Below are 72,089 nucleotides of genomic sequence, written 5' to 3'. Positions count from 1 at the left end.
GTATATTTGATATATAATGTCATAGTTGGTGAGAATAAATAAATACAATGCATAAAGATAAGTTCATATTGTACACATAATGTGATTAAAAAGGTATTTCCTTGGGTTAATTCATTCAAGTTTATGTCAACTTTATTTTTTTTACAAACCCATGTCAATTGAGTGGGGAATATATGTTTTGTTTCCGGTTTGGTCACGTGGTTGGGGGGACAATTAATTAATTAAGGAAGCAGCATGAGACGACAAGTGTTGATGTGGAAGACGTTAATGGAGTCTCGGATTGAAAATAAACTTTATTCCCTTGGAGTTTATGAGGCCAACGAGGTATGATTACTTCTGATATGTTTGTGAAATCTATGTGTTTTCTTTTTTGGATGTTTGCTTATTTTATTACTTCTGACTGCATTATATTTGGCATTGTTGGTAACGTGAAGAAAACGTGGCTGAAATAAATGTCTGTGAGAAAAATGAACGACTTGAGCCTTGATTAAGACCTCGGAGGGAGTAACACTGATAATGTATGGAAGTAGAATTGTCTCACATCAACTTATATACATCTTATATATATAACTTATATATATATAGCCGAGCGGGGCTAACAACAAAGCTAAAGGCTAATCCTCACAGAACGCCGCTTCCTTCCATCCTGCTGTCAAATGTCCACTCCCTGGAGAACAAACTGGACTACCTGAAGCTGGATTTATATGCAAGACGCGAGATGAGAGATTGCTGCGCCATATTTGTCACAGAAACGTAGCTGAAACCATCCATTACGGAAGAGGCAGTTAGCATCGAGGGGCTAACTATGTTTCGGTCGGACAGGAGCAGAACTCTCACTGGTAAATCCCGAGGCGGCGGTGTTTGTATGTACATCAATAACAACTGGTGCAACAATGGGAAGATAGTCTCATGTAACTGCTCTCCCGATGTAGAAATATTAACTATAAAATGCAGGCCATTTTATTTACCCCGGGAATTCAGTGCTATGATCTTCACAGCAGTGTACATTCCCCCCGGTGCTAACACCAAAGAAGCTTTGAATGCTTTGTAATGAACTGCAATCTACACATCCAGAGGGAGTTGTCATCGTTGCAGGGGACTTTAACCTTGTTAACATGAAAACTGTGTTCCCTCATTTCCATCAATATGTGAATTTTGCAACCAGGGGTGGAAGCACGTTGGACATGGTTCACAGCAATATTAAACACGTGTTTAAAGCTGCACCACGCCCCCACCTCGGCTCCTCAGATCATCTATTTGTGATGCTAATTCCTGCATTCAAGCCCCTGCTGATCAGGAAGCAAGCTACAGTGAAGCAGGTGAGGACCTGGCCAGAGGGAGCAATGTCAGCATTACAAGACTGCTTCGAAACCACAGACTGGGACATGTTCAAAGCAGCCGCCACCGATAATCATAACACGTGTGGAGGAGTATGCAGAGTCTGTGTCCGCATACATTCAGAATTGCATGGAGGATGTTAGTGTGATCAAGAACATCCCCACACGGGCCAACGAGAAACCCTGGATGAACAGTGAGGTACGTGCAATGCTGAAGGCTTGGAACAAGGCTTTCAAGTCTGGCGACATGGTAGCATTAAAAACAGCCAGAGCTAACCTGAACCGTGCCATTAAGGTTGCAAAGCGTGCTCACAGTCAGAAAGTGCAGGACTTCTTCGAGAACCCCACGAACACTAGACGAATGTTGCAGGACATACAGGTCATCACGGACTATAAAGCTGACCCCCGTCCCTGTGACAACAGTATCAGCTTCCTAAATGACCTAAACAACTACTTTGCGAGGTTTGAGGCACTTAACTCCACTCCGGCGAGGAAATCCATCCCTCGCCCTGATGAGCAGCCGCTCAACCTGGACACAGCGGATGTCCGGAAAACCCTGAGGAGAGTCAACCCCCGGAAAGGGGGAGGAGTATATTTATAGCTAGAATTCACTGAAATTAAAGTATTTCTTTATATATATATATATATATATATATATATATATATATATATATATATATATATATATATATATATATATATATATATATATATATATATATATATATATATATGGTAAATGGTAAATGGGTTGTACTTGTATAGCGCTTTTCTACCTTTTTAAGGAACTCAAAGCGCTTTGACACTATTTCCACATTCACCCATTCACACACACACATTCACACACTGATAGCGGGAGCTGCCATGCACGGCGCTAACCAGGCCCATCAGGAGCAAGGGTGAAGTGTCTTGCTCAAAGACACAACGGACGTGACTAGGATGGTAGAAGGTGGAGATTGAACCAGTAACCCTCAAATTGCTGGCACGGCCACTCTCCCAACTTCGCCACGCCGTCCCCGTGTATATATATAGTCCAGTGAACAGTAATGAAAACACAGTTGTTCTACTAACTGTACTGTACTTGCTGCTTACTTTAAAAAAAAAATAACACTTACCTTTCACTATTTGAGTAGCTTTTGTTCTGCCATTTGAGTACTGGCGAGCGATCTCTGAATCCGTGTCAGTGTATTGTAATAATCCCAGGAATGTAGGCTCATACGACTTTTTTGTTTGTCTTGTCTTTATTGCACAAGGTGTAATTCAACCACACAACAGCTCCAATGTGTGTCTATCCCATACTTGCCAACCTTGAGACCTCCGATACCGGGAGGTGTGGGGTTGGGGGGGGGGGGGGGGGGCGTGGTTAAGAGGGGAATATATTTAAGCTACAATTCACCAACTCAAGTATTTCATATATATATATATATATATATATATATACATATATATATATATATATATATATATATATATATATATATATATATATATATATATATATATATATATATATATATATACATATATATATATACATATATATATATATATGTATATATATTCTGTATATATATATACATATATATATATACATATATATATATATATGTATATATATACAGTATATATATATATAGCTAGAATTCACTGAAAGTCAAGTATTTCATACATTCATATATATATATATATATATATATATATATGAATATATTCATATATATATATATATATATATATATGAATGTATGAAATACTTGACTTTCAGTGAATTCTAGCTATATATATATATACAGTGGGGCAAAAAAGTATTTAGTCAGCCACCCATTGATTGTCAATGGGTGGCTGACTAAATACTTTTTTTCAGGAGATCCTGAGGATTGAGGAAACCCCTCATGAAACAGGCCTGTAGAGATGAAATAGTCTTGTGATTTTTTCCCACACATACATATTACGCTCTACCACGGTATCGAGCACTATTTTTTGGATAATCGAATTAAGACATATGTATATATATATATATATATATATATATATATATATATATATATATATATATATATATATATATATATATATATATATATATATATATATTTATTTTATCATACATATAAATAAAAGAAATACTTGAATTTCAGTGTTCTGGAGGCTATCCAGTAGATGGCAGTATTGTCCTGTTTAAGAGTGTCACAACATTGCTGTTTACGGCAGACGAACTCCTTTACGGTAGACTAAACGTGACTGCTGTTGTTGTGTGTTGTTGCCACGCTGGGAGGACGTTAATGAAACTGCCTAACAATAAACCCACATAAGAAACCAAGAACTCGCCCCCGATCATTCTACAGTTATAACGTGATTGGCAGGCACGCTGTTTATATTGTGGGAAAGCGGACGTGAAAACAGACTGTCGCCGCTGTCCCCACTCAGGTCTGCATTGAGCTGGAGGGGGCGTGTTCTCCAGCTCCGGCTGAATTCCGGGAGTTTATCGGGAGAAAATTTCTGCCGGGAGGTTATCGGGAGAGGCGCTGAATACCGGGAGTCTCCCGGTAAAACCGGGAGGGTTGGCGAGTATGGACTCTATCCCTTTTCCTGGCAAAACTCGAACACCCACTTCCTGTTAACAACCTCACTTCCCTATCTCTCCCGGAAGTCCCGCCCCCCAGCCAAAGTCATTGGCTAACACCCCGTAGCCAGCCGCTACAGTACTAACGTGCCGGCTGGAATAAACACACTCTTGAGAAATAGCTCCGTGCCTGTCTACTTTATGGGTTATAGATAAATCTATGGATAACTGAGACATATATAATAGTCTCCTTTTCAGGTGAGAGACGATGCTAAAGGGAGTGCCTTTAAGGCACGCCACCAATATAGTTGTCCGGCTGGAAATCGGAAGATTTTCGGGAGAATGGTTGTCCCGGGAGATTTTCGGGAGAGGCACTAAAATTCGGGAGTCTCCCGGAAAATTCGGGAGGTTTGGCAAGTATGTCTCAAAGACTGTGCTAGCTGCTTATTTTATTGTATCAATGCCATCTCTTATCAGTGCAATGTGTGGCTGTGGCTGCAGTGCCCTCTGCTGGTTGTTCAGGGGAGTGTGTAGGTCACATGTATTTGTGCATCTGGTTTGTGGTAGAAATGTCTCTTTGACACAAAAGCAAAAAAGCGATTCACATATGCAAATTCAATACAAATACAAAATCAAGCATATTTATATTCACATCTCAAAAATATATTTACAAATACATGTGTATTTATAGAAATTCTCGATTTATTTGTATGTCACATTTTTATATTTATACATTTTATTTGTATATATTTTCAAATCTCAAAAATATATTTACAAATAAGTGTTTATTTATACAAATTATCTATTAATATATCACATTTGTATTTGTATATTTATTAATATATGCAATGCATATGTATAAATATCATAGTCAAGTCAAGTCAACTTTATTTATATAGCACGTTTATGACAACTTTTAAATTGAACCAAAGTGCTTTACAGGTTAAAAAAACATAGAGCAAAAAACAAAAACAAAACAAAAAACAACAAACAAAGAACGTAAACAAGGAATGAACTGAACAAGATAGTGCAAAAACAATACGGTAAATATCATATTGATATATAAAAGGTGATGTGAGACAATTCAATTTCCATAATAATGGGCCATACTTTGCAGGTCAATGATTTGCTGAGTTAAGAAAAATAAAGTATGGGTTTCCACTAAGGCTGTCGTGTTAATGCGTGACCATAAATGAATGATGATTAATCACAGTGTTGGTTTTGACCGGCGCAGGAAGGCAGTGCGCATCGCACAGGCAGCGATGACGTCACACACCAGTGTTAGAGGGATGTGCTCTGCGCCCACTTTCGCTTCAAAACAAACCTCGATGGAACTTCAAATAAAACTGAGGTTATTAGTCAGTAATGCAGCGACAAACTTTCTTATCATCGGCACACATCAAGTTTAAAATAGAAACAAAGAATCAGGACGCACTTTGTCATGTATGTTTATTAAGTAAGTGGCCGACAGAGCCCATTATTTTGTTTTCATGTTCCCGGGTGTGTGTAAAAGAAAAAGGTCAATGGTGACATCACACGGCAGTTTTGACACAGCAGTTTGGCTACAGTCGCCAACACGCACCGAGCAGGCATCTTGTCAGTGCAGCAGATAACTAAAGTCAGTGTACAAAAGTGAAAATAGAAGTGTTCTGCTGTCTATGCTTTGTTATGGGTGAGGGCCGACATCCGGGCAACTGAGCTACATACGGGTTCTTCGAGCCATAGCAACCAGACTGGCGTTGAAAACAAACCGTTGCCATTACTCTTTAACCTGTCGACCTACGCTGATTAAACCTGTCATTCTGCCTCCAAAATGCCGAAAAACTGTGTTGTTTTTGGTTGTGCTAACCACAACTGGAAACAGGGAAAACAAAGGTTGTATATTGTTCTGCCAAAGCGTGATAAAAGCCCACAGAGACGAGACAAATGGCTCGCAGCTTTACACCGGGAAAACGAGGACGGTTCTCACTGGAGTCCCCCAAAGTCCCGGGTCGTGTGTTCGGATCACTTCGTTTCTGGTAAATATAAGGAACAAAAATCCACCTTCTTAACCACAACTTGGCTATACCGTCCGCGTGCTAATGTTGTACTTGTTGAATTTGTACCTTATAACGTTCGACAGCTGAAGTTGTTGTTGTACAAAAATAACATGCGGTATATACTATATAGTCTATAACCTGTATAGGCTATTTTCGAAAACCGGTTTTATTTAAATTTGAATCGGCTTTCTATAGATATGAAATAATATACCTGGTGCGCTTGTGAGGTGGACATATAGATTTCCAAATTCCATGTCCGGCCATTGTGTAGGATTATCAGTCCACGCATCTCCTGGAAGGCGGTAAGGGCAGTCGTTTAATCCAACTACAGAACATTTTAACTCGTATCTTAACCTAGCCTCACTGGAAAGACTATTTACATAATCATACGCCATTTAGAACAGTTTAAAATGCTGTGAAACCTCATAAATGCTTTTTCTGTCAATGCTGTGTTCGCTGTGAGCTGGTTTGTTTTCAACGCATTCAATATGGCGACCGGTTGCTAGGGGATTGGTAGGCGGAAGTGACGTAGGTCCGCCCTCGCCCATAAGAGCAATATTTATGTGAGCGTATGTGTTTCCTCACTGAGTGCAGTTGGTCCGAGGTCGAGTACAAGTCATCGTTCAATGAGGATATTACTGATAAAAGTCAAGAGGAAAAAACGTCAAAAGGGTGAAATGCTATAATGTTGAAAATGTATACTGGGATAGTGTGAGTTTCACTGTAACGGCTACTCTTGCGTTCCAAAAAAGTTTGAAAAAATAAAAATAAAGTAATGCAGAGTAGTCTTGAGGAGGAGGTGTTTGACTCACTAAATTCCTTAATAAGCACTTGCGGAGATATTTCTAGATTCCAAATGATCATATTTTATTTTCACAAACAAAAAATATTCTCCGTGGTTGACTTTCAACATAATCAAAATAACTTACTTAGCGTGGCTTCAAAATAACTTGTTTTAGCGTGGCTTCAAAATAACTTGTTTTAGTGTGGCAAACAAACTGTTTCACTCCTCACTCCTTCAACATGATAGACAGACAAAGGGCACCCAGCTGTCCTGTCTTCTTAATTATAGGAGGAGGAAGTGGCTCACCAGTAGGAGCGTGAGCAGCTGAAAACAATCAGTCAATCACAATGAAATCTAAAACATCCAATAATTCATTAACATCATTCTTGACATTATTTGATTTCATTGTCAAACAATTAATAAATAAATAATATAGATAGGCTCCAACTGGCTCCAACATCCCGGCCCCTAATTGTGTGCTTTAGCAAAACAATTACATAAATAATAATATTCACAGGAACCATAATAGAACAATATAATCCAAACAATTATGTTCTTCAAATTCAAAATTAATTAAGTTACTTGAGTTATTAGTCAAGTCTCATCAAAGTCCATAGTCATATCTGAAGCGGTCATCGAGTCTGGAGAACCGAAGCCCCCCTCAGTCCATCAAGCTGCCTCCACCAGCAGGCAGAGTCCATCCACTGGTCGTCGAACCGTGCTGGTCTTGGTTTTAACCAAAACACTTCTCACAAAGCCTTTGGCATCTGGAAATGTCTTTACTTGTTCCATGGTCTTAGGTCCATGGTCTTGTTATGTGTTTCCTTGTTCCATGGTCTTGTTATATATTTCCTTGTTCCATGGTCCATGGTCTTGTTATATGTTTCCTTGTTCCATGGTCCATGGTCTTGTCCTTGGTGGAGTCCGTGATTTTTCTTTATCTTCGTAATGGTATTTTGTGGAAGAACAAGAGGAGGAATGCCGATGTTTTTCTTTCTTTCTGAACTTCTTAAACTGCCTCTGAATCTTCCTGGGACACCACACAAATGTATCCTTTGGTTCAAAGTGAAGGTAGGCGTAGCGCACCAACTCCTGGCGTTGTTGTTTATCCAGAATCGCAAACAGGAAGTAGTCAAGTACGCTGTGTTTAACACTGGTGAGGTTTTTCTTGACCAGAGTCTCCTCGAGGAAGAAGCGAACGAGCGGTGCCTGATAGTGCTCAAATCCTAGCTCGCCCAGACTCTTTAAGATGCGAGTGATGCGCAGGTTGTTGTGCATGTTCTGCTTAAGGTTCCTGAAGCGCTCTTTCCAGTTGTCTGCTCGTGTAACTTCACCCGTCTCTTTGTTAACCAGGCAGACGCCGTAGAAGCCCAACATGAGTTCATAGGACTCCACTAGCCTCTTTTTTGCATCCTCATTACTCTTAAAGGCCTCAATTTCCTTCTTGGTGAGTTCAGAAGCCATGTAGTGTACCCCTGGTTCTCGGAGTGGAAACAGCCACTGAATGTATGAGTGAACTCTCTCCAGCTTTTTGTAGTCATTCTTCGAGGAACGATTCAATGTAGACATTATCAGGTGAAGAGGGGAATTTATTGAGGTAAAACTGCAAATTGTTCATTTTGTCCTCTGAGCACTCTTCATCTGCAAGATTAGGGTATCCTCTTCTGTAGTTCTGCATGTCCTTTGCTGCCCTCATGTTTCTGGGCGTGTGATGCCACGATTCTGAAGTCCAACCAGATTTATTTTTGTCTTGACTGGATCGGCGATGTTGACCATCTCCGGCCTGGTCCTCTCCATCACTCTCTGTGTCCCAGGTCGAGTCGTAAGCACACACACAGTCGTCCTCCATGATTGCCGTCTTAACTCTGACTGGCATGATTGCAGGTGCACAGTCTTTAGTTGCATCACCGGCTGAAACAAGAGCAATGCTTATAGGGGTTTCTTCTGTCTCAGCAGTGGACTTTGCTTGATTTTCCTGCCTTGGGCCTTTTTCACTTGGAATATGAAGTACAGTAGGATGTTTCATTTTGCAAACATGACACATTAATCTTCTTTTACAATTTTTGCTGAGATGACCTTTTAGTAGGCAACCAAAACAATATCTATGCCTTCTTAAAAGTTCAACCTTGTTGTCATGTGACTGTGTTTTGAATTGTGAGCAGTCAATCAGAGCATGTTTGCCATGACAATATCCACATGAAGGGATGATACCACTGGGTGTGGTTTGAGCAGGTTGTTGTGGAACAGATGATTGTTTTACAGTGCATCCTGCTGGCTCTGTATTCACAGCTACTGAAGTAGCAAAGCTGCTGTGTCTTTGGCTGATTGGTTTTAGTTCACTTGTGCTTCTTGGAAGAGGCCTTTTCGTTGTTATTTGGTCCTGAATGTCTCCAAACAACGGATCCAAAAGCATCTTGGCATGCTTTTCCACAAAATCCACAAAGTTGTTAAATCTGATTCTCCTGCCAGTTCTCTGTTGTGTCTCATAAGCTGTGCTTCGCCACCTTTCTCTGAGTTTGTAGGGTAGTTTGGATGTAATTAGCCTTAAGTTCGATGGGATATCAAGTTCCTCCAAATACTGTAAATCTTGCATTACATTACAGCATCCTTTCAAATACATTGCATATGCATGCAGCATTTTCCCATCCTCAGCTTTAATCGCTGTCCAATTCAAGGCTTTTTCCAAATAAGCTCCCGATATTTTTATCTCATTTCCAAAATGTTCTTTTAAGAGGCGCCTTACTTCATTATAGCCCCTGGTGGCTTCCATGTGCAAACAGCTGCGAATCAAGTCTCTTGGCAAACCAGAGGTAAACTGCTCAAGGTAGTAGAGCCGGTCTTGATCATTATCAGTCTTGTCTTCAATCAAGTGTTCAAATGCATGGATAAAAGACTGATATGCCAGTGGGTTACCATCAAACACCGAAATCTCTTTTGCTGGTAGTAAAGACAGTTTTTGCTGTGAGGCAATGAGTTTTGCGATGTCACTTTGTCTTTGAATAACCATATCCAAGTTATCATGAGCAGCATAGATAACCACATTATCTTGTGCAGAGTGATTTATTATTTGAGTTTGATTTACACTCTGGGTCTTGTGTTTTTCAGTTGTGTTTTTGTTTTGAGGTTTATTTAGATCTTCTGATGTGTTGGTGTTCCTTTTAAGTAGAGGTCTGTGGAGACTTAAGATGGTTTGGTGAAGTGGGGTCTTGGGTATTGCACCGAACTCTATAAAGTCCACATTGCTCTCCATAGTTTCTCTTTCATGATGAGAATCATAATATTCAGTCATGCCATCACCCGGAGCTTCCTGAGCCACATCATGGCTTTCATGAATTAAATCACTTTGAAGGATTTGTATTTTAGCAGTTGATGCTGCGAGGTCTGCTTTCAACTCCATTTGCTCCATCTTTGCTTTAAGCTTTGTTTCCTCCAGTTGCAAGGTGTGTTTTTCCTTCAGTGCAGCAGCTCGAGCCATTGTAGCAGCTTGTTCCGCTTAGGCAATTTTTAATTCTGAGGATACTGAGGAACATCTGGAGGCTTTTGATCCAGTGGCAGACTTTGATTTGTGAGATACATTTGATATGCTGTCCAGTGGTCCAACTTTTGATTGTGCAATTTCTCTTTTCCATGTTTCAACATCTTTCATGAAATAATTCAAATGTATTATTCTGGGTTCATACCAGTCATAATAATCATTTTCCTTTTCCTCTTCTGAAAAGAATTCTTGCACAAAGTTGTGAGCATTTTTATATTCATCCACAGCTCCTTTAAATGCTTCAAATGCATCATTGACTTTATCAGCATTTCTAACATCAGTCATCAAAGTCTTTATTTCATTTAGCCTCCTCGTGCACGCGCACAGTCTGCCTCTGCGCGAAGCAATGCGCGTTCTCAGCATGTCTTCGTGCTCAGCTGCCGTCTCAGGTGTGCCAGACATCATTCCAGATAATCACACAGCTCAATTTAATGTCCACTTATTTCATTCTTAAATGTCCTTCCAACATCCTGTTTTATTGCATTTCACATCCACAATCTGTTCGAATGATTCCATACAGCGCAGCGGCGCGTTCATTCGTTCATGACGTCATCAGCTTATTTTACTCACGGCCCGCCGGCTGCTGGCGGAGTTTGTTTACTTGTAACGGCTACTCTTGCGTTCCAAAAAAGTTTGAAAAAATAAAAATAAAGTAATGCAGACTAGTCTTGAGGAGGAGGTGTTTGACTCACTAAATTCCTTAATAAGCACTCGCGGAGATATTTCTAGATTCCAAATGATCATAATTTATTTTCACAAACAAAAAATATTCTCCGTGGTTGACTTTCAACATAATCAAAATAACTTGTTTTAGCGTGGCTTCAAAGTAACTTGTTTTAGCGTGGCAAACAAACTGTTTCACTCCTCACTCCTTCAACATGATAGACAGACAAAGGGCCCCCAGCTGTCCTGTCTTCTTAATTATAGGAGGAGGAAGTGGCTCACCAGTAGGAGCGTGAGCAGCTGAAAACAATCAGTCAATCACAATGAAATCTAAAACATCCAATAATTCATTAACATCATTCTTGACATTATTTGATTTCATTGTCAAACAATTAATAAATAAATAATATAGATAGGCTCCAACTGGCTCCAACATCACACTTTCACAACACTTACTTTGTCAAACAACTTGCCGTTTGCTTGAACCCACTAAAAGACGGAATACAACATTGTCGATTTCTGTTTCACTTCTATCTCCAAAGTATTTTGATATCAAAAATGTTTTCGCGATAAGGAGCACTTCAAATATGAGCCAGAAATGTAAGAAAAGATGAAAAGGGCCGCTAGTTATTTAAAAGGTATTTTATTTTTTAAAGTGCAGTTGTCGATCGGAAGTTGCACACTTCTGGCGCATGCGCAAACACATCGAAAAGCGGAAAGTCCAAGATGGCGGACTAAGCGGCGTGGCTTTCCGGAGAAGTTTCACATTTACGATCTTATAGATTCAAAAATAGCATCAAATACCTCAACTATTCATCTTTTCTTAAGTCCACCAAACGGACTTTGAGTGTGGAGCGATGGATTATCTGAAGTGAAGATTGAAGACGTGATAGAAGATGGACGACTACTGCTATGCTAAGATGGCGACGTCCGCTAAAAGAGAACATGAAAGAGAATCAGCGCCACCAACAGAGAACAATCTGAAAAGCGAAGATGAAGGTGAGTGTGTTGCGTTCCCTCATTTGAAAGCTGTTTGAATTCCAAGCCCTAAAAATAGAAATTAGCCAACTTTGTTGAACAATGTAAACTAAGAACCTGTTAGCATTTTTACCTCAAACCAAAATGGCGGAAATGTCTGTTAGAAGTTACCGCAGTAGTAAACAGTAGGCAAGCAACGATACTTGGTATAATCCTGCGTGAATCCGCCTTTATTGACCGTGATCCTGTGTTTTAATATTTTTCAATCAGACTTTTTGTTTGTGTCTGCAAAGTTTCTCATCCTCTGATACAACATGTACTAAAAAACTCTGCAGACACTTTTTTTTGTAATCATTTTTGAGTTTGTGGATAAAACATTTTGCCCCTGAAATAATTATTAAACTCTTAAAATATTGTTTAGTAAATGTAAACGTTAAATAAAAATCCTACAGTATTCAGTACACCACTGATACTTTGTTTCCTGCAGAATGTTTGTGATGACGAGCAAAAAAAAACCTAAGAACTTTGAGAGGAAAAAGGGTTGTTCTCTTTACCCCCAGAAAATGTACAGAAAAGAAGCAAAACTGTGGTCCTAAAACCAGGTACGGACCGAAGCGTGGGTGACCTGTACCGTTACACCTCTAGTAAACACAATTATAGATATGAACAAAATGACAGTTGTCAGCTGTGAGCATATATTACCTCCATCAAACATGGCGGAAATGTCTGTTACAAGATACTGTGGTAGTAAATAGTAGGGATGCAACTGTACTCACTATTATCCTGCACGGGACAATCTGCCTTTAATTTAAAAAAAAAAAGTGATATTAATCGAGATTGGATGGTATGCCAAAAGAATAACCGCAATCATTTTTTTTTGCCATGTTGCCCAGCCCTATTCCATCAGCATTTCAGTTCAGTTTCAGCATTTGGGCAGTTTCTACAGAAATGAGTTATGTTCATACTTTGTATTTTTTGTTTAGCACTTAGCAATAGTGCTAATTGCTTGATCTGCTTATCACTCAGCTTCTAAAACTTGTAGCTCATCCTCCTTACATATTCAGGCTCAAAAATATAAGGTTCTGGATCATAATTTGTCCCAAAGTCTTCTTTGATGGCACTCATGAAGTCTGCCTTTATTAGTAATAGTTGGTGGTGGTGTTGAAGGAAATAGCGAACGTTGTGATGCGTCTGTGAAAATAATGTGCCGCCGTTTGCTTAAAATGATAGAAAATGATGAAAATATGTAAATATTACATATTATTATGAATGTGCCTGTTATTACAGTACATATATACTTACAGCGTGTATATAAAAAGTTGCTGGAAGCTTTTGGATATTTGTGAGAGTTTTTTATAGGTGAAATAGAGTGCATCCCCATTACCTGCATTGTGAGCTGACTTTTGCTAGCGTTTATTTGCAAGTTAGAATCAGTGATGAGCAGTAGTGCACAACAAGTAGCGACGCTATGTAGCTTAACTACAGTTCCCAGTAGCGTGGCGTTAACTTAGCTATTTTTCCACCCATGTAGTGACGCAGCGTCCATCAAACGCTACAAAGAGAGAAAATAGACTGCTAATCAAGGGCTGGAAAAGAAAATATATGTATTGCTATATCTATTTTATTTGATTGTTAATATGATTGTTAGTTATTTGTTACTAATGCATACCTGGTTGTTCTTTTAGATTATATTTAAAATTGCGTTTTGGTGGTACTGTTTTTACGTTTTCAAATGAATAAATAATTGTTTGATTGATTGAGAAGTTTATTGACATCTTAAAGAATTGAATCCATGTAATGCTTTAAAAAGGCAAATGGATGGCACAAAAAGCCAAAAGGCTTGTTTCCATTGTGGTCCATTAAATATTTATCACATTTGATACATTCAATAATAAAAGTTATATAACCTGTAACATGTATATAAAAAATTATGTTAAATGTTTTTAAATACATTATTACATACACAGAATATATTACATATATAGAGGTGTAACGGTACGTGTATTTGTATTGAACCGTTTCGGTACGGGAGGTTCGGTTCGGAGGTGTACCGAACGAGTTTCCACACGAATATATTAAGTAGCTAAAGTCTTAACAAGCTGCTCCGCTTCGTTCTGCCTTTGTCTCTGTCAGTACTCTACACAGCACCCAGCATTGTCCCACCCACACAACCATCTGATTGGTTACACACAGAGCGGTAACAGCCAATCAGCAGTGCGTATTCAGAGTGGTAACAGCCAATCAGCAGTGTGTTTTCAGAACGCATGTAGTCAGTGCTCCAGCGTCGTGATGAGCAGGTAGGTGTTTAGCAGGTAAGCATCAGGCAGCGGACTCTCCCCAATTGATAATAAACACCTCCCAGTCAACTACTAGTAACATCACTATGAGCCCGTTGACCTTCTAGAAACATAAACGGCAGCTCAGCTCGCTCGCAGTCCTGGCTTGAGGTGAAGGCTAATTAGCTTTTAGCGTAACGTTAGCTAATTTTGCGGTGTGTGTGTGTGTGTGTGTGTGTTACGGACAGCAAAGCCCTGTCTGTCTGTTATTTCACTTTACCTTTTTCTGTGTTGATTGAGCTGTGTTGAAGCAGCAAAAAAGAACATTATGTTAAATGAAGAGTTTCTGTCTCTGACAGTTGATATAATAATGTAACTGCATCATTAAGCCTACATGAACTCCATGGTGTTCAGGGATGAATAGTCTCTTCTATTGGTATTGTACTATTTTTTCAGCTATAGTTACATTAATCATTAGTAATGGAGCAGCATAGTTTTGAATGGCAGGGTCCCTGCTATCACATGTTGATACAAATATAACATTTACATAATGAAAATCAACTACAGGCTTCCCAAATGCTGTAATAAATTAAGCATGATGAGTTGATTTGAAACTGTTTAATGTTGCACTTTTTTTATGTAGAAGAAAAGTTGTGTCATTTTATTTAATCTGAGCAACAACTTGAGGCAGTTTATTGTTGATTAACGTGGGCAGAATTATTATAGTGTTCCCAATGTTAAAAGGATGAAGCCAATGTTTACAAATTTGGTAAATAAATAACCAAAAATTTTTATATTTTGTTGTTTTCTTACTGTACAGAAAATTAACGGAACCGTGACCTCTAAACCGGGGTATTTACCTAACCGAAATTTTTGTCTACCGTTACACCCCTACATATACACAGTATACATATCAGGTGATTTGAAAAACAATATATAAAAAAAATGGGGGGAGGGAAGGGGGGTTTTATACACTATGTACATGACACTATGTACATGACTATGCACATGTTGACTCCAAGAGTGTGCAAAACAGAATGAGAAAATATATATACACTATAACCACATATAAACCTGTTTGATCCATTTTGATTCAGATCAGGTAGAGGTTGAGCTGAGCCATGATTTTATGGCAGTTTTAAAATGTAAAATTGTGTTATTTATCGTGATTCCAAAATCACTCAAAATAATTGATTATTATGTTTTGCCATAATTGTCCAGCCCTAGACGAGGTATTGGAAAGGACTTCATGATAAACTATGTATCACGGTACTTGAGTCACGATACAATAGTCTATTGCAGGGGTCACCAACCTTTTTGAAACCAAGGGCTACTTCTTGGGTACTGATTAATGCGAAGGGCTACCAGTTTGATACACACTTAAATAAATTGCCAGAAATAGCGAATTTGCTCAATTTACCTTTAACTCTATGTTATTATTAATAATTAATGATATTTATCTTTGTGGAAACACTGATCATCTTAATGATTTCTCACAATAAATATATATAGAAACAGATAAATATCAATATGCAACACTTTATTTTCTCTAAGTGCACATTTTTCAAATTGAACATTTTCAAATGATCACTTCTAAGACAGTCTTGTGAAATCACAATATCTCATTTTAACTAGCTAGCCACTAACATTTTTGAACAAATCATGAATTACTTTGCACCATGTTTGTACAAATAATAACTCATGTAAAATACAATAGTCAACTCTCAAATGTTTAAATAAATCATGTCACACTTTGAACTGGACACCAAATCTGTTATCTGTTTCTTTGTCAGTTAGTGAAGACCAAGTCTTTCAAATATTTTCTTGGATTTTCAAATTCTATTTGAGTTTTGTCTCTCTTAGAATTAAAAATGTCGAGCAAAGCGAGACCAGCTTGCTGGTAAATAAATACAATTTAAAAAATGCTGCTATTTGAGCTATTTTTAGAACAGACCAGCGGGCTACTCATTTGGTCCTTACGGGCTACCTGGTGCCCGCGGGCACCATGTTGGTGACCCCTGGTCTATTGTAATATTGTGACATGGAGTTTTACTGCCATTTTTACAAAGTCACTGAAAAATGTAAAAAACTACTTAAAATAAATGTATATAAGTACACGAGATTCCATTAATATTTTATTGGACAAACTTTGTCAAAAACAAAGTATTTCCAATGATCATTGCAATTGTACAGAAAGTGCATCAAATGTATTGCTTTTAATATCTAAAAAGTTATCTACTTCTTAACTACAGACTTCTTTGAGATAGATATTATCTTTTTATAGTCTTGAAATGTATTTCAATATTGACTTTTTCCCCACTGTTAGTTTGTAGTATCCTAATGTCCATCGCAGCAGATGTTTTCTACTTTCTGTGATCCTAGCTGAACTTTTCTGAGTCTATGACAAGTCATGTAAACATTGATCCATCATTCTGGCAAGGCACTAAATGAATGGCCATGAAACACTACACACTAGGGTTGTCCCCATACCAATAATTTAGTACCGGTACTAAATGTATAGATACTTTTCCAAATAAAAGGAACTAGGAACAATGTCAATATTGGCTTTATTTTAACAAAACATCTTACACTACATTAAACACTCACAGTCAAAGAACAATTTTACAATGTTAAAATGTAAATTCAAAGGCAAATGTCTGGTTGTGGCCTGTGGAAATAATAAATTAAGTGAGCAAGTTGTAACTAATCGACGGCCTCGTCCTTCCGACCAAAGAGCGGAGCTTTATGGACCCAGTGTTACCCCCGACAAAACATGGGCCCTGGAGGTAGTCACCGCCGCACAGCGGAATTCAGATGAAAGAACGGCACCGGTACTTTTCAAAGGTGGAATAGTACCGATTTCAATTGATTAGTACCACAATACTTTATTAGTAGCAGTATACTGTACAACCCTACTACACACACATACAGTACATAGAAGAAAGTGTGTTTTTGTTGTTTGTGTCTTGCAGACGTCCAGCAGCTGATCGGTAATCCAGAAGAAGTTTCCCCTCACTTAGGGGGGAGCTCCACTTTGAAGCAGGAGACTCCACAACCACCCTGCATTAAAAAGGAAGAGGAGGAACTCTGCATCACTCAGGAGGGAGAGTGTCTTCTAGGACGAGAGGAAGCTGATTACACCAAGTTTCCACTGAGTATTCTCTCTGTGAAGATTGAAGATGATGAAGAGAAACCACAAGTAGACAACGTCTTAACTCAACTATCAGATAGTGAGGCTGAAGACGAGGTTGAAGTAACTTTGAGTAGCGATACAGACTGTGAAGGTGATATGAGGACTCACACTGACAACAAACACTCTGAATGCTCTTCAAAGAAGAGAGGTGAAACATGTTTGAGCTGCTCAGTTTGTGCGAAAAGTTTTACTAAAAAGAGCAGTTTGACTCTACACATGAGAACACACACAGGTGAAAAACCATTCAGTTGTTCAGTTTGTGGCAAAAGCTTTTCTCGAAATAGCCATTTGACTAAACACATGAGAACACACACAGGTGAAAAACCATTTATTTGTTCAGTTTGTGGCAACAGCTTTTGTCAAAATGGCTCTTTGACTCAACACATGAGAACACACACAGGAGAAAAAACATGTAATTGTTCAGTTTGTGGTAAACGCTTTTCGCGAAATAGCTCTTTGACTGAACACATGAGAACACACACAGGTGAAAAAACATGGAATTGTTCAGTTTGTGGCAAAAGCTTTTCTCGAAATAGCATTTTGACTGTACACATGAGAACACACACAGGAGAAAAAACATGGAATTGTTCAGTTTGTGGCAACAGCTTTTCTCAAAATAGCATTTTGACTAAACACATGAGAACACACACAGGTGAAAAAACATTTTGTTGTTCAGTTTGTGGCAAAAGCTTTTCTGTTAAGAGAATATTGACTCTACACATGAGAACACACTGGACTAAGACCATTTAATTGTTCAGTTTGTGGTAAAAACTTTCACCAAAACAGCTCTTTGTGTCAACACATGAGAACACACACTGGAGAAAAACCATTTACTTGTTCAGTGTGATGTAAATGGTTCCCACATAATGCAGACACAGTAAAACACATAAGAACACACAAGGGAAAATAACCAATTAGCTGTTTAGTTTGTGGTATTTTGCTCATATGTGGTGACATCCACCCTACCCAGGACCTCCTCACTGCTTCTTTCACAAATACCTGAGGTATTCATACAAACTTGGATTAATTTGGAGCATAATCTTATCTACTCATGACCCCATGTCTTCTCTGTATCTGAAACCTTCCTGAACAGTAAGATAGATGATGCTTCAAGTGCTTGGTTACTCCTTCTTCAGTCCAGGGACCTGGGGCCTCATGTGTCAAGTTTGTGCACGCTCAAAAACCTGCACTACACCCTTTTTCACTGCAAAGTTGAGATGTATCAAAACTGACATTGTGATGCTGGGTAACTGTTTGCATAACCAAGTGCCAACTTTTACTCCTCAGACTGATTGATGTGCAAATCAGAGACATATGAACAATTAACCCCCAACACCCACAACCCAACCCCCGCCTCCTTCAACATTCGGGCATAACAGGTTCAATCCGGCCCGCGAGATGAGTTTGCGTAGTGTAAAATACAGCTGCCTTTTTTTAAATGAAATAAAACGCTGTTCTAAATTTGTCCACTGAATGTTGCAATTCTGTTAGGCAAGCAAATAGTTTATACCGGGGCGAGCAAGTATACCAAGCAAGAGGTACACAGTAAAGCGGGGCTGTGACTCCTCCCCCTCCACCCAACGTAAAACAGGAGTAAAATAACCAATCAGTGACCCCACTTAAAATGTATGCCCTTTTTCTGGTTTGAACAACAGCCATGGAAAAAGTCTGTGCACGTGCTTGTACATGTATATTTTTTTTATTTGCAAAGAGTAGTTGTTGATTATTTGATGTTAGATACTTTTGCCGACCATTGTTTTAAAACAAGATTAAAATGCCTTTCTTTTGAAAAACAACTCTTGTGGAATAGGAAACTGAAGTTGCTGACTTCTAGTGCAAGCGCAAAAGTACTTGAAGTGAAGCAAAAAGACGAAGACCGCATGCTATGGTTTTTCGGATAATTTTCGAATTCAAGATCTAAAGGCTGGAAATCGGGAGATTTTCGGGAGAATGGTTGTCCCGGGAGATTTTCGGGAGAGGCACTGAAATTCGGGAGTCACCCGGAAAATTCGGGAGGGTTGGCAAGTATGTTCCTAACACCCTGAAAGTTAATACACAACAGTTGCTGCTGCGCTTCCTTAACAAAAATGTATCTTTGTTAACAAAAGATTAAAAGCACACAAAGACGGAAACAACGGATCAATGTACCCGGACTATGAGACTTAAAAAGTTACGTACCGTGAGTTCTTCCCTTCATCCATGGCTTCAACATGTTTCCTCTTCAGGTGTTTCCGAAGCTATGTTGTACTTCCGTGCCATGTGAGGTCCATGCTGCACATTTTGCAGGAATCTGTCTTCTTTGAAGTCTTTAAAGTAAAGTGTTCCCACACTTTTGACGACTTAGGTCGTACACTTTTGTTATAAGTTATAAAAATGTGTTCAGTTCTCAGAGACACATCAATGTCAGGCTGACAATCGCTCTTCCGCTTTCTCCAAACACGAGAACAAAGCAGCTCCTACTGACTTGTGATTGGTCAGACCGTGCCCATCTTAATCACATGGCTAATTTCAATATAATAAATTGTGATGTAACACAATTGAATATCTTATATGCTCAGACAGTAATGTGTTTATATAAGTTTAGATTGTGTTATGATGTTAGTAATGGGGAAAGACGTTAATGTGTCTTGTTTTCATGTAAGATAGTTGACATTTAGCACGATAGCTGTTAACTGGCGATTAGTGATGTTAAGTGCCTAAGATGGTAGTTATTGATTAGCAGTGCGATGAGGGCTTTCTGCTGGTGAGTGATTAGCACTACAGTTAGAGCCACCTATCGCTAGGTAGAAATGAGCAGTTTCACCAACATTTTTATGTGAAACCATATTACTAACTGTCTGGTGTTTTACAGGATTCATGGAAGTTTATTGTCATAGCAGCACACGATACACATGAGATGGCACACAATTTAGTAGCATGTGAACAATAGGATTGGTCCTGGTGGAGATCTACACTCTTAGTGCTTTTCTTCTTCATTCAGAGTAATCATTTGACTTTCTAAAGGTTTTTAACTAAAACAACTAAGTGGGTTGAAAAATATTTCTGTTTTTCTTGTAGTGTTTAAAATGTATGATTTTTTTTTTCTTCGATGTTTGCCCTTTTTCTGGTTTGAACAACAGCCATGGAAAAAGTCTGTGCACGTGCTTGTATATATATATTTTTTTATTTTCAAACAGTAGTTGTCCATTATTTAATGTTAGATACTTGTGTCAACTATTGTTTTAAAACAAGATTAAATTGCCTTTATTTTGAAAAAAAAAAATGTTGTGGAGTAGGAAACGGAAGGTGCTGACTTCTAGCGCATGCGCAAATGTACTCGAAGCCAAGCAAAAAGAGGAAGGCTATGGTTGTTCGGAGATTCTTCGAATTCACGATCTTAAAGTCATATGATTCACAGCAAATATAGCAACAAATATCTCAATTGGTATTTTCCAAAGCCACGAAACGTGCATTGAGTTTGGAGCGATATCTGAAGTGAAGATTGAAGACGTGATAGAAGATGGACGACTACTGCTATGCTAAGATGGCGACGTCCGCTAAAAGAGAACATGAAAGAGAATCAGCGCCACCAACTTCCAGCAAATCACCAACGGAGATAAAGACGAAAGATGAAGGTGAGTGACTTGAAGTTTTGTCATTTGAAAACTATTTCAAGCCCTAAAAGTCTAAATGAGCCGACCTTGTTGAAGAATGTAAAGAAAGAGCCGCCATGATTGTTAGCTTGAAGAAGGCAGTGGAGTTCACATCAGAGGAGATGAAAGAATGCAAAAGTCAAATGAAGAAAGTGGAAGAGCAAAACAAGCGCTTGTGTAAAGAAAATAATGATGTGAAAGAAGAGATGTTGGGGAAGAGTAAGAGATGTGCAGTGTGTGAAGAGAAGACTGGACCACATGTCTACATCAACCTGCAGAGGATTGGAGGTAATAAAGAACAAGAAAATAACAAATGTATGCTTTGTTCAAACACTAATGGTCAAATAAGATAGCTGGTAGTGTTTTTGTTATACTGTAAAGTTCAAATTTGAATGACAATAAAAACAAGTGTAAGTCTAAGTTACAAACATCTGAGCCTCTTTAAATATTTGTATTTATTTCTAGTTCTTTTCTTGTTTTTCTAAAAAAGTTGTGTTGAATTCCTTTGGCAGTGGTATGGTATCCATCCACCCATTTCCTACCGCTTGTCCCTTGTGGGGTCGCGGGGGGTGCTGGAGCCTATCTCAGCTACAATCGGGCGGAAGGCGGGGTACACCCTGGACAAGTCGCCACCTCATCACAGGGTCAACACAGATAGACAGACAACATTCACACACTAGGGACCATTTAGTGTTGCCAATCAACTCCAGGTGTATGTTTTTTGGCGATGGGAGGAAGCCGGAGTACCCGGAGGGAACCCACGCAGTCACGGGGAGAACATGCAAACTCCTCACAGAAAGATCCCGAGCCCGGGATTGAACCAGGACTACTCAGGACTTTGGTATTGTGAGGCAGATGCACTATGATATGTTTGAATAAAAGATAGTTTATGTTAAAAATGTGCCTGATATTAAACAAAGCCCCAAATTCGAAAAGACAACTTTCACGAGGGTGTGACATGACTATTCAATAAACGGAATTCAGAAAAATTTAAACGAAAACCTGAATTAAAAGATTAGTTTTTCATATTGCTATAGTCATTTTAATTTATTGTTACTGTGATTTTTATTTTACGTGTTATTTATTTGTTACTAATGTATATCTGGTTGTTCTTTTAGATTATATTTAAAATGGAGTTTTGCTGACACTGTTTTTACGTTTTCAAATTAATAAATAATGTAGTTATTTATAGTGATTCCAAAATAATCAAGATGACCGTATTTCTTTGAATTAGCGCCTGGGCGGTAATTAATTTAAAACCTCTTCTCACTCCGGCGCTTACCAAAGGCATGCGGTAAATTTAGGCATGCGCTTATAAATTTGAGTGTGATGTAAGGATACCATCATGACATCGCTTAATGCCGCAATAAAATTTAAAGCACAATGAATCATCCCGGGAGTTCTTTTTGTTTGGGTCTGAAAAGGCAATTAAAATACCATTATTACCGCCTGTTAGCGGGTTTTCTTAGCTCATGATTTGTTTCTGAAATGTTACTCGTACAACTGCATCAAACTGACTCATATTTGACACACGCAGCTATATTAATAATACATTTTTTCAAAATAAAGCGCTTTGAAAGACGCAACTCCAACAACAAAAAGTCAGCTCTCCACCACTACAAACTAACACAATATTAATAATAAGAATTGCAATTATATAATAACACAATATTGATATTGATATACGTAGTAGGTACGTGACTTACCCGGCGGTAATTCTAGTCATACGCCAATTATTTTGCGAAACGAGTTTGACCCGGCGGTAAATCGAGGCATGCGCATACTATATACCCGGCGGCAATTCAAGGAAATACGGTATTATGTTTTGCCATAATTGTCCAGCCCTAGAAGAGGTATTGGAAAGGACTGCATGATAAACTATGTATCACGGTACTTGAGTCACGATACAATAGTCTATTGTAATATTGTGACATGGAGTTTTACTGACATTTTTACAAAGTCACTGAAAAATTTTAAAAAACTACTTAAAATTAATGTTGTATAAATGTATACTTGATGACAGTTAATATTTATTGGACAAACTGTGTCAAAAACAAAGTAAATAAAGTGGATCACATTTCTTACATTTAATATCTAAAAAAGTTCTCGACTTCTTAACTACAGACGTCTTTGAGATAGATTTGATCTTTTTTAGTTTTGCGATGTATTTCAATATTGACTTTTTCCCCACTGTTAGTTTGTAGTATCCTAATGTCCATCGCAGCAGATGTTTTCTACTTTCTGTGATTCTAGCTGAACATTTCTGAGTCTATGACAAGTCATGTAAACATTGATCCATCATTCTGGCAAGGCACTAAATGAATGGCCATGAAACACTACACACTAGGGTTGTCCCCATACCAATAATTTAGTACCGGTACTAAATGTATAGATACTTTTCCAAATAATAGGAACTAGGAACAATGTCAATATTGGCTTTATTTTAACAGAACATCTTACACTACATTAAACACTCACAGTTAAAGAACACTTTTACAACGTTAAAATATAAATTAAAAGGCATTAAACACATTGGGCTTTTCTTGATGCCCTCAAAGAGCAATTTTCCATACTACATATAGTCTGCTATAATCAAGGATTAGATTAGAATAGAGCAGAAAGTTTTTCTGACATTATATAAAGTTATTCTTAATTTATGGTTGCCAGTCCTGGTCTGTGCTTTAAGAAAAATACAATTATTAATTAAGTACTGAAAACAAAACTATGAATACATGTACACAGATAAGCCATGTAGCAGGTAAAACACATTTATTAAAGACAAAACACAAATGGTAGGAATTTGTTACAAAATGTAGTCATTTCACTTGCATTAGTTGACTGCTAATTGGGCAGTTTTAACTGTGCTAATATTTGGCATCAAGCCAAGCAGCTGTGTGCGCGTCTACGTATCTACTAACCCCAAAAGCAGTGAAGTTGGCACGATGTGTAAATGGTAAATAAAAAGAGAATACAATGATTTGCAAATCCCTTTCAATCTATATTCAATTGAATAGACTGCAAAGACAAGATATTTAACCTTCAAACTGGAAAACTTTGTTATTTTTTGCAAATATTAGCTCATTTGGAATTTGATGCCTGCAACATGTTTCAAAAAAGTTGGCACAAGTGGCAAACAAATCTCACAGTTGAACAGGCTAATTGGGAACAGGTGGGTGCCATGATTGGGTATAAAAGTAGATTCCATGAAATGCTCAGTCATTCACAAACAAGGATGGGGGGAGGGTCACCACTTTGACAACAAATATGTGAGCAAATTGTCCAACAGTTTAGGAACAACATTGCTCAACCAGCTATTGCAGAGAATTTAGGGATTTCACCATCTAAGGCAGTTGTCCCCAACCACCGGGCCGCGGCCTGGCACTGGTCCGCGGACCGATTGGTACCGGGCCGCACAAGAAATAAAAAATAAAAAAAATGTTTTATTAAATAAACATAAAAAACACAATACATACATTATATATAAATATAGATCAATACAGTCTGCAGGGATACAGTCCGTAAGCACACCTGATTGTATTTCTTTATGAAAAAAAAAAAAAAGTCTCCCATTGAAAATGTGTGGTGCATTATGAAGCCTAAAATACCATAACTGTTGAACAACTTAAGCTGTACATCAAGCAAGAATGGGAAAGAATTCCACCTGAAAAGCTTAAAAAATGTGTCTCCTCAGTTCCCAAACGTTTACTGAGTGTTGTTAAAAGGAAAGGCCATGTAACACAGTGGTAAAAATGCCCCCGTGCCAACTTTTTTGCAATGTGTTGCTGCCATTAAATTCTGATTTAATGATTATTTGCAAAAAAAAAATAATTCTCAGTTCGGACATTAAATATCTTGTCTTTGCAGTCTATTCAACTGAATATAAGTTGAAAAGGATTTGCAAATCATTTTATTCTCTTTTTATTTACCATTTACACAACGTGACAACTTCACTGCTTTTGGGTTTTGTACATGTGCACAGCAGGGGAGCTGGTTAACTTATGAGAGTAGTATGTGTGTTTGTGAGAATGTCAACGTGGGGGGAGTAAAAAAATATTCAGTCAAAGGCTGGGCGGGGGTCCAGACTGAGGCCAAGGAAAAAAATCTCATAGCCATAGCACACATAAAGACATTAATCAATAAAACTCGCGACAGGGGGAGGGTGGGTTAAAAGTTAAGTTAAAGTACCAATGATTGTCACACACACACTAGGTGTGGTGAAATGTGTCCTCTGCATTTGACCCATCCCCTTGTTCACCCCCTGGGAGGTGAGGGGAGCAGTGAGCAGCAGCAGTGGCCGCGCCCCGGAATCATTTTTGGTGACTTAACCCCCAATTCCAACCCTTGATGCTGAGTGCCAAGCAGGGAGTTAATGGGTCCCATTTTTATAGTCTTTGGTATGACTCGGGCGGGGTTTGAACTCACAGCCTACCGATCTCAGGGCAGACACTCTAACCACTAGGCCACTGAGTCGGGGCCACGAAGGCCTGTCGCTGCTCCGTCCATTGCCCCACGGGAAATAAGCAGTGGCAGAGGCGTGGGGATGAGGTGCGTGTGTGTGTGTGTGTGTGTGTGTGTGTGTGTGTGTGTGTGTGTGTGCCCATTGTTCAGGGTAAGTTGTTGTTGTTGTGTCTATAGGCCCGGAGTCGCTCTGCAGGCAGTGCAAGCAAAGTTCAACTCCCAGGTGTTGTTGAGGAGGGAGGGAGGGTAGTCAGAGTGTCCCTCACTGAGGTGTCCTTCAGGGATGTTTCCCAACAGCCTTTCTTCTGTTTTTGAGCAGCGTCAAGGCCATGCGAGGGAGTCAGATTGTAGATTAGGAATGTTGTTTTCCAAGCGAGCAGACATTTTCATGGCCTGTCTTCTCTAATCGTCCATGCCAGCTCTCAATCCAATTGTTTCCAATCCAGCAAGCCTCTCTATGATGTGATCCATCTTGCCATTTAGTTCAGAAATCGCCACAGTCTGTGATCCCACAGCTCGACCCATGCCTTCCATTGTGACGGACAGCCTTTGTAAGTGAGTGGGCGAGTAAGGAGAGGTAGTGGTAGCATGTGCAGGAGTGTTAATAGCATGGTGGATGTCCGCTTGTGCCCTGTGGAAATAATAAATAAAGTGAGCAAGTTGTAACTAATCGACGGCCTCGTCCTTCCGACCAAAGAGCGGAGCTTTATGGACCCAGTGTTACCCCCGACACAACATGGGCCCTGGTGGGAACGTCTCCCCTGCGCTCCTCGACCACGGTCTGGGAGCCCACAAACAGGAAAGGTGTAAAGCAACCCTTGCAGAGCGGCGGCTCCCTGTTTAAAGTGTCACCTTTATTGTTAGTTTAGAAGCCCAAATACCTCCATATTGCACTTCACGCACCCTCTTTATTAACCAGTAGAATTGTCCTTTGTTGCCTTTCTTCCTCTCCACCATGTTATTGCTTGTATGCACTTTGTGTGTGCGTTTTGACACACTCAACATCATGCACCTTGGCTCTGTAGTCACCACCGCACAGCGGCATTAAGATGAAAGAACGGTACCGGTACTTTTCAAAGGTGGTATAGTACCGATTTCAATTGATTAGTACCACGATACTTTATTAGTAGCAGTATACTGTACAACCCTACTACACACACATACAGTACATAGAAGAAAGTGTGTTTTTATGGTTTGTGTCTTGCAGACGTCCAGCAGCTGATCGGTAATACAGAAGAAGTTTCCCCTCAGTTAGGGGGGAGCTCCACTTTGAAGCAGGAGACTCCACAACCACCCTGCATTAAAAAGGAAGAGGAGGAACTCTGCATCACTCAGGAGGGAGAGTGTCTTCTAGGACGAGAGGAAGCTGATTACACCAAGTTTCCACTGAGTATTCTCTCTGTGAAGACTGAAGATGATGAAGAGAAACCACAAGTAGACAACATCTTAGCTCCACTATCAGATAGTGAGGCTGAAGAAGAGGTTGAAGAAACTTTGAGCAGCGATAAAGACTGTGAAGGTGATATGAGGACTCACACTGACAACAAACACTCTGAATGCTCTACAAAGAAGAGAGGTGAAACATGTTTGAGCTGCTCAGTTTGTGGTCAAAGTTTTACTAAAAATAGCCAATTGACTCAACACATGAGAATACACACAGGTGAAAAACCATTTAAGTGTTCAGTTTGTGGCAAATGCTTTTCTCGAAATAGCCATTTGACTCGACACATGAGAACACACACAGGAGAAAAAACATTTAATTGTTCAGTTTGTGGCAAAAGCTTTTCTGCGAATTGCCTTTTGACTCAACACATGAGAACACATACAGGAGAAAAACTATTATTTTGTTCAGTTTGTGGCAAAATATTTTCTCGAAATTGTGATTTAACTCAACACATGAGAACACACACAGGAGAAAAACCATTTAGTTGTTCAGTTTGTGGAAAAAGCTTTTCTCGAACTATCAATTTAACTCACCACATGAGAACACACAGAGATGAAAAACCATTTAATTGTTCAGTTTGTGGCAACAGCTTTTCTCAAAATAGCAATTTGACTCGACACATGAGAACACACACAGGTGAAAAACCATTTAATTGTTCAGTTTGTGGCAAAAGCTTTTCTCAGAATAGCTATTTGACTAAACACATGACAAAACACACAGGTCAAAAACCATTTAGTTGTTCAGTTTGTGGCAAAAGCTTTTCTGTCAAGAGAATATTGACTCGACACATGAGAACACACTGGACTAAAACCATTTAAGTGTTCAGTTTGTGGTAAAAACTTTCATCAAAACACCTCTTTGTGTCGACACATGAGAACACACTGGAGAAAAACCATTTATTTGTGCTGTAAAAGGTTCCAACATAAAGCAGCCGCAGTAAAACACATAAGAACACACAAGGGGACGCCACGCCGTCCACGGGGACGGCGTGGCGAAGTTGGTAGAGTGGCTGTGCCAGCAATCGGAGTGTTGCTGGTTACTGGGGTTCAATTCCCACCTTTTACCTTCCTAGTCACGTCCATTGTGTCCTTGGGCAAGACACTTCACCCTTTGCCTCTGATGGCTGCTGGTTAGCGCCTTGGATGGCAGCTCCCGCCATCAGTGTGTGAATGTGTGTGTGAATGGGTAAATGTGGAAATACTGTCAAAGTGCTTTGAGTACCTTGAAGGTAGAAAAGCGCTATACAAGTATAACCCATTTATCATTTATCATTTATAAGGGGAAATAACCAATTAGCTGTTTAGTTTGTGGTATGTTGCTCATATGTGGTGACATCCACCCTACCCAGGACCTCCTCACTGCTTCTATCACAAATATCTGAGGTATTCATACAAACTTGGATTATTTGAAGTATTTTCTCTGTATCTGAAACCTTCCTGAACAGTAAGATAGATGATGCTTCAAGTGTTTGGTTACTCCTTCTTCAGTCCAGGGACCTGGGGCCTCATGTGTCAAGTTTGTGTACGCTCAAAAACCTGCACTACACCCTTTTTCACTGCAAAGTTGAGATGTATCAAAACTGAATAACGCATAAGTGATGCTGGGTAACTGTTTGCATAACCAAGTGCCAACTTTTACTCCTCAGACTGATTGATGTGCAAATCAGAGACATATGAACAATTAACCCCCAACACCCACAACCCAACCCCCACCTCCCTCGACATTCGGGCATAACAGGTTCAATCCGGCCCGCGAGATGAGTTTGCAAAGAGTAAAAGTCAGCTGCATTTTTTAATGAAAGAAACTGCTGTTCTAAACGTGTCCACTGGATGTCGCAATAACAATTTTGTTAGGCAAGCAAATAGTTTATACTTGGGCGAGCAAGTATATCAAGCAAAAGGTACACGGTAAAGTGGGGCTGTGACTCCTCCCCCTCCACCCAACGTACAACAGGAGTAAAATAAGCAATCAGTAACCCCACTTAAAATGCAGCATGAGACACTGCACACTGATATAGTTCTGTGAAAATGATTGTCTTCTGTGCAAATGTAAAGAAAGTGAACAGTGTGTGATTTACTGCAATACTGTCAGTCTTTTCACTTTTTATTTGTGCTTTGTTGAAATTGTTCACACATTGCACAGCTTTTCTTTTTCTATCAATACACATTATGCCTAGAAGACAGGACGTAACTCAACACTCTTGAATAGTTTCTACCTCAGTGTGTATGGTTTGTTGAGTTAGCACAGGATTAACATGTGGAAATGACAAATGAGGTAGTTGATATTTAGTTTTTTGTTCAATCCTAGATGGGTTGTGACTTAAAGTTTAATAGAAACACTGAGATTAAGTCTAAGTTCATTTTGTTCTTCAAGGTGTTTTTGAAAATGCACCATTTTTTTCCCTCTAAATGTTCAACTAACTGGAAGTGTTTTGTCAAGAGGATTATTTGTGATATGTACATTTTCAGAATGTGCTTGTTCTATTCTGGGCCGAAGTAAAACAAAGAAAACAATCTGAACCCTGAGCTAAAATGAGTTTGACACCCCTGCTGTAATGTGACTCATGTGAGCAGGTTACTGTATAAACACATTTTGTTATAAGTTATAAAAATGTGTTCAGTTCTCAGAGACACATCAATGTCAGGCTGACAATCGCTCTTCTGCTTTCTCCAAACACAAGAACAAAGCAGCTCCTACTGACTTGTGATTGGTCAGACCGTGCCCATCTTAATCACATGGCTAATTTCAATTTAATAAATTGCGATGTCTCCCGGCTTGCCTGGGAACGCCTCGGGATCCCCCGGTAAGAGCTAGACGAAGTGGCTGGGGAGAGGGAAGTCTGGGCTTCCCTGCTTAGGCTGCTGCCCCCGCGACCCGACCTCGGATAAGCGGAAGTGGATGGATGGATGGAAATTGCGATGTAACACAATTGAATATCTTATATGCTCAAACAGTCATGTGTTTACAAACCCCGTTTCCATATGAGTTTGGAAATAGTGTTAGATGTAAATATAAACGGAATACAATGATTTGCAAATCATTTTCAACCCATATTCAGTTGAATATGCTACAAAGACAAAATATTTGATGTTCAAACTGATAAGAAAAAATTGTTTTGCAAATAATCATTAACTTTAGAATATGATGCCAGCAACACGTGACAAAGAAGTTGGGAAAGGTGGCAATAAATACTGATAAAGTTGAGGAATGCTCATCAAACACTTATTTGGAACATCCCACAGTTGTGCAGGCAAATTGGGAACAGGTGGGGGCCATGATTGGGTATAAAAACAGCTTCCCAAAAAATGCTCGGTCTTTCACAAGAAAGGATGGGGCGAGGTACACCCCTTTGTCCACAACTGCGTGAGCAAATAGTCAAACAGTTTAAGAACAACGTTTCTCAAAGTGCAATTGCAAGAAATTTAGGGATTTCAACATCTACGGTCTATAATATCATCAAAAAGTTCAGAGAATCTGGAGAAGTCACTCCACATAAGCGGCATGGCCGGAAACCAACATTGAATGACCTTGACCTTCACTGTATCAAAAATCGACATCAATCTCTGAAGGATATCACCACATGCGCTCAGGAACACTTCAGAAAACCACTGTCACTAAATACAGTTGGTCGCTACATCTGTAAGTGCAAGTTAAAGCTCTACTATGCAAAGCGAACGCCATTTATCAACAACATCCACAAACGCCGCCGGCTTCCCTGGGCCCGAGATCATCTAAGATGGACTCATGCAAAATGGAAAAGTGTTCTGTGGTCTGACGAGTCCACATTTTAAATTGTTTTTGGAAATATTCGACATCGTGTCATCCGGACCAAAGGGGAAGCGAACCATCCAGACTGTTATCGACGCAAAGTTGAAAAGCCAGCATGTGTGATGGTATGGGGGTGTATTAGTGCCCAAGACATGGGTAACTTACACATGTGTGAAGGCACCATTAATGCTGAAAGGTACATACAGGTTTTGGAACAACATATGAGGGCTTTCTGCTTGTGAGTGATTAGCACTACAGTTACAGTGAAATGAGCAGTTTCACCTAAATTTTTATGTGAAACCATATTACTAACTGTCTGGTGTTTTACAGGATTCATGGAAGTTTATTGTCATAGCAGCACACGATACACATGAGATGGCACACAATTTAGTATCACATGAACAATAGGATTGGTCCTGGTGGAGATCTACACTCTTAGTGCTTTTCTTCTTTATTCAGAGTAATCATTTAACTTTATAAAGGTTTTTAACTAAAACAACTAAGTGGGTTGAACAATATTTCTGTGTTTCTTGTAGTATTTAAAATGTATGATTTTTTTTCTTCAATGTTTGCCCTTTTTCTGGTTTGAACAACAGCCATGGAAAAAGTCTGTGCATGTGCTTGTGTGTGTGTGTGTGTGTGTATATATATATATATATATATATATATATATATATATATATATATATATATATATATATATATATATATATATATATATATATATATATATATATTTTTTTTTTTTTATTTTTATTTTTTTTTTTATTTTATTTATTTTTATTTTTATTTTATTTATTTATTATTATTTTTTTATTTTTTTTATTTTCAAAGAGTAGTTGTCCATTATTTAATGTTAGATATTTTTGCTAACAATTGTTTTGAAACAAGATTAAAATGCCTTTATTTTGAAAAACATCTGATGTGGAGTAGGAAACGGAAGCTGCTGGTTTTAACGCATGCGCAAATGTACTTGAAGCGAAGCAAAAAGACGAAGACCGCATGCTATGGTTGTTCGGAGATTCTTCGAATTCACGATCTAAAAGTCATATGATTCACAGCAAATATAGCAACAAATATCTCAATTGGTATTTTCCAAAGCCACGAAACGTGCTTTGAGTTTGTAGCGATATCTGAAGTGAAGATTGAAGACGTGATAGAAGATGGACGACTACTGCTATGCTAAGATGGCGACGTCCGCTAAAAGAGAACATGAAAGAGAATCAGCGCCACCAACTTCCAGCAAATCACCAACGGAGATAAAGACGAAAGATGAAGGTGAGTGACTTGAAGTTTTGTCCTTTGAAAACTATTTGAATTTCAAGCCCTTAAAGTCTAAATGAGCCGACCTTGTTGAAGAATGTAAAGAAAGAGCCGCCATGATTGTTAGCTTGAAGAAGGCAGTGGAGTTCACATCAGAGGAGATGAAAGAATGCAAAAGTCAAATTTACAAACTAAAAGTAAAACAACAACTCTGTTAGGCTCGTTTGGTGTTTTTATATTCATCATGTCGTGGTTTAGAGGTAAGGTGAGTATTTAGTCACATTTAACAAAGTCTCTGTACAGTTTGTCGTGTCGTCAAGTAACAGAAAAGAATGGACGTGTTCAAGTCGCGAGCAACGACTCGTTAGCAGCGTGTTTTGAAGACTAGCCTACAGTTGTTTGGTCGATGTCTGAATTTTTAAATCAAAACAGAAGAGTTCCTCTTTCCTATGTTTGGCAAATGCCACTAATACAAAAGTTATCTCGCATTACTAAGCTAAGTTATTGATGGAGTCCATCAAGTTATTGGATCATACTTGCCAACCTTGAGACCTCCAATATCGGGAGGTGGGGGGGCGGGGGGCGTGGCCAAGAGCGTGGTTAAGAGGAGAGTATATTTACAGCTAGAATTCACCAAATCAAGTATTTCACATATATATGTATATATAATATATATATATATATATATATATATATATATATATATATATATATATATTATATATGTATGTATGAAATACTTGACTTTCAGTGAATTCTAGCTATATATATTTTTTATTTTAATTTTATTATACATATAAATAAAAGACATACTTGAATTTCAGTGTTCTGCAGGCTATCCGGTAGGTGGCAGTATTGTCCTGTTTAAGAGTGTCACAACATTGCTGTTTACGGCAGACGAACTGCTTTACATTAGACTAAACGTGACTGCAGTTGTTGTGTGTTGTTACCGCGCTGGGAGGACGTTAATGAAACTGCCTAACAATAAACCCACATAAGAAACCAAGAACTCTCTCTCCTTGTTGTGCACTCTACTCTCTAAAAGCCGTAGATGTTATGACGTCATTGGGCAGGCAAGCTGCTGGGAAAGCGGAAGTGAGAACGGCTGTCCCCACTCAGGTCCGCATTGAGCTGGAGGGGGCGTGGCCTCCAGCTCCGGCTGAATACCGGGAGTTTGTCGGGAGAAGGGAGGTTGTCGGGAGAGGCGCTGAATACCGGGATTCTCCCGCTAAAAACGGGAGGGTTGGCAAGTATGCATTGGATGGATGTTAGAGTGGACATAACAGCCACTATCTCTAAGTCATCCTCCATCTTGTAAACACTGTAGCAGCTAGTGAAAGATTAAAATGATGTTGTTGAGCCAGGATTTGATTTTGAGCATTTTTGAATTGTATTTCGTAGGGCTGAGTTAGGGCTGGACAATAAATCCCATTTTAATCTCAATTTCAATATAGATTTGGCACGATCATAAAAATGCTATCGTAAAAAAAAAGATGAATGGCCCGCGGAACGTGCATTCAAATTCTTGAGCCTGTAACGGTTAAAGGGATGAGTGAGCGTATGATTGAAAATAAGATTATGTCTACTAGAATGTGCTACTTTTTATTTGACACAGTGCTAGTATGTCTAATCAGTAATCACTGAACTCAACAAAAAAGTAAGACCACACGATTTTCGCTTTAACGTAACTTTGGAATTGGCCACTAAAACAGAATCTGCTATTAAACGCAGAATTTTACGGAAATGGACATAAATGTGAGTGAAATGTTGTGAGGAGAAAGAACATTTGTTTGGGACAATAATGTGTCCGGTACCCCTCGTTCATCCCCGAAACACTCAACCACCCTGTCCTGAACTAAACAATGTGGAGACGGCCACTTGAAACAGCGACTAAACTATGAAGCTAAAGCTAGCAAGAACAATCCATACACCACCAAACACTTTGTGTGTTGTTGTGAACGGCATCACGATGTACAAACCCCATTTCCATATGAGTTGGGAAATTGTGTTAGATGTAAATATAAACGGAATACAATGATTTGCAAATCCTTTTCAACCCATATTCAATTGAATGCACTACAAAGACAACATATTTGATGTTCAAACTCAAACTTTATTTTTTTTTGCAAATAATAATTAACTTAAAATTTTACGGCTGCAACACGTGACAAAGTAGTTGGGAAAGGGCATGTTCACCACTGTGTTACATGGCCTTTTCTTTTAACAACACTCAATAAACGATTGGGAACTGAGGAAACTAATTGTTGAAGCTTTGAAAGTGGAATTCTTTCCCATTCTTGTTTTATGTAGAGCTTCAGTCGTTCAACAGTCCGGGGTCTACGCTGTCGTATTTTACGCTTCATAATGCGCCACACATTTTCGATGGGAGACAGGTCTGGACTGCAGGCGGACCAGGAAAGTACCCGCATTCTTTTTTTACAAAGCCACGCTGTTGTAACACGTGCTGAATGTGGCTCGGCATTGTCTTGCTGAAATAAGCAGGGGCGTCCATGAAAAAGACGGCGCTTTGATGGCAGCATATGTTGTTCCAAAACCTGTATGTACCTTTCAGCATTAATGGTGCCTTCACAGATGTGTAAGTTACCCATGTCTTGGGCACTAAACACCCCCATACCATCACACATGCTGGCTTTTCAACTTTGCGTCGATAACAGTCTGGATGGTTTGCTTCCCCTTTGGTCCGGATGACACAATGTCAAATATTTCCAAAAACAATTTGAAATGTGGACTCGTCAGACCACAGAACACTTTTCCACTTTGCATGAGTCCATCTTAGATGATCTCGGGCCCAGAGAAACCGGCGGCGTTTCTGGATGTTGTTGATAAATGGCTTTGGCTTTGCATAGTAGAGCTTTAACTTGCACTTACAGATGTAGCGACAAACTGTATTTAGTGACAGTGGTTTTCTGAAGTGTTCCTGAGCCCATGTGGTGATATCCTTTAGAGATTGATGTCGGTTTTTGATACAGTGCCGTCTGAGGGATCGAAGGTCACGGTCATTCAATGTTGGTTTCCGGCCATGCTGCTTACGTGCAGTGATTTCTCCAGATTCTCTGAAACTTTTGATGATATTATGGACCGTAGATGTTGAAATCCCTAAATTTCTTGCAATTGCACTTTGAGAAACGTTGTTCTTAAACTGTTTGACTATTTGCTCACGCAGTTGTGGACAAAGGGGTGTACCTCGCCCCATCCTTTCTTGTGAAAGACTGAGCATTTTTTGGGAAGCTGTTTTCATACCCAATCATGGCACCCACCTGTTCCTAATTAGCCTGCACACCTGTGGGATGTTCCAAATAAGTGTTTGATGAGCATTCCTCAACTTTAAAAGTATTTATTGCCACCTTTCCCAACTTCTTTGTCACGTGTTGCTGGCATCAAATTCTAAAGTTAATTATTATTTGCAAAAAAAAAAAAGTTTATCAGTTTGAACATCAAATATGTTGTCTTTGTAGCATATTCAACTGAATATGGGTTGAAAATGATTTGCAAATCATTGTATTCCGTTTATACTTACATCTAACACAATTTCCCAACTCATATGGAAACGGGGTTTGTAAGATCAATGTACAAACAGGAAAGCAGTCGCAACTTGAGGCTTTCTTTATTTTACAGCCTCAAGTTTTCTCAAAACTCACACTTTCCGCTTTGATTGATTGATCGGTTGATTGATTTTAGAAAATTTTATTCATGACACAAAAAGCAAACAATCAATTGTGTAAAATAGGTGTGAAAGGTAAGAAACGGAATACAGAAAAATGTAAACAGAAAACCTGAATTTGATTAGTTTTTCATATTGCTATAGTCGTTTTAATTTATTGTTATTATGATTGTTATTTTACGTGTTTTTTATTTGTTACTAATGTATATCTGGTTGTTCTTTTAGATTATATTTAAAATTGAGTTTTGGTGGTACTGTTTTTACGTTTTCAAATTAATCAATATTGGTGTTATTTATCGTGATTCCAAAATCACTCGAAATAATTGTGATTATTATGTTTTGCCATAATTGTCCAGCCCTAGACGAGGTATTGGAAAGGACTTCATGATAAACTATGTATCACGGTACTTGAGTCACGATACAATAGTCTATTGCAGGGATTCTCAACAGGCGGACCACGGTCCATGTCCGGACCCAGCACGAATTATAGTAAAAAAAAAAAAAAAATTTTTATTTTTTATAATTACAATTTTTATAAAAAAATATAATAATTGTATTTATCTTTGAGTTATCGCTAGCGCAAGTCAACATTATTTGTTGTTTTTAGTCAAATATCAAATATCTCCACGTTTCGTTTACACTTCTCCGTCTCTCTCTCAGAGAGAGACGGAGTGAGAGCGAGAGAACGCCACTCTGATTAGCTGCGGAATCAGCCAATCAGAGTATGGGTTGTCATCTCTATCACAACGACGCGCTGATAGGCTGTTACCACCTGGGTCATACAGCGCTCATGCCACATGCATGGAACCTTTCGCCGCAGGCATACAGTTGTCTCGTATCGCTACTTCGCTAACTGTTCACTCGTCAGTCACTGAATGTCAATCAAATCACAACGGCATGCTCCAAGTTGGCTCAGGCTGGTAGAAGAAAGGTGGACAGGGAAAACCGACGTTTCAAGGAAGAATGGACAGAGCAATATGTTTTCATCCTACCTACTGCAAGTACCAGACCAATGTGTCTAATATGCAACAGTACTGTTGCGCTGGTGAAAAGTGAAAATCTGAAACGTCACTATCTGAAAGAGCACCGCAAATTTGAAGAGACATTTCCTCATGATTCAGAGCTAAGAAAAAAAGAAATCACGAGGCTGAAAAAGTCATATGAAACATCAAGCAAGATTTTTGTTAAATCTATGACACAACAACAAATAGCAACAGAGTGCTCACTCAGAGTGGCATGGGTTTTGGGTAAACACAAGAACCCATTCTCTGGTGCAGAAATTATTAAATAATGCTTGACTGAAGTGATGGGTGCCATGTTTGAAGGCAAAGAAAAGGAGGAAATGACAGCTAAAATAAATCAAATCCCACTCTCTGATGCCACAGCTACCAGACGTACTGAAATATTTATTTTATTTAAGTTCTTATTTATTTTTCTTTCAAAGAAAATCTTTCACGTATTTTATTGGATATTTATTTTATTTTTGTTAATTTTAAGAAAATGTTAAACTACTACCTACCTCCTGCTACTATATACGTTTGACCGATAATAAACGGACCCAGCCTGTTTCAAAATAACATTTGTGGACCTTCAAGATTTGTACTTGAGGACCCCCTGGTCTATTGCAATATTGTAACATGGAGTTTTAATGCAATTTTTACAAAGTCACTGAAAAATGTAAAAAAAACAGCTTAAAATAAATGTTGTATATATGTACACCAGATGCCAGTTATAATGTATTGGACAAACTGTGTCAAAAACAAAGTAATTCCAATGATCATTGCAATTGTACTGAAAGTGGATCCAATTTCTTGTTTTTAATATCTAAAAAAGTTCTCTACTTCTTAACTACAGACTTCTTTCAGATAGTTATTATATTTTTTAGTTTTGCGATGTATTTCAATATTGACAATTTCCCCACTGTTAGTTTGTAGTATCCTAATGTCCATGGAAGCAGATGTTTTTTACTTTCTGTGATTCTAGCTGAACTTTTCTGAGTCTATGACAAGTAGGGATGATGTTTGATAAGAAATTATCGAGTTTGAGCCTATTATCGAATCCTCTTATCGAACCGAGTCCTTATCGATTCTCTTATCGAGTCCAGATAGGTTGTTGTATATGGAAAAAAAACACACAATATTTGGTTTAACAAAAGCTCACTTTTATTATTTAACAAACACATAAAATCCAATAAATAAATAAATATTGACTGTTACCCCCCTAAAAAAATAAAAAAAATAAATATTGACTGTTGTTACCCAAAGTATATTAAGTGGGATTTTTCAGAAAAACAAATATATACAGTAACACAAAAACAAGCTGTCTCTGTGATCACTATAGGTGTATAAATAATAATATAGTGTTAAATAAAATCAGTCCCTTGGGCACAAAACTGAAAATAATACAGCTCTCCAAAAAGTGCACTTCTGCTGCTATTTGACATAACTGTTTGTTATGATGCTTTGACATTTTTGCACTTTATTTCTTTATTGAAAGAAAATTCTATGAAGAGAAAAGTTGTTTTCAAATGTGGTTACAATGCTAAAAAAATGAAAAGTTAAAGCTAAAAAAAGAAATACACTTTATTGAGTTAACATTATTTTTTTATAGGGGGAAAGATGTGCTTTAATGAGCTAGGGAATATAACAACTACACTACCCAGCATGCAACGGGAGTGACGAGCATGCACGGTAGCCCTGAAAAGTGTTGTTGCATGTCGCCACCCGGCAGCTAAGAATGAGGTTATGAGCACGCTGTGAAAGTAAACGTCAAGAACTCAGCCAACACGCCTCGTCTGCATTATTTATAATTAGACAGACAACACATATACAGTGTGATTTTGTTTTGTTTACAAGGAAAGAAAAACAAAAGTTAAAAAAGGGAGATCATGTCATAGATGTTTTATATATATGTGTATGTGCTGCGGTTGCTTTAAAAACGTTGCGACAGCTGCCGTAAAGGAGGTGCGTTGCTAGCCTGGTTGCTATGTTTCCGGTTGGTCGTAAAAGTGTTGGTCATGTGTTTGTACCCTGCTCAAATCTCTCAGTAAAGTTATTCATTGGATTATACCTTTTGCTTTATTACACTTTGGAGCGCTTTTTCCGGTCCATTGTTTTTCCTGCTTTCTCTATCTGCGCCTAATGACTGAGCTACGTGACGTCATTTCTTGTGATGTCCCAGGGATTTGAATAAAGAACCAACTCTTTTTCTTTACTATAGTGGTCTCGATAACGGGTACCGGTTCTCAAAAAGGGATTTGAGTCCGAGGACTCGGTTCTTTTCTTATCGAACAACCGGGAAAATCGGTTTCGAGTATCATCCCTAATGACAAGTCATGTAAACATTGATCCATCTTTCTGGCGAGGCACTAAATGAATGGTCATGAAACACTACACAATATGGTTGTCCCGATACCAATAATTTAGTACTGGCACCGTGTACATACATCTACTGATGCCAAGTCTGGACCCAACCTCGGTGACATCTTGGATTCACCGGGCGTTTCGGGTCTCTCAACTGGTCATACGCCCTACTCCAAGCGACCCAGCTGGGGGTGATCAAATCCCCCGGCTTGTTTCCAGACAGCTAGCTAGCTACCATGGCTCCAAGGATCTCCTCTTTTGAGCCATGACCATCTCGAGGCCCTTTCCGCCGCTTCGGTGGTACTGCGGATGGCTCTCCTCTTTCTCTCTCCATCGATGCCCAAACTGCTGAAGGCTCTGACCAAGGAACGGGCTGCAAATCCTCTGCATCCAACCTCCACAGGGAAACCCCTTGCTCTCCAACCAGCCTGTTGACAGTCGCTGACCAGTCCTGCATACTTGGAGAGCTTCCTCTCGAAGGCTTCTTCCAGGCGATCTTCCCACGGGACTGTCAGCTCCTGCAGCACAGCTTGTTTTGTGGACTCAGACACAAGGACAATGTCTGGTCGCAGGGTGGTGGCGATATGGCTGGGGAACTTCCACTGGTTTTCGAGGTTCACCAACAACTGCCAGTCTCTTGCAGATGTCAGGATGCCTGCTGATGTTCTTCTGGCAGGAGTTGGCGTGTCCCCAGCTCTGACAAAGGCAATGGTTTTCTTGGAGGGGTGGAACCGTTTTTCCCATGCGAGTCCTGCGCTAATGGCTTCAGCAATGGTCTTCAGGACTTGGTCATGCCTCCACCTGTACCTTCCATCTCCAAGTGTGTTCCAGGGTTCCTCGCTTGGAGCACAGTGGGCATGCTGGTGTCTCTGCTATGCCCCATGTGTGCAGGTTTGAAGGGCTTGGGAGCACATCATACACTGCCTGGATGAGGAATTTGATGCGTTGCGGCTCGGCTTTCCAACGCTCAGCCCAGGTCAGTCTCCTCTCAACCGCATTCTCCCATATTGTCCAAGCTCCCTGTTGCTTCATTCCAACAGCCTTGCAGGTTCTCGTCTCCTCCACTGCTGCTCTCACCTCATCCTGAACAAGACGTCGGCCTTCCTTCCTCCTGGTGTTCAGTTGGGGAGTTGGAAAGGATCCTAGCCCAGCTCGACCCCGTGTGACTACTCCAACCAGGCTCCTCTGTCGCAGCCTTGCATCTGCCTCTTGAACTGCTTCCTTTGCCCTCCATTTCCTACCAGTCCTCACTTGGATCCCTCATTTGGCCACCTTCGGATCACTTGCGTCCCTGTACTGAACCACTTCTCTGGCTCGAGTTACCTTAAATTCGTCCTCTAACGATTTGAAGGGCAACTGCAGTTTGTTGCTGTTCCCGAAAAGTGCAATGCTACTCAGGCTCTTTGGTAGTCCCAGCCATCTCTGGAAGTGGTTGCTGACCCTCCGCTCTAGGATCTCAACTGTCGAGATGGGGAACGAGTAGACGAGGAGGGGCCTCAGGATTCTGGGAAAAATGCCATGCTGGTAAATCCAGGCTTTAAACTTCCCAGGTAGGCCTGACTTGTCCACGGATTTCAGCCAGCCATCCAACTCTGTGCATGTCGACTGGATGGATGTTGTGTCTCTCAGAGAGCAGTCAAAAATCTTGCCCAAGCTCTTGACTGGCCTCTCTGAGATAGTTGGAATGGCTGTGCTTGTGATGTTAAAGCGGAACTTGTCCTCCACCTTCCCCTTCTTCAGCACCATTGATCTGGATTTGGCGGGTTTGAAATGCATCCGGGCCCACTCCACCAACTTTTCAAGTCCCTTCAGAATCCAACAGCAGCCTGGCACTGATTCTGTCGTGACTGTGAGGTCATCCATGAATGCCCTGATGGGTGGTTGCCTTTGTCCGGAATTTGTGCGGGGCCCTCTGCACTCTGGCTCAGCAGACTTGGTGAGCATGTTCATGGCTAGTGAGAACAGTGTCACAGAGATAGTACACCCTGTGATGATACCAATATCCACCTTGTGCCAACTGGATGTTGTTGCTCCGGAAGAGACCCTCATCCTGAAATTGCTGTAGTAATCAGCAATGAGGTCTCTACACCTGCTGGGTACATGATGTTTCATCAGAGTGAGTTGAACGAGCTTGTGCGGAATAGGGCCGAATGAATTTGCCAGGTCAAGCCACAGTACTGATAGGTTGCCCTTGTTCTCTCGAGCGTCCCGAATGAGCTGCGTCACCACACCGGTATGTATGCTACATACATCCTGACATTCCTGAAATGCCGCCTTTCTGGACAGATGTATCGATGTAGGTGTTCTTTACCAGGTAGGTACACAGTCGTTTGGAAACAGCGCTGAAGAAAAACCTTTTCCTCAACACACAGCAGGGAGATGATGCAGAACTGTTCTTGCTGAGTGGAGTTTTCCTCCTTTGGGATCAATACCCCTTCCGCCACTCGCCATTGCTCAGGGATCCCCCCCCTTCTCCAGAACACTTGCAGGATTTTTCACAGACGCAACAGTTCTTATACACTTTTTATGAAATGCCACTCGGTACTGGTGCAGAGCTTGCCCTGGCTCTGCGGACAACTTCCCTGACTTCCTTTAGCTGCAGTACCGACATGTCAAACTGCACTTCTGGTTCAGGGTGGTCTATAAGGTTGTAACACTCTGCCAACTCCTGTTCTCTTGCGGGGTCACTGTACGTCTGCTTCAGATGTTGATCTATGTCTTCCTGCGAGGAGGCCAGTTTGCCACTGCTCCTGTCCCAGCAAATCCTTTGTGAACTTGAAGAAGTTAGCGATGAAAGCAGCATGCTTACGTGCCCTCTCGCGTCGCCGCCTCCGATGCCACTCTGCCCCACGGAGAATTCTGATCTTTTTCCGAAGGATGCACATCAGCTTGGCCAGGCCAGTGCGTTCCTCATGTTTTGCCGCCTTGTAATGGAACTTCAGCACTTTCATCTCCTGCCTAATGTTGTGGATTCTTACAGCCCTGTGGTTCTTTGAGTACGTGGTTCCGGAGCTTCTCTTCTCCTCCTCGCCGAACCGCTCAGCTGCGATGCTGACAATGATTGTTGTCATAGCTTGTAGCTTCCCGTCAGCTTCTCCTTTCGCCATTGCCTCCAGAATTTGGTCGACTGCACTGCTCCCTCATAGGAAGACGTGTTGGTGGGATTGAGGAGGTCTTCGAAGTATTCCCTCCACCGATCCACAACATCCGCAATCGAGGTCAGCAGAACACCGTCCTCATTTACCTCACAATTTAAATTTTCCATATTACATATAGTCTGCTATAATCAAGGTTTAGATTAAAATATAACATAAAGTTTTACTGACATTTTATACAATTATTCATGATGTATGGTTGCCACTCCTGGTCTGTGCTTTAAAGGCCTACTGAAACCCACTACTACCGACCGCGCAGTCTGATAGTTTATATATCAATGATGAAATCTTAACATTGTACCATGAGTATGCATGAGCTGCGGCTTCCAAACATTTGATTGCTTGCCCGTACGTGCGTGCCGCTATGTGCGTGTCACGTACGTAACTTTGGGTACTTTGGGGAAATATATGTGCTGTATGAACTTTGGGGAGGTGAACGGTACTTTGGGCTGTGGGATTGAGTGTGTTGTGTAGCTGTTTGAGTTGTATTGGCGGGTTATATGGACGGGAGGGGGGAGGTGTTTGTTATGCGGGATTAATTTGTGGCATATTAAATATAAGCCTGGTTGTGTTGTGGCTAATAGAGTATATATATATGTCTTGTGCTTATTTACTGTTTTAGTCATTCTCAGCTGAATATCAGGTCCCACCCACCTCTCACAGCATCTTCCCTATCTGAATCGCTTCCACTGCCCTCTAGTCCTTCACTCTCACTTTCCTCATCCACAAATCTTTCATCCTCGCTCAAATTAATGGGGAAATCATCGCTTTCTGTCTCCGAATCGCTCTCGCTGCTGGTGGCCATTATTATAAACAATTTGCAGATGTGAGGAGTTCCACAACCGGTGACGTCACACGCATATCGTCTGCTACCTCTGGTACAGGCAAGGCTTTTTTATCAGCGACCAAAAGTTGCGAACTTTATTGTCGATGTTCTCTACTAAATCCTTTCAGCAAAAATATGGCAATATCGCGAAATGATCAAGTATGACACAGAATGGACCTGCTATCCCCGTTTAAATAAGAAAATCGCATTTCAGTAGGCCTTTAAGAAAAATACAATTATTAATTAAGTACTAAAAACGAAACTATGGATAAATGTACACGGATAAGCCATGTAGCAGGTAAAACACATTAAAGACAAAACACAAATTGTAGGAACTTGTTACAAAATGTAGTCATTTCACTTGCATTAGTTGACTGCTAATTGGGCAGTTTTAACTGCGGTAATATTTGGCATCAAGTTCTACGTATCTACATGTGCACAGCAGGGGAGCTGGTTAACTTATGAGAGTAGTATGTGTGTTTGTGAGAATGTTAACGTGTTGTCTGAGTGACGTCAGTGAGTGAGTGAGCGGGCGAGTAAAGAGAGGTAGTGGTAGCATGTGCAGGAGTGTTAATAGCATGGTGGATGTCCGGTTGTGCCCTGTGGAAATAATAAATAAAGTGACCAAGTTGTAACTAATCGACGGTCTCGTCCTTCCGACCAAAGACCGAAGCTTTTTGGACCCAGTGTTACCCCCGACAAAACATGGGCCTTGGAGGTAGTCACCGCCGCACAGCGGCATTCAGATGAAAGAACGGTACCGGTACTTTTCAAAGGTGGTATAGTACCGCGATGCTTTATTAGTAGCAGTATACTGTTCAACCCTACTACACACACATACAGTACATAGAAGAAAGTGTGTTTTTGTTGTGTGTCTTGCAGACGTCCAGCAGCTGATCAGAAATCCAGAAGAAGTTTCCCCTCAGTTAGGGGGGAGCTCCACTTTGAAGCAGGAGACTCCACAACCACCCTGCATTAAAAAGGAAGAGGAGGAACTCTGCATCACTCAGGAGGGAGAGTGTCTTCTAGGACGAGAGGAAGCTGATTACACCAAGTTTCCACTGAGTATTCTCTCTGTGAAGACTGAAGATGATGAAGAGAAACCACAAGTAGACAACCTCTTAGCTCCACTATCAGATAGTGAGGCTGAAGACGAGGTTGAAGAACCTTTGAGCAGCGATAAAGACTGTGACGGTGATATGAGGACTCACACTGACAACAAACACTCTGAATGCTCTTCAAAGAAGAGAGGTAAAAAATGTTTGAGCTGCTCAATTTGTGCTGAAAGTTTTACTAAAAAAAGCCATTTGACTCAACACATGAGAACACACACAGGGGAAAAAACATTTAATTGTTCAGTTTGTGGCAACAGCTTTTCTCAAAATAGCTCTTTGACTCTACACATGAGAACACACACAAGAGAAAAACCATTTAAATGTTCAGTGTGTGGCGAAAGCTTTTCTCAAAATGGCAATTTGACTCGACACATGAGAACACACACAGGTGAAAAACCATTTAATTGTTCAGTTTGTGGCAACGGCTTTTCTCAAAATAGCTCTTTGACTCTACACATGAGAACACACACAGGAGAAAAACCATGTAATTGTTCAGTTTGTGGCGAAAGCTTTTCTCGAAATGGCAATTTGACTCGACACATGAGGACACACACAGGTGAAAAACCATTTAATTGTTCAGTTTGTGGCAACAGCTTTTCTCAAAATAGTTCTTTGACTCAACACATGAGAAAACACACAGGAGAAAAACCATGTAATTGTTCAGTTTGTGGCGAAAGTTTTTCTCGAAATAGCAATTTTACTAAACACATGAGAACACATGCTGGAGGAAAACCATTTAGTTGTTCAGTGTGCTGTAAAAGGTTCCAACATAATGCAGACGCTGTGAAACACATAAGAACACACAAGGGAAAATAATCAATTTGCTGTTTAGTTTGTGGTATGTTGCTCATATGTGGCGACCTCTACCCTACCCAGGACTTGGATTTTTTGGAGCATAATCTTATCCACTCATGACCCCATGTCTTCTCTGTATCTGAAACCTTCCTGAACAGTAAATAGATGATGCTTCAAGTGCAAGTTTATTTATATATATATATATATTATATATATATATATATATATATATATATATATATATATATATATATATATATATATTAGAGATGCGCGGATAGGCAATTATTTCATCCACAACCGCATCACAAAAGTCGTCATCCACCCGCCATCCACCCGAACCAACATTTTATTAAAACCACACCCGCTCGCCACCCGCCCGTTGTTATATATCTAATATAGACGATGCAAGGCATTAGTGAGGTTAGAAAGCTTCTGCCTGTTAAAGAAAGGAGACTGATCCAATGCAGCAGAGACATTCAATGCGTGCCACGCATTAATATTTCTTGGCCACGCATTAGTGGCTAAGAGATATTAATGCGTGATAATATTATTTATCATTATTATAATATTATTGTCATTTCCATTAAGAAAGTGTTGACTATTGTTGCCAATGCCCTCAGATCAGGAGTGCGTTCCTCACACTTTGTGTGTGCAGTTGCAGCATGCAGAACGATGCTTTTAAAAAGTTAAAAAAATGTTTTAGAAAGACTAGGGCTATATTTTCGTTCGGTAAAAAAAAATCCTGAATTTATTTCAATGAATATTAACTTGTTAACGTTATAATGCTCAAATAGTGAAACAGTGAACAATTTTGCGACAAAGATGAACTTTTATTGATTGATCTGCAGCCATGACAAAATATCAGACAATCTCCATTGTCAACAACAGGCAGGAAAATAAAGATAAACACATAACCTATGTTGTAGGCATAGGCTCATACGTTTTTTAAGTTGAAATAAAAAAATAAATAAAAAATGTGCCTCATAAGCCTTAGGCTGTCAATCACGCGCACAAACTTAAATTATACAATAACATATGTATGTCATCCCTATTTAAACAAAAATAAATTAATTAAATAATAATAATACATTACCTGCAACTTATTGGCCAAGACAAATAGCTGAAGGGGGGAAATCAAACCCATCAGACTGCACTTTATCATCAAACTTGAATTATAATGAAAATAGACGGTCGCGACAAACAAAGCAGGTTAAATAGCCTTACATAGTAGCCAATCGGAGATGCGCTTCACTTGAAAGCGAGGCCAAATAATTAACACACAGTAGTATATCTCGAATAGAAAAAAAACACAATAAACAACGCAATTGCCTTAATTCCTTTGCATTGTAGTGCGCCCAAACAACATGTAACCATCAAAATTATTCAGCTGACCGAACTCAATATAGGTTAGACATGGGCTTATTTGGTATAGCCTAGGTAACGTAGACTAATTTGTTTAACATATCCAACCGTATGTCTACTTACTTTTTTTTTTGTTAGCACTATGCAGGAATAAAATGGCATCTACAGTGCCAGGATTCAGGCGAGAGCACCTGGCCTCTAAAATGCGCCCTGCTGCGCTGAAGGAGCGCTCACTTGCGGCACTTGTTGCTGGGACGCATAGGATTCTCTTGGCAAGGTGTTGTAGTCGTGGGAGTGATTGTCCTTGTTTCCCCCAAAAGGAAAGTAGATTTTCCTCTGCTGATCCGTCGAGATGGAAGTTTGTAGAGGAATAATCCTCTACTTCATCAACAAGCACAGGTGTATCCTCCTCCCATTCTGTGAAGTCAATCCTTTTCTTTTTCGGTGATGCGCCATCAGCTCGTTTTTCGTATGTGGGTAACAACATTTCCGAATTGGTTCAACCGCCAACCGCCCGAATCTATTTAAAATCTATTTTTTTCGTCATGTCACCAGCCCGACCCGCGGTTTATCCGCGGACTCCGCGGTTGTGTCCGCAAACCGTGCATCTCTAATCTATATATATATATATATATATATATATATATATATATATATATATATATATATATATATATATATATATATATATATATATATATATATATATGTGTGTGTATATATATATATATATATATATATATATATATATATATATATATATATATATATATATATATATATATATGTGTATTTATATATGTGTATATATATATACATATATATATATATATATATATATATATATATATATATATATATATATATATATATGTATATATATATATATATATATATATATATATATATATATATATATATATATACAGTATATATGTATATATACAGTATATATGTGTATATATACAGTATATATGTATGTATATATATATGTATGTATATATATATATATATATATATATATATATATATATATATATATATATATATATATATATTTATAATATCATATTATATATATACATATTATACAATATTTAATATTATATTATATAACTATATATTATATATAATATAATGTGTATGTAACCAAAAGGAAATGGGTGTCAGACTATGTGTTTACTGTAAATGTTGGAGGTGTGTTGAGAGGAGCGGTGCTGTCAGACAAGGGCTAGACAGGCAGGGTTGTCCGGGGGCGGAAGCGTGGTCGTGAGGCAGGAGCGAATCGTCATAGTCCGGGGGCAAGCGAGGAGTGGAGAACCAGGAAGCACGAGGAAGACAGGGAAGATCCAGGAGCACAAGACACACAGCTTGACTCAGGGACGCACACAAGGAACTGCGAGGTGAGGAAGGACAGGACAATTACGCAGGGAAAACACAGAGCTCAGGCTTTGAAAAACGCAACTAGGGAGCTTGAGACGAGCTTACGGTACGATGTACAGGTCGCTACGTTCTGGCACTGGATCTCTGGTACCGGTGGTTTAAGTAGGCATCCCTCTCATCAGTGCAGTGGAAAGCAGCTGTGTGCAGCAGCTGGGGTTACCCGTACAGATGATTGTGCACTGGTGTGTGTCCGGGCCGTGACATCCCCTCCTCTCACATTTTTTTACACGGGTAAGTGCGCCGTGTATTTCTTGAATCTCCGGCTCTTAGCTTTGTATGGACTCATTGATCGTTTAGAAACTGAGTTCGGAGAGGAAGTGACGCCAGAAAGCCTGCACTACACAGGAAGTGACGTCAGAAAGATTGCGCCACAGCCAGCTTCATGATAAAGCGGTTTCGTAATTTGGAGCTATACATTCATCCATCCATTTTCTACCGCTTGTCCCTTCTGGGGTCGCGGGGGGTGCTGGAGCCTATCTCAGCTGCATTCGGGCGGAAGGCGGTGTACACCCTGGACAAGTCGCCACCTCATCACAGGGCCAACATAAGATAGACAACATTCACTCTCACATTCACACACTAGGGCCCATTTAGTGTTGCCAATCAACCTATCCCCAGGTGCATGTCTTTGGAGGTGGGAGGAAGCCGGAGTATCCGGAGGGAACCCACGCAGTCACGGGGAGAACATGCAAACTCCACACAGAAAGATCCCGAGCCCGGGATTGAACTCAGGACTAGTCAGGACATTCGTATTGTGAGGCACATGCACTAACCCCTGTGCCACCGTGCAAGCTCACTTGTTAGCCACGGCTACAGCACCGGCAACAACACACTCTAGTTGTTATGCTCCGTTCACGGTGGTTTGATGAGGTCATCTAGCGTCGCCAGTAAACCTCTCATGCTGCAATCATGCTGCAACTCCTGCGTTGTGTGTGGGGGAGGGGGAGGGTAGGGGCTGCTGACTGGGAGACGCAACTGCTCTGTACTTCTCCCTACTTCCGTGTACCACTCCATACAGCGGCGTTTTAAAAAGTCATAAATTTCACTTTTTGAAACCGATACCGATAATTTCCGATATTACATTTTAAAGCATTTATCGGCCAATAATATCGGCAGTCCGATATTATCGGACATCTCTACTTGAAACTGGTTTTGATAAAAAGGAAAAATCCCACATTTCAGGTCAATGAGTGATTTGGTGGGAGTGTAGCTGTTGCTGAGAGAGTTTGCATGCTTTAAATATGTGTCATAAATAAATAAATATTGATAAATAAGTTAATGATGCAGAGTAATAAAATATTAGAAAATGTGTGCTTGTAAAATCTCCTGAGTAAAATGTAAATGGATCGTGTTAATTGTGTTGCAAAGCAGAAGGATTGTTGTGATGTTGCGACCCCACGGACTGTAAACAAGGCAGAACATGCAAGAGGGGAGGGTGCTTGAGCACGTTGTCTTCAGCTCCTCCAAACATTGAAGTGCATTCCATGATTTGTGCAACACTTCAAGCAAGTGATTATTAGAACCTCTTTTTGTTAAAAGCAACCAACAAGTGTGTATTTTTGTCATTTAATTTCTTTCTGAGTGTTTATTGATGTGAAATCAAAGTCTGATGTACTGTATTGTACTGTATTTTGTAAGTTCTCACGGCGTGTTGGCGTGGATGGTGTGTACAGCAAGAAGGAGTCAATAAACGCCCGTTTTACAAAAAAAACTTTCCTGTGTTGCCGTGTATCGAAAGGAGCTACACTAACTGTCTGGTGTTTTACAGGATTCATGGAAGTTTATTGTCATAGCAGCACACGATACACATGAGATGGCACACAATTTAGTAGCACGTGAACAATAGGATTGGTCCTGGTGGAGATCTACACTCTTAGTGCTTTTCTTCTTTATTCGGAGTAATCATTTGACTTTATAAAGGTTTTTAACTGAAACAACGAAGTGGGTTGAAAAATATTGCGTAGTATTTAAAATGTAGGATTTTTTTTTTCTTCAATGTTTGCCCTTTTTCTGGTTTGAACAACAGCCATGGAAAAAGTCTGTGCACATGCTTGTATATATATATATATATTATTTTCAAACAGTAGTTGCAGATTATTTGATATTAGATACTTTTGCCAACCATTGTTTTAAAACAAGATTAAAATGCCTTTATTTTGAAAAACCACTGCTGTGGAGTAGGAAACGGAAGTTGCTGGCTTCTAGCGCATGCGCAAATGTACTTGAAGCCGAGCAAAAAGACGAAGACCGCATGCTATGGTTGTTCGGAGATTCTTCGAATTCACGATCTTAAAGTCATATGATTCACAGCAAATACAGCAACAAATATCTCAATTGGTATTTTCCAAAGCCACGAAACGTGCATTGAGTTTGGAGCGATATCTGAAGTGAAGATTGAAGACGTGATAGAAGATGGACGACTACTGCTATGCTAAGATGGCGACGTCCGCTAAAAGAGAACATGAAAGAGAATCAGCGCCACCAACTTCCAGCAAATCACCAACGGAGATAAAGACGAAAGATGAAGGTGAGTGACTTGAAGTTTTGTCATTTGAAAACCATTTGAATTTCAAGCCCTTAAAGTCTAAATTAGCCGACCTTGTTGAAGAATGTAAAGAAAGAGCCGCCATGATTGTTAGCTTGAAGAAGGCAGTGGAGTTCACATCAGAGGAGATGAAAGAATGCAAAAGTCAAATGAAGAAAGTGGAAGAGCAAAACAAGCGCTTGTGTAAAGAAAATAATGATGTGAAAGAAGAGATGTTGGGGAAGAGTAAGAGATGTGAAGAGAAGACTGGACCACATGTCTACATCAACGTGCAGAGGATTGGAGGTCATAAAGAATAAGAATAATTTAATTACTGTCAACTTTTGATTGGAAAGTCCAAAGTTACCAAAGAAAATTTAAATAATTTGCATTCTTGTTATGCGCCTTGTTAGAATATTGTAGAAAGTAAACACTTAATGTGATAGAGTAGGTTACTCTGGATGCGGAATGCTGGTCTGATATCTTCTTAGGACAAGGACTCCGGTCAGAGAGTGAGCACAGAGAGGCTTTCAGACACTCTTTAATGGTGAAGTTGGACAAGTGTGGTACAGGTGTGGGTGGGTGTGTGTGTGTGTTGTGGTCCCCAACCAAATCAACGTAAAAAACACAAGATACACTTACGATTAGTGCACCAACCCAAAAAACCTCCCTACCCCATTTACACTCATTCACACAAAAGGGTTGTTTCTTTCTGTTATTAATATTTCTGGTTCCTACTTTATATATCAATATAGATCAATACAGTCTGCAGGGATACAGTCCGTAAGCACACATGATTGTGTTTTTTTATGACAAAACAAAAAAATACTATACCCCCTCCGGTCCGTGGGACAAATTTTCAAGCGTTGACCGGTCCGCAGTTACAAAAAGGTTGGGGACCACTGGTCTAAAGGTCTAAAGGGAACACATACAAAGAATGGATAGGATACAGTTAGGCAATATAATATGCAATAATAATAATAATAATAGATTTTATTTGTAAAAATCACTTTACATTGAGTAAACAACCTCAAAGTGCTACAGTGTATTAAAAAAAAAAAAGATAATACAAAAAAATAAAAACTATAACAGCCAAATGGCTAAATCTAGTATGCATATATTTAAAAAAAGGCTTTTTTTTTTAAAAGAAGTGTTTTTAAGCCTTTTTTAAAAGCATCCACAGTCTGTGGTGCCCTCAGGTAATCAGGGAGAGCGTTCCACAGACTGGGAGCGGCGGAGCAGAAAGCCCGGTCTCCCATTGTTCGTAGCTTTGTCCTCGGAGGTTGGAGGAGGTTAGCCTGTCCGGAGCGCAGGTGTTGTGTGGAGGATTTGGGGGTGAGTAGTTCTTTGAGGTAGAGGGGGGCATTTCCATGGAGGGACTGGTGGGTTAGTAGGGAGACTTTGAATTCAATCCTGAGTGGAACAGGAAGCCAGTGAAGGGATTTGAGAGTTGGTGTGATATGGTCATATTTCCACACTCTCATCAGGATCCTAGCAGCACTATTCTGTATGTATTGCAGCTTCTGGATGTTCTTGCCGGGGATCCGTGCGTTGCAGTAGTCTAGCCTGGAGGAGATTAAGGCATGGACGAGCCTCTCGGCATCAGAGAGAGTGAGTGAGGGGCGGAGTTTAGCAATGTTCCTCAGGAAGTAGGAGGTCTCGCACAGTTGTTTTATTTGAGCCTCAAAGGTCAAGTGAGGGTCCATTGTAACACCCAGATTAGTGACTGAGGATGAGAGGTGAATGTCGTAGCCGGGGAAGGTGATGCTGGTGATGGTGTATGACTGAGTCTAATGTGAGGTGCCGACTAGAATAGCTTCGGTTTTGGAGCTGTTCAGTTGAAGAAAATTGTGTTTCATCCACGCCTTTATCTCCTCCAGGCAGTTGGTAAGTGTGGATGATGGCAGGGCTGCAGAGGGGGTTGGGTTGGTTTTTAGGTAGAGTTGAGTGTCATCGGCATAGCAGTGGAATGATATTCCGTGCAGGCTGAGGGGGAGCATGTAGAGTGTGAAAAGGGTGGGGCCGAGGACTGATCATTGAGGGACACCACAGGTGACAGAGAGTGTGGCCGACTCTGCCTCTCCCAGAGAGACTAACTCTGTTCTATCGGTGAGGTAGGACGTGAACCAATTTAGGGCAGTATCAGAGAGTCCAATGGTGCAGTGTAGGCGGTGTAGGAGGATGTGGTGATCAACAGTGTCGAATGCTGCAGTGAGGTCAAGGAGGATGAGAAGAGATGGTGAGCCAGCATCAGCAGTCATCAGCAGGTCATTGGTGACCCTGACCAGGGTAGTCTCCATGCTGTGGCCAGAGCGGAAACCAGACTGGAACTTTTCATAAAGGTTGTTGGTTTTAAGATGGTCTCGGCCGGGCTTTTTGAGAAGTGGTTTGATGACTGCAGTTTTCAGGACAGTGGGGACCTGACCAGCCTGGAGGGAGTGGTTGATCATTTTGGTGATCAAAGGACTTATGGCAGGGGTGTGCGTTTTTCCCTGGGCTGAGGGAAAGGGGTCCAGGACACACTCCAATCCAATCCACTTTATTTATATAGCACATTTAAACAACAAAAATGTTTCCAAAGTGCTGCACAGCAATATTAAAAACAATATACAAATATTATCCTTAGCTCCACCAATGACAAACACAGGTGGAGGGTTTCATCTTCCTCATGATGCCCTCAACCTCTCGCTGCATGATGTCTGTGAAGCAGCAGAGAGGCTGAGTGGTCCCAGGCTGAGGGTCGACAGTTGGGACTGGGGGGGTAGGGGGGTGGAGAGAGAGGAGCAGAATTTTTTTACTTTAGTCCTGAAGACAGAGATGAAATTGTTGCATTGCTTCTGTGTGGTGTCCGAGTGTAGGGGAGTTTGGGGTTTGAGGAGATGATTTATGGTGGAGAAATTTGCTTGGAGTTTCCAGGGCTATTGTTGATGATATTGGAGTAGAACCGGGACCGTGTATCACTGAGGGACTTTGAATAGGCCTTCTGGTGTTCTCGATAGGCTATTTTGTGAACAGTGAGTCCTGAGTCCATGAAACGCCGATCAAGGACACGCCCCGCTCCCTTCATTTTCCGCAGCTCGCCGGTGTACCAGGCGGCTGAGTGCATGAAGGTGACTGTTTGGGTTTTGACAGGTCATGGAGGTCTAGGAGGCTGCTCAGCGAAGTGTTGTAGAAGTCTACTGACTCAGTGACTGATGGGAAGTTGACAGAGCTGAAGGTCAATGGCCAGGGTGTCTGGGTTAATGTTTTTTAGATTCCTGAAACTGATTTGGCATTTGGGATTTTCAAGGGGGGACATGAAAGGCAGCTCCATTGAAATGGCTTTGTGGTCAGACACACCCAGGTCATACACCAAGAGGTTGCTGATGGGGACAGAGTTGGTGATGACCAGGTCGAGAGTGTGGCCCCTGGTGTGTGTTGGAACATCAACATGTTGTGTCAGGTTGAGGCAATCTAAAAGATGCAGGAACTCAGCAGCAGAGTGGCAAGAGGGGGTGTTGACATGAATGTTAATATCTCCAAGTATTACAATATTTGCTGAGGTTGTGCAGAGTGTGGTGAGAAGGTCATGTATCTCTGGGATGAAAGCAGAGTTTAGTTTGGGGGGTCGGTAGATCAGGAGTATTGTCATGGAGAAAGGGGGTTTGCATTTAAATGCAAGGCTTTCAAATGAGGAGTGCACAGGTAAGGGCAGGGGGGACAAATCAAATTTCCTTCGGTGTACAACAGCCAGGCCACCACCACGACCGTTGTTGCGGGCTTTTTCAATGTAGCCGTAGCCAGAAGGACAAGCTTCAATCAGAGCAGAGTAAACCTCTGGTTGATGCCATGTTTCTGTGAGGCACATGAAGTCAACCTTTTTGTCAATTATGTGGTCTTGAGTGAAGGAGGATTTGTTATTGAGAGATTGTGCATTCAAAAGTTCAATTTTGACTTTTGTTGAGGTGGTGAGTTTCTGCAGGGGCCGTAGCAGGCTGTAATCCCCTTCGCATTTTCTGTCCTGCTTGGTGTGTGGAGGTCTCGCTGCACTTCCCGTGCAGTGGTCTCGTGACGTTTCCAGTGCTACTAATGACAGGAGCGACAGCGCTCTGATGACGTGTCAGATGTGCGACAGGGGTCCAGATGGATGGAATACACTGATCTAGCTGTTGGTGGTAGACAAACTTTTTCCGACAACTTCTGTGGATATATCGGAGCCGACGCAGAAGTCCGAGTTCATTGATGATGGGGATTTTATTTTCAGGAGTGATTGTGGAGTTGAGTCGGAGGAGTTTGGAGATGGAATATTTGAACGTCATGCTGTCCAAGGGAGGATGTTGCTTAGCCCGGCTAGCCGCTAGCCAAACAGCGTTAGCCAAAAAGTTCAATGAGAAGGCAGCGGTCCCAGCAGCAAGGGCTAACCGCAAAATACCTCTCAGGGCAATGTCTATGTCCAAAATCAGTGAGGATCGGCTTGCAGCGGTGGAAGGGGAATAGCTCTCCATCAACGGTGGTTTGATGGACGAGCAGGATCCCTGGAGAGGCGAAGTTGACAGCTGGAGGTAGCAGGTAGGTGCAGATATAAAAAGTGGCTGATCACAAGATCAGAAAAGTAAAAAGTTAGTGCTGTTTGAATGAGTATGAAAAAGTAGCGCAGAAAAAACTATAAATCACGAGTGGAGAAGCGGCGAACAAACAGTGCCAGCCTCCTCTCCCAAGCCTGGGGGTGCACGAGTGCTGCCGGCCCGGGGCATGTATAACAGTGTATGTATAATGTTATATATAAAATAATATACTCTACAACAGGGGTCACCAACGCGGTGCCCGCGGGAACCAGGTCGCCCGTAAGGACCAGATGAGTCGCCCGCCTGTTCTAAAAAAAATAAATAAAATAAAAATAAAATAAAATAAAATTAAATCTACATAGAAAAAACACAAGATACACTTTCAATCAGTGCATCAACCCAAACAACCTCCCCCATGCACACTCATCCACACAAAAGGGGTTATTTCTTTCTGCTACCAATATTCTGGTTCCCACAACATAGACAACACATCTGCAAGGGACACAGTCCCTGAAGCACACATGATTGTATAGGCTGCTGGTCCACTAACATTTTCATTAATTACTATTTTTTATGTAATTATTTTTATATTGTTTTACTTTCTTTTTTATCCAAGAAAATGTTTTTTATTTATTTATCTTATTTTATTTTATTTTTTTAAAAAAGGGCCTTATCTTCAACAGACCAGGTTGTCAATGAAATTAGATTTTTTTAAAGGGTTTTTTAAACCAGGCCCAGTCCAGATAATGTCCAAGTCGGACTCAGCAACACACACCTTCATTCATGTACACAGAAAAAAATTAGGGAACACAACAGATTGCATATAATTTATAAACAAAACACTTTGCATTCCATTCGAAAGGACGTTCCCTTTAGATTTCCAATCCTTAACATTTTACATTTATCATAATTCAGCTTAAGGCCAGATTGCTGTGAAAATATGTCCAAAAGATTAAGAATGTTCCGCAAACAATGAGGAAAAATCTTATCTTTGTGAATCAGCCTTTTCTGACATGAACTTCATCAAGAACAAACACAGAACACGCCTCACTGATGCACATCTGCAAGACTCACTCAGAGTTGCAGTGTCAAGTTACACACCAGAGTACAACACACTAGTTAACAGCATGCAATGCCAGGCTTCCCACTAACTGACAAAGAAACAGATAACAGATTTGGTGTCCAGTTCAAAGTGTGACATGATTTAAAAAATTGAGAGTTTACTTTTGTATTTTACATGAGTTATTATTTGTACAAACATGGTGCAAAGTAATTCATGATTTGTTAAAAAATGTTAGTGGCTAGCTAGTTAAAATGAGATATTGTGATTTCACAAGACTGTCTTAGAAGTGATCATTTGAAAATGTTCAATATGAAAAATGTGCACTTAGAGAAAATATAAAAATAAAGTGTTGCATATTGATATTTATCTGTTTCTATATATATTTATTGTGAGAAATCATTAAGATGATCAGTGTTTCCACAAAGATAAATATCATTAATTATTAATAATAACAGAGTTAAAGGTAAATTGAGCAAATTGGCTATTTCTGGCAATTTATTTAAGTGTGTATCTAACTGGTAGCCCTTCGCATTAATCAGTACCCAAGAAGTAGCCCTTGGTTTCAAAAAGGTTGGTGACCCCTGCTCTACAATGTGTTATAAAACAAATATACAAACAAATGTACATGGACTATTAAAGCAGCCCATTAGAGATGAATGGACTGAGTAGTCCTCGGTTCGATCCTGCGCTCGGGATCTCTCTGTGTGGAGTTTGCATGTTCTCCCCGTGACTGCGTGGCTTACCTCCGGGTACTCCGGCTTCCTCCCACCTCCAAAGACATGCACCTGGAGATAGGTTGATTGGCAACACTAAATGGTCCCTAGTGTGTGAATGTTGTCTGTCTATCTGTGTTGGTCCTGTGATGAGGTGGCGACTTATCCAGGGTGTACCCCGCCTTCCGCCCGAATGCAGCTGAGATAGGCTCCAGCACCCCCCGCGACCGGGCGAAAGTTGAGCTGGCGAATTATATATCGTCAAGCAGAAACATTGTTGCAAACAAACACTCGGTTAAGGCTCCATCAAACACATAATAGCCATTTTAGCATTAGTAACCGTGCTATATTCGACGTATACTTACATTTTAGTCAGGAACGCACACAATGCTGTTTACACAATCACCCAATAGCCCATATTACGCAGAAATGGACGTGCCCGAAACACCTCTCTTGCGAGCCTTTTGGGTGGCATCCTGACCAGATGCCTGAACCACCTCATCTGGTTCCTCTCCATGTGGCTTTACTTTGAGCTCCTCACGGATGACAGAGCTTCTCACCCTATCTCTAAGGGAGAGCCCCACCACCCGGCGGAGGACACTCATTTCGGTCGCTTGTACCCGTTATCTTGTTCTTTTGGTCATAATCAAAAGCTCATGACCCTAGATGAGGATGGGAACGTAGATTGACCGGTAAATGGAGAGCTTTGCCTTCCGGCTCAGCTCCTTCTTCAACATGTCCGCGTTATTGAAGACGCCGCACCGATCCGCCTGTCAATCTCACGATCCACTCTTCCCACACTCGTGAACAAGACTCAGAGGTACTTGAACTCCTCCCCTTGGGGCAAGATCTCCTCCTCAACCCGGAGATGGCACTCCACCCTTTTTCCGGGCGAGAACCATGGACTCGGACTTGTAGGTGCTGATTCTCATCCCAGTCGCTTCACACTCGGCTGCGAACCAATCCAGTGACAGCTTAAGATCCTGGCCAGGTGAAGCCATCAGGACCACATCATCTGGGAAAAGCAGAGACCTAATCCTGCAGCCACCAAACCGGATCCCCTCAACGCCCTGACTGCGCCTAGAAATTATGTCCTTAAAAGTTATGAACAGAATGGGCGACAAAGGGCAGCCTTGGCGGAGTCCAACCCTCACTGGAAACGCCACGCTGTCCCAATAATATTATGTATAGTATATCAATTAATGTGTATATATACATGAATACACACATATGTATGGGCTATATATATATACTGTGTGTATATATATATATATATATATATATATATGTATATATATATGTATATATATATATATATATATAAATATATATATATATATATACGTATATATATATATATATATATACGTATATATATATATATATATATATATGTATGTATATACGTATATATATATATATATACATATATATACGTATATGTATATATATATACGTATATGTATATATACATATATGTATATATACATATATATATATACGTATATATATATATATATATATATATATATATATATATATATATATATATATATACGTATATATATATATATATATATATATATATATATATATATATACGTATATATATATATATATATATATATATACGTATATATATATACGTATATATATATATATATATATCTATATATATATATATACGTATATATATATATATATATCTATATACGTATATATATATATATATATATATATATATATATATATATATATATATATATATATATATATATATATATATATACGTATATAGATATATATATGTGTGTGTGTGTGTGTGTGTGTTGTGTGTATATTTATATATATGTAGATGTTACTTTACATGTAGTCGGCTTTCGGCCCTCGGCCAAACTTTTTTTAGCCAAATGTGGCCCTCGAGTCAAAAAGTTTAGAGACCCCTGCACTGGCCATTCTAGAGCTTTTCAGCTCTTTAGTATTCAAACCATTACTGCATTTAAACATGTTCTACAACCTGTCACTATTTACACTTCACGCACCCTCTTTATTAACTAGTAGAATTGTCCTTTGTTGCCTTTCTTCCTCTCCACCATGTTATTGCTTGTATGCACTTTGTGTGTGCGTTCTGACACACTCAACATCATGCGCCTCGGCTCTGTAGTCACCGCCACACAGCGGCATTCAGATGAAAGAACGGTACCGGTACTTTTCAAAGGTGGTATAGTACTGATTTCAATTGATTAGTACCACAATACTTTATTAGTAGCAGTATACTGTACAACCCTACTACACACACATACAGTACGTAGAAGAAAGTGTGTTTTTGTTGTTTGTGTCTTGCAGACGTCCAGCAGCTGATCGGTAATCCAGAAGAAGTTTCTCCTCAGTTAGGGGGGAGCTCCACTTTGAAGCAGGAGACTCCACAACCACCCTGCATTAAAAAGGAAGAGGAGGAACTCTGCATCACTCAGGAGGGAGAGTGTCTTCTAGGACGAGAGGAAGCTGATTACACCAAGTTTCCACTGAGTATTCTCTCTGTGAAGACTGAAGATGATGAAGAGAAACCACAAGTAGACAACCTCTTAGCTCCACTATCAGATAGTGAGGCTGAAGACGAGGTTGAAGAACCTTTGAGCAGCGATATAGACTGTGAAGGTGATATGAGGACTCACACTGACAACAAACACTCTGAATGCTCTTCAAAGAAGAGAGGTAAAACATGTTTGAGCTGCTCAGTTTGTGCTAAAAGTTTTACTAAAAAAAGCCATTTGACTGAACACATGAGAACACACACAGGGGAAAAAACCTTTAATTGTTCGGTTTGTGGCAACAGCTTTCCTCAAAATAGCTCTTTGACTCAACACATGAGAACACACACAAGAGAAAAACCATTTAAATGTTCAGTGTGTGGCGAAAGCTTTTCTCAAAATGGCAATTTGACTCGACACATGAGAACACACACAGGTGAAAAACCATTTAATTGTTCAGTTTGTGGCAACAGCTTTTCTCAAAATAGCTCTTTGACTCAACACATGAGAACACACACAAAAGAAAAACCATTTAAATGTTCAGTTTGTGGCGAAAGCTTTTCTGGAAATGGCAATTTGACTCGACACATGAGAACACACACAGGTGAAAAACCATTTAATTGCTCAGTTTGTGGCAACAGCTTTTCTCAAAATAGCTCTTTGACTCTACACATGAGAACACACACAGGAGAAAAACCATGTAATTGTTCAGTTTGTGGCGAAAGCTTTTCTCTAAATGGCAATTTGACTCGACACATGAGAACACACACAGGTGAAAAACCATTTAATTGTTCAGTTTGTGGCAACAGCTTTTCTCAAAATAGTTCTTTGACTCAACACATGAGAAAACACACAGGAGAAAAACCATGTAATTGTTCAGTTTGTGGCGAAAGTTTTTCTCGAAATAGCAATTTTACTAAACACATGAGAACACACGCTGGAGGAAAACCATTTAGTTGTTCAGTGTGCTGTAAAAGGTTCCAACATAATGCAGACGCTGTCAAACACATAAGAACACACAAGGGAAAATAATCAATTCGCTGTTTAGTTTGTGGTATGTTGCTCATATGTGGCGACCTCTACCCTACCCAGGACTTGGATTTTTTGGAGCATAATCTTATCCACTCATGACCCCATGTCTTCTCTGTATCTGAATCCTTCCTGAACAGTAAATAGATGATGCTTCAAGTGCAAGTTTATTTATATATATATATATATATATATATATATATATATATATATATATATATATATATATATATATATATATATATATATATGTGTGTGTTTATATTAGAGATGCGCGGATAGGCAATTATTTCATCCACAACCGCATCACCAAAGTCGTCATCCACCCGCCATCCACCCGAACCAACATTTTACTAAAACCACACCCGCCCGCCACCCGCCCGTTGTTATATATCTAATATAGACGATGCAAGGCATTAGTGAGGTTAGAAAGCTTTTGCCTGTTAAAGAAAGGAGACTGATCCAATGCAGCAGAGACATTCAATGCGTGCCACGCATTAATATTTCTTGGCCACGCATTAGTGGCTAAGAGATATTAATGCGTGATGATATTATTTATCATTATTATAATATTATTGTCATTTCCATTAAGAAAGTGTTGACTATTGTTGCCAATGCCCTCAGATCAGGAGTGCGTTCCTCACACTTTGTGTGCGCAGTTGCAGCATGCAGAACGATGCTTTTAAGAAGTTAAAAAAATGTTTTAGAAAGACTAGGGCTATATTTTCATTCGGTAAAAAAAAAATTCTGAATTTATTTCAATGAATATTAACTTGTTAACGTTATAATGCTCAAATAGTGAAACAGTGAACAATTTTGCGACAAAGATGAACCTTTATTGATTGATCTGCAGCCATGACAAAATATCAGACAATCTCCATTGTCAACGACAGGCAGGAAAATAAAGATAAACACATAACCTATGTTGTAGGCATAGGCTCATACGTTTTTAAGTTGAAATAAAAAAATAAATAAAAAATGTGCCTCATAAGCCTTAGGCTGTCAATCACGCGCACAAACTTAAATTATACAATAACATATGTATGTCATCCCTATTTAAACAAAAATAAATTAAATACATAATAATAGTACATTAACTGCAACTTATTGGCCAAGACAAATAGCTGAAGGGGGGAAATCAAACCCATCAGACTGCACTTTATCATCAAACTTGAATTATAATGAAAATAGACGGTCGCGACAAACAAAGCAGGCTAAATAGCCTTACATAGTAGCCAATCGGAGATGCGCTTCACTTGAAAGCGAGGCCAAATAATTAACACACAGTAGTATATCTGGAATAGAAAAAAAAACACAATAAACAACGCAATTGCCTTAATTCCTTTGCACTGTAGTGCGCCCAAACAACATGTAACCATCAAAATTATTCAGCTGACCGAACTCAATATAGGTTAGACATGGGCTTATTTGGTATAGCCTAGGCAACGTAGACTAATTCGTTTAACATATCCAACCGTATGTCTACTTACTTTTTTTTTTTGTTAGCACTATGCAGGAATAAAATGGCATCTACAGTGCCAAGATTCAGGCGAGAGCACCTGGCCTCTAAAATGCGCCCTGCTGCGCTGAAGGAGCGCTCACTTGCGGCACTTGTTGCTGGGACGCATAGGATTCTCTTGGCAAGGTGTTGTAGTCGTGGGAGTGATTGTCCTTGTTTCCCCCAAAAGGAAAGTAGATTTTCCTCTGCTGATCCGTCGAGATGGAAGTTTGTAGAGGAATAATCCTCTACTTCATCAACAAGCACAGGTGTATCCTCCTCCCATTCTGTGAAGTCAATCCTTTTCTTTTTCGGTGATGCGCCATCAGCTCGTTTTTCGTATGTGGGTAACAACATTTAACTATGTATATATATTTCCGAATTGGTTCAACCGCCACCCGCCCGAATCTATTTAAAATCTATTTTTTTCGTCATGTCACCCGCCCGACCCACGGTTTATCCGCGGACTCCGCGGTTGTGTCCGCAAACCGTGCATCTTTAATGTGTACATATATATATATATATGTAAATATATATATATATATGTAAATATATATATATATATATATATATATATATATATATATATATATATATATATATATATATATATATATATATATATATATGTATATATATGTATATATATATATATATATTTATATATACAGTATATATGTATATATATATATATAATATATATATATATATATATATATATAATATATATATATATATATATATATATATATATATATATATATATATATATATACATATATATATTTATAATATTATATTATATATACATATTATAGAATATTTAATATTATATTATATAACTATATATAATGTGTCCGCAAACCGTGCATCTCTAATGTATATATATATATATATATATATATATATATATATATATATATATATATATATATATATATATATATATATATATATATATATATATATATATTTATATTTATATATGTATATATATATATGTATATATATGTATATATATATATATATATATATATATATATATATATATATATATATATATACAGTATATATGTATGTATATATATATATATATATATGTATATATATATATATATATATATATATATATATATATATATATATATATATATATATATATATATATATATACAGTATATATGTATGTATATATATATATATGTATGTATATACAGGTAAAAGCCAGTAAATTAGAATATTTTGAAAAACTTGATTTATTTCAGTAATTGCATTCAAAAGGTGTAACTTGTACATTATATTTATTCATTGCACACAGACTGATGCATTAAAATGTTTATTTCATTTAATTTTGATGATTTGAAGTGGCAACAAATGAAAATCCAAAATTCTGTGTGTCACAAAATTAGAATATTGTGTAAGGGTTAAATTTTGAAGACACCTGGTGCCACAAACTAATCAGCTGATTAACTCAAAACACCTGCAAAGGGCTTTAAATGGTCTCTCAGTCCTGTTCTGAAGCCTACACAAACATGGGGAAGACTTCAGATTTGACAGCTGTCCAAAAGGCAACCATCGACACATTGCACAAGGAGGGAAAGACACAAAAGGTTATTGCTGAAGAGGCTGGCTGTTCTCAGAGCTCTGTGTCCAAACACATTAATGGAGAGGCAAAGGGAAGGAAAAACTGTGGTCAGAAAAAGTGTACAAGCGATAGGGATCACCGCGCCCTGGTCAAGATTGTGAAAAAAAAACCATTCAAAAATGTGGGGGAGATTCAGAAGGAGTGGACAGCTGCTGGAGTCAGTGCTTCAAGATCCACCACCAAGAGATGCTTGAAAGACATGGGTTTCAACTGCCGCATACCTCGTGTCAAGCCACTGTTGACCAAGAAACAGCGCGAAAAGCGTCTCACCTGGGCTAAGGAAAAAAAGAGCTGGACTGCTGCTGAGTGGTCCAAAGTCATGTTTTCTGACGAAAGCAAATTTTGCATTTCCTTTGGAAATCGAGGTTCCAGAGTCTGGAGGAAGACAGGAGAGGCACAGGATCCACGTTGCCTGAAGTCTAGTGTAAAGTTTCCACCATCAGTGATGGTTTGGGGTGCCATGTCATCTGCTGGTGTCGGTCCACTCTGTTTCCTGAGATCCAGGGTCAACGCAGCCATCTACCAGCAAGTTTTAGAGCACTTCATGCTTCCTGCTGCTGACCTGCTCTATGGAGATGGAGATTTCAAGTTCCAACAGGACTTGGCGCCTGCACACAGCGCAAAATCTACCCGTGCCTGGTTTACGGACCATGGTATTTCTGTTCTAAATTGGCCCGCCAACTCCCCTGACCTTAGCCCCATAGAAAATCTGTGGGGTATTGTGAAAAGGAAGATGCAGAATGCCAGACCCAAAAACGCAGAAGAGTTGAAGGCCACTATCAGAGCAACCTGGGCTCTCATAACACCTGAGCAGTGCCAGAAACTCATCGACTCCATGCCACGCCGCATTAACGCAGTAATTGAGGCAAAAGGAGCTCCAACCAAGTATTGAGTATTGTACATGCTCATATTTTTCATTTTCATACTTTTCAGTTGGCCAACATTTCTAAAAATCCCTTTTTTGTATTAGCCTTAAAGGCCTACTGAAACCCACTACTACCGACCACGCAGTCTGATAGTTTATATATCAATGATGAAATGTTAACATTATAACACATGCCAATACGGCCGGGTTAACTTATAAAGTGACATTTTAAATTTGCCGCTAAACTTCCGGTTCGAAACGCCTCTGCGGATGACGTATGCGCGTGACGTAGCCCGGCGAACACGGGTATGCCTTCCACATTGAAGCCAGTACGAAAAAGCTCTGTTTTCATTTCATAATTCCACAGTATTCTGGACATCTGTGTTCGTGAATCTGTTTCAATCATGTTCATTGCATTATGGAGAAGGAAGCCAAGCAAGCAAAGAAGAAAGTTGTCGGTGCGAAATGGACGTATTTTTCGAACGTAGTCAGCCACAACAGTACACAGCCGGCGCTTCTTTGTTTACATTCCCGAAAGATGCAGTCAAGATGGAAGAACTCGGATAACAGAGACTCTAACCAGGAGGACTTTTGATTTGGATACACAGACGCCTGTAGAGAACTGGGACAACACAGACTCTTACCAGGATTACTTTGATTTGGATGACAAAGACGCAGACGTGCTACTGTGAGTATGCAGCTTTGGCTTTTTTTTGCGTATGTACGTAACTTTTTTAAAATATATAAGCTTTATGAACCTTGGGTTAGGTGAACGGTCTTTTGGGCTGAGTGATTGTGTGTGTTGATCATGTGTTTGAATTGTATTGGCGTGTTCTATGGAGCTAGGAGCTAGCAGAGGAGCTAGGAGCTAGCATAACACGTACCGTACCGTAAGTGCGCGTCACGTACGTAACTTTTTAAAAATATATAAGCTTTATGAACCTTGGGTTAGGTGAACGGTCTTTTGGGCTGAGTGATTGTGTGTGTTGATCAGGTGTTTGAATTGTATTGGCGTGTTCTATGGAGCTAGGAGCTAGCAGAGGAGCTAGGAGCTAGCATAACAAACACGCAGGTGTTATTATGCAGGATTAATTTGTGGCATATTAAATATAAGCCTGGTTGTGTTGTGGCTAATAGAGTATATATATGTCTTGTGTTTATTTACTGTTGTAGTCATTCCCAGCTGAATATCAGGTACCGTGAGTATGCAGCCTTGGCTGCTAAACATTCGATAACTTGACCGTATGTGCGCGTCACGTACGTAACTTTTTAAAAATATATAAGCTTTATGAACCTTGGGTTAGGTAAACTGTCTTTTGGGCTGAGTGATTGTGTGTGTTGATCAGGTGTTTGAATTGTATTGGCGTGTTCTATGGAGCTAGGAGCTAGCAGAGGAGCTAGGAGCTAGCATAACAAACACGCAGGTGTTTTTATGCAGGATTAATTTGTGGCATATTAAATATAAGCCTGGTTGTGTTGTGGCTAATAGAGTATATATATGTCTTGTGTTTATTTACTGTTGTAGTCATTCCCAGCTGAATATCAGGTCACCCTCGGCTCTCACAGCATCTTCCCTATCTGAATAGCTTCAACTCCCCACTAGTCCTTCACTTGCACTTTACTCATCCACAAATCTTTCATCCTCGCTCAAATTAATGGGGAAATTGTCGCTTTCTCGGTCCGAATCTCTCTCACTTCATGCGGCCATCATTGTAAACAATAGGGAACTTTGCGTATATGTTCAACTGACTACGTCACGCTACTTCCGGTAGGTGCAAGCCTTTTTTTTATCAGATACCAAAAGTTGCAATCTTTATCGTCGTTGTTCTATACTAAATCCTTTCAGCAAAAATATGGCAATATCGCGAAATGATCAAGTATGACACATAGAATAGATCTGCTATCCCCGTTTAAATAAAAAAAATTCATTTCAGTAGGCCTTTAAGTAATATTCAAATTTTGTGACACACGGAATTTTGGATTTTCATTTGTTGCCACTTCAAATCATCAAAATTAAATGAAATAAACATTTGAATGCATCAGTCTGTGTGCAATGAATAAATATAATGTATAAGTTACACCTTTTGAATGCAATTACTGAAATAAATCAAGTTTTTCAAAATATTCTAATTTACTGGCTTTTACCTTGTATGTATGTGTATATATATATATATATATATATATATATATATATATATATATATATATATATATATATATATATATATATATATATATATATTTATAATATTATATTATATATATACATATTATACAATATTTAATATTATATTATATAACTATATATTATATATAATATAATGTGTATGTAACCAAAAGGAAATGGGTGTCAGACTATGTGTTTACTGTAAATGTTGGAGGTGTGTTGAGAGGAACGGTGCTGTCAGACAAGGGCTAGACAGGTAGGGTTGTCCGGGGGCGGAAGCGTGGTCGTGAGGCAGGAGAGAATCGTCATAGTCCGGGGGCAAGCGAGGAGTGGAGAACCAGGAAGCACGAGGAAGACAGGGAAGATCCAGGAGCACAAGACACACAGCTTGACTCAGGGACGCACACAAGGAACTGCGAGGTGAGGAAGGACAGGACAATTACGCAGGGAAAACACAGAGTTCAGGCTTTGAAAAAGGCAACTAGGGAGCTTGAGACGAGCTTACGGTACGATGTACAGGTCGCTACGTTCTGGCACTGGATCTCTGGTACCGGTGGTTTAAGTAGGCGTTCCTCTCATCAGTGCAGTGGAAAGCAGCTGCCCGCAGCAGCTGGGGTTACCCGTACAGATGATTGCGCACTGGTGTGTGTCCGGGCCGTGACATCCCCTCCTCTGACATTTTTTTACACGGGTAAGTGCGCCGTGTATTTCTTGAATCTCCGGCTCTTAGCTTTGTATGGACTCATTGATCGTTTAGAAACTGAGTTCGGAGAGGAAGTGACGCCAGAAAGCCCGCACCACACAGGAAGTGACGTCAGAAAGAACGCGCCACAGCCAGCTTCATAATAAAGCGGTTTCGTAATTTGGAGCTATACATTCATCCATCCATTTTCTACTGCTTGTCCCTTCTGGGGTCGCGGGGGGTGCTGGAGCCTATCTCGGCTGCATTCGGGCGGAAGGCGGGGTACACCCTGGACAAGTCGCCACCTCATCACAGGGCCAACATACGATAGACAACATTCACTCTCACATTCACACACTAGGGCCCATTTAGTGTTGCCAATCAACCTATCCCCAGGTGCATGTCTTTGGAGGTGGGAGGAAGCCGGAGTACCCGGAGGGAACCCACGCAGTCACGGGGAGAACATGCTAACTCCACACAGAAAGATCCCGAGCCCGGGATTGAACTCAGGACTAGTCAGGACATTCGTATTGTGAAGCACATGCACTAAACCCTGTGCCACCGTGCGAGCTCACTTGTTAGCCACGGCTACAGCACCGGCAACAACACACTCTTGTTGTTGTTATGCTCCGCTCGCGGTGGTTTGATGAGGTCATCTAGCGTCGCCAGTAAACCTCTCATGCTGCAATCATGCTGCAACTCCTGCGTTGTGTGTGGGGGAGGGGGAGGGTAGGGGCTGCTGACTGGGTGACGCAACTGCTCTGTACTTCTCCCTACTTCCGTGTACCACTCCATATAGCGGCGTTTTAAAAAGTCATGAATTTCACTTTTTGAAACCGATACCGATAATTTCCGATATTACATTTTAAAGCATTTATCGGCTGATAATATCGGCAGTCCGATATTATCGGACATCTCTACTTGAAACTGGTTTTGATAAAAAGGAAAAATCCCACATTTCAGGTCAATGAGTGATTTGGTGGGAGTGTAGCTGTTGCTGAGAGAGTTTGCATGCTTTAAATATGTGTCATAAATAAATATTGATAAATAAGTTAATGATGCAGAGTAATAAAATATTATTAGAAAATGTGTGCTTGTAAAATCTCCTGAGTAAAATGTAAATGGATTGTGTTAATTGTGTTGCAAAGCGGAAGGATTGTTGTGATGTTGCGACCCCACGGACTGTAAACAAGGCAGAACATGCAAGAGGGGAGGGTGCTTGAGCACGTTGTCTTCAGCTCCTCCAAACATTGAAGTGTATTCCATGATTTGTGCAACACTTCCAGCCAGAAGGACAAGCTTCATTCAGAGAATATTAAACCTCTGGTTGATGCCATGTTTCTGTGAGGCACATGAAGTCAACCTTTTTGTCAATTATGTGGTCTTGAGTGAAGGAGGATTTGTTATTGAGAGATTGTGCATTCAAAAGTTCAATTTTGACTTTTGTTGAGGTGGTGAGTTTCTGCAGGGGCCGTAGCAGGCTGTAATCCACTCCACATTTTCTGTCCTGCTTGGTGTGTGGAGGTCTCGCTGCACTTCCCGTGCTGTCATGCAGTGGTCTCGTGACGTTTCCAGTGCTACTAATGACAGGAGCGACAGCGCTCTGATGACGTGTCAGATGTGTCAGATGGATGGAATACACTGATCAAACTGTTGGTGGTGGACAAACTTTTTCCGACAACTTCTGTGGATATATCGGGGCCGACGCAGAAGTCCGAGTTCATTGATGATGGGGATTTTATTTTCAGGAGTGATTGTGGAGTTGAGTCGGAGGAGTTTGGAGATGGAATATTTGAACGTCATGCTGTCCAAGGGAGGATGTTGCTTAGCCCGGCTAGCCGCTAGCCAAACAGCGTTAGCCAAAAAGTTCAATGAGAAGGCAGCGGTTCCAGCAGCAAGGGCTAACCGCAAAATACCTCTCAGGGCAATGTCTATGTCCAAAATCAGTGAGGATCGGCTTGCAGCGGTGGAAGGGGAATAGCTCTCCATCAACGGTGGTTTGATGGACGAGCAGGATCCCTGGAGAGGCGAAGTTGACAGCTGGAGGTAGCAGGTAGGTGCAGATATAAAAAGTGGCTGATCAGAAAAGTAAAAAGTTAGTGCTGTTTGAATGAGTATGAAAAAGTAGCGCAGAAAAAACTATAAATCGCGAGTGGAGAAGCGGCGAACAAACAGTGCCAGCCTCCTCTCCCAAGCCTGGGGGTGCACGAGTGCTGCCTGCCGGGGGCATATATAACAGTGTATGTATAATGTTATATATAATATAATATACTCTACAATGTGTTATAAAACAAATATACAAACAAATGTACATGGACTGTTAAAGCAGTCCATTAGAGATGAATGGACTGAGTAGTCCTCGGTTCGATCCTGCGCTCGGGATCTCTCTGTGTGGAGTTTGCATGTTCTCCCCGTGACTGCGTGGCTTACCTCCGGGTACTCCGGCTTCCTCCCACCTCCAAAGACATGCACCTGGAGATAGGTTGATTGGCAACACTAAATGGTCCCTAGTGTGTGAATGTTGTCTGTCTATCTGTGTTGGCTGTTGGCCCTGTGATGAGGTGGCGACTTGTCCAGGGTGTACCCCGCCTTCCGCCCGAATGCAGCTGAGATAGGCTCCAGCACCCCCCGCGACCGGGCAAAAGTTGAGCTGGCGAATTATATATCGTCAAGCAGAAACATTGTTGCAAACAAACACTCGGTTAAGGCTCCATCTAACACATAATAGCCATTTTAGCATTAATAACCGTGCTATATTCGACATATACTTACATTTTAGTCAGGAACGCACACAATGCTGTTTACACAATCACCCAATAGCCCATATTACGCAGAAATGGACGTGCCCGAAACACCTCTCTTGCGAGCCTTTTGGGTGGCATCCTGACCAGATGCCAGAACCACCTCATCTGGTTCCTCTCGATGTGGCTTTACTTTGAGCTCCTCACGGATGACAGAGCTTCTCACCCTATCTCTAAGGGAGAGCCCCACCACCCGGCGGAGGAAACTCATTTCGGTCGCTTGTACCCGTTATCTTGTTCTTTTGGTCATAACCCAAAGCTCATGACCATAGGGGAGGATGGGAACGTAGATTGACCGGTAAATGGAGAGCTTTGCCTTCCGGCTCAGCTCCTTCTTCAACATGTCCCCATAACTGAAGACGCCACACTGATCCGCCTGTCAATCTCACAATCCACTCTTCCCACACTCGTGAACAAGACTCAGAGGTACTTGAACTCCTCCCCTTGGGGCAAGATCTCCTCCTCAACCCGGAGATGGCACTCCACCCTTTTCCAGGCGAGAACCATGGACTCGGACTTGTAGTTGCCGATACTCATCCCAGTCGCTTCACACTCGGCTGCGAACCGATCCAGTGACAGCTTAAGATCCTGGCCAGGTAAAGCCATCAGGACCACATCATCTGGGAAAAGCAGAGACCTAATCCTGCAGCCACCAAACCAGATCCCCTCAACGCCCTGACTGCTCCTAGAAATTCTGTCCATAAAAGTTAGGAACAGAATGGGCGACAAAGGGCAGCCTTGGCGGAGTCCAACCCTCACTGGAAACGCCACGCTGTCCCATTAATATTATGTATAGTATATCAATATATGTGTATATATACATGAATACACACATATGTATGGGCTATATATATATATATATGTATGTGTGTGTGTATATTTATATATATGTAGATGTTACTTTACATGTAGTCGGCTTTCGGCCCTTGGCCAAACTTTTTTTTAGCCAAATGTGGCCCCCGAGTCAAAAAGTTTAGAGACCCCTGCACTGGCCTTTCTAGAGCTTTTCAGCTCTTTAGTATTCAAACCATTACTGCATTTAAACATGTTCTACAACCTGTCACTATTTACACTTCACACACCCTCTTTATTAACCAGTAGAATTGTCCTTTGTTGCCTTTCTTCCTCTCCACCATGTTATTGCTTGTATGCACTTTGTGTGTGCGTTTTGACACACTCAACATCATGCGCCTCGGCTCTGTAGTCACCGCCGCACAGCGGCATTCAGATGAAAGAACGATACCGGTACTTTTCAAAGGTGGTATAGTAACAATTTCAATTGATTAGTATCACAATACTTTATTAGTAGCAGTATACTGTACAACCCTACTACACACACATACAGTACATAGAAGAAAGTGTGTTTTTGTTGTTTGTGTCTTGCAGACGTCCAGCAGCTGATCGGTAATCCAGAAGAAGTTTCCCCTCAGTTAGGGGGGAGCTCCACTTTGAAGCAGGAGACTCCACAACCACCCTGCATTAAAAAGGAAGAGGAGGAACTCTGCATCACTCAGGAGGGAGAGTGTCTTCTAGGACGAGAGGAAGCTGATTACACCAAGTTTCCACTGAGTATTCTCTCTGTGAAGACTGAAGATGATGAAGAGAAACCACAAGTAAACAACCTCTTAGCTCCACTATCAGATAGTGAGGCTGAAGACGAGGTTGAAGAAACTTTGAGCAGCGATAAAGACTGTGAAGGTGATATGAGGACTCACACTGACAACAAACACTCTGAATGCTCTACAAAGAAGAGAGGTAAAACATGTTTGAGCTGCTCAGTTTGTGCTGAAAGTTTTACTAAAAAGAGCCGTTTGATTCGACACATGAGAACACACACAGGAGAAAAACCATTCAGTTGTTCAGTTTGTAGCAAAAGCTTTTCTCGAAATTGTGGTTTGACTAAACACATGAGAACACACACAGGTGAAAAACCATTCTGTTGTTCAGTTTGTGGCGAAAACTTTTCTCGAAATTGTGGTTTGACTGAACACATGAGAACACACACAGGTGAAAAACCATATAAGTGTTCAGTTTGTGGCAAAAGCTTTTCTATTAAGAGCATATTGACTCGACACATGAGAACACACACAGGTGAAAAAACATGTTTTTGTTCAGTTTGTGGCAAAAGCTTTTCACGAAATATCAATTTGACTCACCACATGAGAACACACACAGTTGAAAAACCATTTATCTGTTCAGTATGTGGCAAAAGCTTTTCTCGAAATATCAATTTGACTTACCACATGAGAACACACAGGTGAAAAAAACATTTAAGTGTTCAGTTTGTGGCAAAAGCATTTCTGTTAAAGGCAATTTGACTAAGCACATGAGAACACATGCTGGAGAAAAAC

General features: G+C 40.1%; 3 protein-coding genes and 1 pseudogene across 3 annotated transcripts; 3 read left to right on the top strand and 1 right to left on the bottom strand.

Annotated features, from left to right (window-relative positions):
- Positions 1 to 8,573, bottom strand: part of LOC133632112 (opioid growth factor receptor-like protein 1) — a 9,774-nt pseudogene extending 1,201 nt beyond the window's left edge.
- A 3,052-nt stretch (positions 8,574 to 11,625) lies between these two features.
- Positions 11,626 to 19,139, top strand: LOC133632538 (zinc finger protein ZFP2-like). Its single transcript, XM_062025009.1, has 2 exons — positions 11,626 to 11,920; positions 17,148 to 19,139. Exons 1-2 carry the CDS (start codon positions 11,818 to 11,820, stop codon positions 18,116 to 18,118), a joined length of 1,074 nt encoding a protein of 357 aa, XP_061880993.1. The 5' UTR covers positions 11,626 to 11,817; the 3' UTR covers positions 18,119 to 19,139.
- Positions 19,140 to 26,666: 7,527 nt separating this feature from the next.
- Positions 26,667 to 45,018, top strand: LOC133632110 (zinc finger protein 569-like). The gene is made up of 10 exons (XM_062024345.1): positions 26,667 to 27,708; positions 39,416 to 39,591; positions 39,654 to 39,797; positions 39,869 to 39,953; positions 40,018 to 40,137; positions 40,430 to 40,527; positions 40,607 to 40,955; positions 41,710 to 41,878; positions 41,958 to 42,040; positions 43,843 to 45,018. The coding sequence occupies exons 1-10, from the start codon at positions 26,983 to 26,985 to the stop codon at positions 44,887 to 44,889; spliced, it is 2,997 nt and encodes a 998-aa protein (XP_061880329.1). The 5' UTR covers positions 26,667 to 26,982; the 3' UTR covers positions 44,890 to 45,018.
- A 13,720-nt stretch (positions 45,019 to 58,738) lies between these two features.
- Positions 58,739 to 60,202, top strand: LOC133632554 (zinc finger protein ZFP2-like). The gene has a single exon (XM_062025026.1). It carries the CDS (start codon positions 59,184 to 59,186, stop codon positions 60,081 to 60,083), a length of 900 nt encoding a protein of 299 aa, XP_061881010.1. The 5' UTR covers positions 58,739 to 59,183; the 3' UTR covers positions 60,084 to 60,202.
- The last annotated feature ends 11,887 nt before the right edge of the window (positions 60,203 to 72,089 follow it).

Source organism: Entelurus aequoreus, linkage group LG17, assembly GCF_033978785.1.
Source record: "Entelurus aequoreus isolate RoL-2023_Sb linkage group LG17, RoL_Eaeq_v1.1, whole genome shotgun sequence".
Taxonomy (NCBI): domain Eukaryota; kingdom Metazoa; phylum Chordata; class Actinopteri; order Syngnathiformes; family Syngnathidae; genus Entelurus; species Entelurus aequoreus.
Note: the sequence above shows the minus strand (reverse complement) of the source record. Positions and strands in the feature narration are given on the sequence as shown.

What these genes read in the sequence shown, in the direction of transcription:
- LOC133632538 (XM_062025009.1), top strand. Translation starts at nt 11,818, where the DNA reads ATGGACGACTACTGCTATGCTAAGATGGCGACGTCCGCTAAAAGAGAA. An exon ending in TCTGAAAAGCGAAGATGAAG is followed by an intron (nt 11,921 to 17,147) that starts GTGAGTGTGTTG and finishes TGTGTCTTGCAG; the next exon opens with ACGTCCAGCAGCTGATCGGT.
- LOC133632554 (XM_062025026.1), top strand. Translation starts at nt 59,184, where the DNA reads ATGAGGACTCACACTGACAACAAACACTCTGAATGCTCTTCAAAGAAG.
- LOC133632110 (XM_062024345.1), top strand. Translation starts at nt 26,983, where the DNA reads ATGAGGACTCACACTGACAACAAACACTCTGAATGCTCTACAAAGAAG. An exon ending in CCAGGCTTTAAACTTCCCAG is followed by an intron (nt 40,528 to 40,606) that starts GTAGGCCTGACT and finishes TGTGTCTCTCAG; the next exon opens with AGAGCAGTCAAAAATCTTGC. An exon ending in CTGCGATGCTGACAATGATT is followed by an intron (nt 42,041 to 43,842) that starts GTTGTCATAGCT and finishes TGTCTTGCAGAC; the next exon opens with GTCCAGCAGCTGATCAGAAA.